This window comes from Leucopleurus acutus, assembly GCF_964270905.1.
Source record: "Leucopleurus acutus genome assembly, chromosome: 9".
Classification (NCBI taxonomy): Eukaryota; Metazoa; Chordata; class Mammalia; order Artiodactyla; family Delphinidae; genus Leucopleurus; species Leucopleurus acutus.
In genome coordinates this window covers 95,273,498-95,334,445 of record NC_139144.1, presented here as the reverse complement: position 1 = coordinate 95,334,445, position 60,948 = coordinate 95,273,498, and the positions used below count along the sequence as shown (strand labels likewise).

At 46.6% G+C, this 60,948-nt stretch overlaps 1 pseudogene across 1 annotated transcript; it reads right to left on the bottom strand.

Moving 5' to 3' along the window:
* Positions 1–6,318: 6,318 nt before the first annotated feature.
* LOC309966648 (large ribosomal subunit protein uL6-like) lies at positions 6,319–29,879 on the bottom strand (annotated as a pseudogene). The gene is made up of 3 exons: positions 29,777–29,879; positions 28,113–28,258; positions 6,319–6,998 (listed from the first exon to the last, which is right to left on the bottom strand). The product of its transcript is annotated as a large ribosomal subunit protein uL6-like (transcript).
* Between the last annotated feature and the right edge of the window lie 31,069 nt (positions 29,880–60,948).

Sequence of the window (60,948 nt, the reverse complement as noted above, 5' to 3'; positions counted from 1 at the left end):
CCTGATATGGCAACTGTTCTCCAGGGTGATCAGATAGTTACCTGGTGACAGATTGGTTACATTGGGCCACTTTCACCAAGGAAGGGGCAGAGTTTTGTTCTTACTAGAATGCTTACTCTGGTTATAGATATGCCTTTCCTGCCCACAATGCTTCGCCAAAGCTACCATCTGTGGACTTACAGAGGGCCTTATCCACCATTAAGTTATTCCACACAGCAACAGCTCTGACTAGAAATTCATTTCACTGCAAATGAAGTGAGACAGTTGGCTCCTACTCATGGAATTCATTGATCTGAGCATATCCCCCATTATCTGGAAGGAGCTGGCTTGATAGAATTGTGGAAAGACCACTTCACAATGTGGGTGAGGAGGAGGTCTGGGAAGCAGAAGATCCCAGGGGCGCCTCTTAGAACTACTATGTCCTGTGATTAAAGTTCATGGAAAATTACAGAGCAATTCAGGTAGGATTATTTTTTTTATTTTTATTTTTCTGTACGCAGGCCTCTCACTGTTGTGGTCTCTCCTGTTGCGGAGCACAGGCTCCGGACGCGCAGGCTCAGCGGCCATGGCTCACGGGCCCAGCTGCTCCGTGGCATGTGGGATCTTCCCGGACCGGGGCACGAACCTGTGTGCCCTGCATCGGTAGGCGGACTCTCAACCACTGTGCCACCAGGGAAGCCCCAGGTAGGATTATTGATGTCACAGTACCTTCAGTAATGAAGGTTTGGGTCACCTTGTCAGGCAAGAACCAGCTGAGATTCTTGCTGAAGACAAAGGGGATATGGAATTGGTAGAGGAGAAGGAAGTTTTAAATACCAGCTACATCATGTGACAAGTTACACAAATGAGGACTGTAGTAGTTATAAGTATTTCTTCTTACTTTAATGTGAATGTATTTGAATATCTAATTTTTTTGTTTGTTTGACATTATTTGTTTGTTTGTTTTTTAAATTTTTGGCCTTGCCACACGGCTTGTGGGATCTTAGTTCCCCAATGAGGGATCAAAGGGATCCCTTTGATCCCTTTGATCCCTTTGATCACCTTCGGCTCCAACCAGGGATTGAGATCCCTTAGTTCTCCAACCAGGGATCATTGCCCTCAGCAATGAAAGTGAGGAGTCCTACCCACTGGACCACCAGGGAATTCCCTATTCCCCTTTCTTAAGGGAGAAAAAGAAGAAGGTGGTAAATCCAGGATGAACAAAACTATTAAGAAGTATAACCTTAAAGGTAGCTCCTCTCCAAAAATAGAAATCATAACAAACAGAACTGCATCGCTTTAACTTAGACTGTGTAATTTTTTTATTTCCTTTTTTCCCTCTTATTCCCTTACCATCTAAGTGAAATGTGCTAATAAGGCAACTTTATATTTAAGTATTCAAGTTACAGGATCTCAAAGAGGGAATGAGCTAGAAGAGGAATGAACATCACCCAAAGATGGGTAAAGAGACTATGTGCTTTGTACTGTCCTTTGGAAAGAGGGCTAATGTGTTTTGGTTGTATAAAAGATCATTGTATCACGTTAGGTGAATGCATGATTTTGCTATTGTGTTTATTTGGAGGTTAAATGTGATTCAAAGAAGTATGTATGGATGTGAAGTTGACAAGGGGTAGACTGTGGTGGTTTGTATTGTGTCAAATAGGCTCAATTGGAACTACATTTCCCAGAATCCCTGTACCTGTAGAGCTGGCCCAAAGAGGAATTTACATGAGGTTTGAAAGGCAGGAATGAAGCACCAGACATTACTCTCTGAAGGTCACTGTAGTCAGATAGATGCAATGACAGACACAGAGAAGTGCTGGTCGGTTCTGTCTTGTCCTTGCCTCTTCCACCCTTTTCAGCTCTTCTACCTAACTGCTGATCCTGTTGGCCTCAGGTCCACCACTAGTCACTGGGCAGCAGACTCAGAGAAGCAGCAGCCACTCAGAGCCATGGCTTGCCCCATTGATGTCCCCATGAACTTTCCCTTTGCACTTCCCCTTTGGTGGTTGGATGTGCTTGGGTTTCAGATTGACTGATAGGTGACGTTATCTATGATCTTCCAGCTTCCCTCCTGGACCTTCACTTCCCCAAATGTAAGGTCTCATTCCACTGTAAATTCCTTACATATTAACCCAGCAGTTGGCAAACTACATACGACTCATGGCTCAAATCCAGCCTGCCACCTGTTTTTGTAAATAAAGTTTAATTGGAACACAGACACACCTGTTCATTTACATATTCTCTATGGCTGCTCAATGACCAGGTTGTGTAGGTGTGACAGAAACTACGTGGCTCCTGAAGCCTAGAATATTTATTATCGGGCACAGGAAAACATTTGCACCCTTCCTCCACTCATGCCAGGTGTGCTTCTCTGATTGGAACCTGACTGATACACATGGCCAACCCAGACATCACTAGGGCACTTTAGAGTTCACTAGAAGAACTCTAAAGTTCAACTGAGAAGAACTTTAAAGTTACAGGGAAAGGGCATGGATGCAGGGAGAGCTGAAGAATTAGGAAGCTAATGGACTCTACCATATATACTGGTTTAAATCGAAAGTCTATTTAATTTTTTTTGAATTTAAAGAAGAAAGTGAAACAGAAGAAATTGCTCAACTTAAGATAAATGTTTCTTCACTGCAAGAGATATTAATTCCTTCTAATAATCTTCTAAGCCTAAAAAAAATTATGAATTATGATAACCATTAGAGGTTGAATTCACTAGTTTTTGAAATCACATTTCAGTTTTAAATAGAATTGACTTACTCCAAACTAGAAGAGATCAAGTGATTAATACTGTTTTGTTGCCTTCCTTTTCCCCTCTCCTCACTCCCAGTTTTTGCTTATACTGCTTTTCCCTTTAGTCCTGTTTCTCTCTAAGTGGATTCAGTGCCTATCATCTGTTCCACTATGTGATGTCCCTATTCTAGAATTCTTTATTTTGACTCATCTCTTGGATAGATTTTATCATCAATACTTTTTTTTTAAGAAGTGACTATAGTTTCTGAATTATTTCATGTTTGAGAGTGTCTGCCTGTTGCTTCTATGATGGTTTGATTGAATGTGACATTCTTAGGTCACACTTTTTCCTCTCAGTTCTTTTTAGGTCAACTCTGTGTCCTTTGGCATTGAATGTTGCTGTAAGGGGAGTCTGAGACCAGCTTGATTTTTTCCCTCCTTTAAAAGTGATCTGTTTTTAATTTTTCCTTCTACCAGAACGTTTGAACAATTTTTTTCTTTTTTTTGACTGTGCTGCTCGGCTTGTGGGATCTTAGTTCTCCAATCAGGGATCGAACCCTGGCCCTGGGCAGTAAGACTGTGGAGTCCTAACCACTGGACCACCAGGGAATTCCCTGAACAGTTTTTTTCCTTTAAATCTTGACACTCAGAATCTTAAACAGGTATGTCAATGTTGGTTATACTAAAACAAAATTTCCTGACATATACATGATCTTTTCAATATTCATATTTAAGTTTTCATTCAAGTCAGAGAAATGTATATTTATAAATTTATAATAAATCTATATTATATCTCTGAATAATTTTAAGTTCCTTTTGTTGAGATCTGTACACAAGGGACATCAATTGTCCTTAAGTTAGAACATCTTTGATTTCTATATCTATCACATTCTTTCTAATTGCTTCAATCTCTGTGTCTTTTCCCTTGACTTCTTTTATCTTAAGTCTCTCCTCCATGCTGTTAATTTGATTTTCAGCCATGATTATTTTTTCTTTTCTAATTTATTTATTATATCTATAATCATAGTATTTTCAATTTATTTCCTTAGCTCTGCAACCTCCCTTTTCATCTCATTCTGTTACTGTACTGTCTCATTTTTCAGTTTTTGTTTTATTAACTTAAAACCATATTACATTATTCTAAACTGCAAAATACTTGCAGAGAATCTGTCTCTCTTATTTGGGTTCTAGCCTCCAGGACTGTGAGACAATACATTTCTGTTGTCTAAGCCTCCCAGTTTGTGGTGCTTTGCTGTGGCAGCCCTAGCAAACCAATACACTGGGCCACGTTACTTAACATTCCGGCCAGACCCCAGGACTCTCTCTCCCTCTTCTCTGCTTTATTTTTCTTCCTTGTAACTTATCCTCTTCTAATACATGGTATACTTTCCTTATTTATATTATTGCCTGCTCCCCCACTAGAATGAGGGCAGGAATTTTTGCTTTGGTTCGCTGATTTATTTCTAGGGCCTAGCACGTAATAGAAGCTCAATAAATGGCTGTTGAGTGAATAAATACAACCACATCTGATGCCCTAACCTATGCTCAGGATGACCCAGTGTTAAGCCTCTTGAGAACTAATAGAATCACGTTGATTATTGCTTTGTGATTTGGGGGAAAATGTCTTTGGATTCATTCATCTACTTAGAAAATATTTATTGAGCTCCTACTACATGCCAGGCACTACTCTCAAGTGTTAAGAGTACAGTAGTAAACAAAAACAAGAGGGAGAAAAAGACAATAAACAAATAGCTTATATACTATCAGGCAGTGCATAGGTGCTGTGAAAACTAGTTAAGCAGGGTACATCCTCCAGATGACTACTGCTGTGGAAAAAAACCACCCTGAAACTCCGTGGCCTAAAACAACAATTTTGTATTCTCTCTCATGGTTCTTTGGCGGACTGGGCCCATAAGGGTGGGTCTTGCTGGGGGTCTCACAAGTGATGCAGCCAGATGCCGGCCAGGCCTCGAGTCATCCGAAGGACCGGCTGGGTCGGACATCGAGGTGCCTCACATGTTTGGCTGCCGTGGATGTTGACCTCTGGCTAGGAGCTCGGCAGGCTGCTGACCAGCACATCTGCCTGTGGCCTACCCACAAGCTTCTCAGCCTGGCAGCTGGGCTCTGGAAGGAGCGCTGTTCCACGAAGCAGGAAGCAGAGGCTGCTGGAGCGGTAAAGTGCCTGGGACTGGGTCAGCGTCACTTCTGTCGTATTCTGTTGGTTAGAACAGTGACAGGGACCCCAGATTCAAGGGGCCAGAGAAAGAACACGTGGCGTAGGAGAGACTGCTGCGGCACCTTTGGAAAACACAATCCGTACGGCAAGGGGATAGTAAAGGATGGGCGGGCAGGGAAGGGAGGTGCTCTTCGTAGGGACGGCCTCCCTGATCAGCCTTCTTGGAGCACAGGCCTGCGGGGAGTGACGATATCTGGGGAAGAGTGTTATAGGCTGAGGGTGGCAAGTACAAAGGCCCTGAGGCCAGGCCTTAGGCATGGTGCTTGGCATGGTGAGGAACAGCTGAGGTGCGATGGGAAAGGAGCTGTGAGACCAGCACTTACAAGACTCAAGCAGTGTCTTATCTGTAGGCCCCAATAGTTCACAGAAACCTGAAGGCTTTTAAAACTTTGGGGGCTTTGCTGCAGCCCTTGGTGATGACTCCACCCATGCCTGCCCTGTGTTGCTTGCCTTTCCCATCCTGAACCCACTGGTGCTCTCGCCAGCAGGTTGTCCCTTTTCTCCTTGATCTCCATCAACCCATGAGACCTTGTCATTAAGTCACCCTCTTCGGTCCAGAAGCCAGGTGCCAACCAGGTTGCCTGTGTTGCTATGTTTGCTGCTATGAGACAGGTTCAGGGCCGCAGAGCAAATTCTACATGTCTGTGTCATAGCCCTGCTGTCACAGTTTTTATACTTCTCAGGTCGGCCCATTGGGGCCCCAGCCCAGAAACAGGGAAATGGCTCAGAGCCAAAGGGGCCCAGGTGCCCTTTGCTGGGACTGCGACCTGCCCTGTTCCCTGCCTAGCTCTAGCCCAGCCCCTTCTGGGGTTGGAACTCTCTGCCCACAACCCAACCCACTGGCTGGCTGAACCCTTCTCTACACCATCGGATTATCTGGAACCATGACTGACCCCAGCCGGGCTCTGGACTCTTCTGGCTTCCCCACTGAGGGGCTGTCTGTCTGATTTGCCACCTGAAGACGAGCAGCTGGGAGAGAGGTGGCAGGGTGGATAAGGGTGCCAATTCGGGAGTCTGCCTGATTGGGTTTAGATCTGGCTCTGCCTCGCATTGACAGGGTTACCTTGGGCCAGTAGTTCAACCTCCCCGTCCTTTTGATCCTTCAATAGAGGGCCTTTACTACATCTTTAAAATATTAGAAATAGGGGGCTTCCTGGTGGCGCAGTGGTTGAGAGTCCAGTTGCCGATGCAGGGGACGCGGGTTCGTGCCTCGGTCCGGGAAGATCCCACATGCCGCGGAGCGGCTGAGCCCGTGAGCCATGGCCGCTGAGCCTGCGCGTCCGGAGCCTGTGCTCCACAACGGGAGAGGCCGCAACAGTGAGAGGCCCGCGTACCGCAAAAAAAAAAAAACACCAAACGTATTAGAAATAGGTCTTAAGAATGATCCGCCATCTAGTTATTTTCCATAGCCAGACAACTCGTAGATCTCCATCAGCCTGCTGAACTGTTCCTTTTTCAGAGACTTGTTCATATACCATCCAGAAGTGTCCGGGTTTCCTTCTAACCGTTGTGGCTTGCAGGATCAAAGTAACAACCTGAATTTGATACAAGTTCAATGTCTTTTCCTTTAAGAATTAACTCCTCTTTCTGGGCTTGAGACACTGAACAAGCAACGCCTGGTTCAAATACTTGCAAACGCTGCTGATATATTTCTCATACAAGAAGTTCCAGATTTCAACCAGAGACCTGTCCTCTTGAATGACAACGGCGATGGGGACGCCACAGATCTCATCTTGGACCGGAAGCCGGGGTAACACCCTCCATTACATTCTGTACGCGACAACCGACAGTGCAAACCACAGCCAGTTCCTTCCTATTTCCCCACCATTTGTCCACACAGAGCCTCTTCTTTTTCCTTCCAAGGAGACTGAGTTTGACCCTGATGTGATTCAAATCCCTCTGCAGCCTCCTGTGGGGCCCTCGTGACACCTGTGCATCCCTTCTGAGTGATGTCTACATTTTCTGGACCGTTGACTGCCTGATTGCTTTCATTCTCACAGCAGATGCAGCAAAGAGAGACCCTGTCCCTGTGCTCTTGTTTCTACATCAGTGAAGTCGGCTGTAGTACTGACCTCATAAGTTCACTGGGACAATTCATTGAGTTCGTGCACACATATCAATATTAAGGTCTTGGAAGGATGCCTGGCACATTGTTGGTGCTAAGTGTTGGCTCTAATTATTTTACTATATTAGAGTCTGTGAGTTCTTGAATGAAGGTCTAGACCTTTCCATGCTGCTCCCCAGAGCCAGGCCCTGTAGCTGGACCCCATCTCGAGGCCCCACATGCACTGGGCCTCTCAAGTTACGTTCCCCTCCCACTAGCCTGATAACCCATCGTGCCCCCAACCTGGCCTACTCAGAGCACCAAGGAGGCAGGGTGTAGAGTCCATCTTGTGATAGAATTCAGCCAGAACCCATTCGAATTTCCAGAGGCTAAACCACAGGACCCGAAGTGGACACTGGAGCCCTTGGAGACAAAGCAGAAGCTTTTGGTGACAGGCAAACTTCAGGAACTGCCACACAAGACGGAGCTTTGGTTGATTAGCTGGGGGTGCTGGACGGGAAGGGGGCAACACGGTTGGAGGAGATGCTGAGACCTGGCTTCCGGCTTAAGCCTTTACTTAGATTGCGTCTCCTGGCATGCGGTGTCCGGGGGTGCTCTTGGATAAGTAGGGGAGACAAAGTCCCTCACGCCCCAGTGGCGATGAGCAGACACTGGAGCTTTGTCGTCATTTGGGGAACGCTGGTCTGCTGAGTCAGCCTGATCACAAAACGGTAAAGAATCAAGGAACTTTTTTTTTTTTTTTGCCTGTGTTGAGTCTTCGTTGCTGCGTGCGGGCTTTCTCTAGTTGCATCGAGCGGGGGCTACTCTTTGTTGCGGTGCGCAGGCTTCTCTGGCTTCTCTTGTTGCAGAGCACGGGCCCTAGGCACACAGGCTTCAGTAGTTGTGGCACGCGGGCTTCAGTAGTTGTGTCTCGTGGGCTCTAGAGCGCAGGCTCAGTAGTTGTGGCGCACGGGCTTAATTGCTCCGTGGCATGTGGGATCTTCCCAGACCAGGGATTGAACCCGTGTCCCCTGCATTGGCAGGTGGATTCTTATCCACTGCGCCACCAGGGAAGTCCAATCAAGGAACTTTTGAAGGTTAGAAACAGGCCCTGGTTTCTGTGTTACTTTTTTCTTTTCTTTTTAAATTATTTTTTGTTGTGGTAAAAAAAAAAACCCAAACACATAACATAAACTTGATCATCTTAACCAGTTTTAAGTATGCAGTCCAGCAGTGTTGAATATATGCACGTTGTTGTGCAGCCAGTCTTCAGAACTTTTTGCAAAACTAAAAGTCTATACTTGTTAAACTCTGCTTCCCGCCGCCCCGCCTCCCCCCGCCCCTGGTAAGCACCATTCTGCCTTCTGTTTCTCTGAATTTGACGACCCTAGGTACCTCATGTAAGGGGATCACACAGGACTGGTTTCTGTGCTACTTTTGAAAACCTGGATTTTGGAAACCTTTATGACAGCCGTCAACATACACGCCATCCTCCCACCTCTTCTTCTCAGTCTCCCCCTGTGCTCAGCCCACAGGTACTGCTGTTCTCCCCACTCAGTCCTTGGCCAGTGCATGGCCCCTCACACTTTTTCTGGGTGGGCTTCCCCAGCCTTGGCTCCAACCAGCCTCAAACAGCTGACGGCTGCTCCCCCGTCTGGAGTCTTTATCCTCCCTGGGCCCGACCTTCAGGTCTCAGCATTTTGACGAAACATCAGGGAGATGCTTGCATAGGTGGTCCAGGAACCATATTTTAAGCACTACTGCTGCGTCATAACGACCGATTTCCTTGTCTGTCTCCCCAACTACTGTCAGCTCAACTACTGTCAGCTCTGTCCCTCCTGACAGCCCAGCCTTGCAGACATCAGATTGAGGGAATGAAGGAAGAAATCCTAAAACACAGCTCAGTAGAAAAGTGAGACCAAGAGAAAGCTCTCAAGGTGGAGACGGTACATTGAACACATGCATTTTTTCCCTAATGAAACTCCACTCAAACTACAGCAGAGGGATTTAAGTGAAAATATACAAATCCAGGTGGAGGGTGAAGTGACAGAGCTGAAAGGCGGAGTCACAGGGGGCAGGTGGGAAAGCGAGAAGCCATGGAATCCCTAGAGTGTACAGGAGCATCAGCCCCGGTCCCTCTGGAAGTGGGAGTGAAGGCGAGGGAGGGATCATGGGAGCCATCCTAGGGGCTCCCCACCATCCCATGTGAGCTTACCAGCACTCAGGATGCAGCCCACTTACCCAACCATCTTCCTGCCAGGGGCCCAGTCTCTTGTCCACACAAGTGCCCTAATTCTGGTGAGTGCTGAGTTTTCCAAACTACCCACTGTCCCCCAGCGGGGCTCTGAACACCTTCTGAGCTGAAGACTCTTTTTGGAGCATCTCATCGTGGGAGCCTTCATCCAGAAACGGCAGTACTGCCCTTACCTTATTCAGCTAGACTTGTGCTTAAAACTCAGCGTTTCAAAACTCAACAATTTTTGTGTTAGGTATACAGATTTAGGTGGTGAACTATTTTAAAGGTTAAAAAAAAAAAGATTAATGCAAAAATCAACCAAGTGGTTACCTCTTTGGGGAAGGAATATGATGGAGGAGGAACACAGCAAGGGCTCTGTAGGACATGGAATTGTGTCCCCCCAAAATATGTTCAAGTCCTCACCCCCATTGCCTGTGAATGTGACTTTATTTGGAAAGAGCATCTTTGCAGACTTAATCAAGTTAAGATGGGTCATACTGACTGGATTAGAGTGGGTCCTAATCCAATGACTGGTGTCTTTATAAGAGAAAGGAGAGGGAAGAAGGCCAGTGACCATGGAAGCAGAGATGGAGTGATGCAACTACAAGCCAAGGAACGCCAAGGATTGCTGGGAGCCACCAGGAGCTAGGAAAAGGCACAGACTTTCCTCAGGAGCCTTCAGACACCTTGACTGTAGACTTCTAGCCCCCAGAACTGTGAGAGAATAAACTTCCCTCGTTGCGATCATTTGTTACAGCAGCCATGGGAAACTAACACAAGCCCCAAAGCTTTACTAATGTTATATTTCTTAACCTGGGTTATGAGTACTAGGGGATTGGCTTTAGTATTGTTTTTAGACTATACATATGTGATTTCACATTAACAACATTACAAATAAATAACAGCAGAAAAGGAGCATCCAGCGAGGGTCTGGGCCTTGAAGATGTGTTCAGATCGGGCCCATTTGGCTGTGGGTTTGCTGTGCATGCCAAGATCGTGGCAGGTCTGTGGGATGCGTGCTGGAGGGGGCTCTCTGGGGCTGAGCTTGAACATCGTAGATCATGGGATACAGCAGATGGCAGAGGGGTGGTGGAAGCTTCTTGTCTTACATGTGAGCACCGTCCCAGGAGGTGCCATGTCAACAGGAAGACGAGATGCCCCTCCTTCCCGGGTGCAGCAGGCTGTCCGCCTTACGGGAGGGCCGCGGACTGGATAGCTGAAGTGGGAAGCGTCCCTCCGGAGGCTCTGTGGGGGTCTGCTGACCTGCAGCATCTGTCTGGGAGGCAGCCCGAGGTCTTCCTTCTTCGCCCTGATGGGGGACGCTTGGCACATAGCATCCGCCTCAGTGGGAGACCTGTCCACCGCAAAGTGGGCAAGGTCTGAGCAGCCCCACCATCTCCAAGATGCTTATTACAACCCGGGGCCACACTTGGCTTTCTGTTGATGGCCCTGTGGAACTTCCAAGAGAAAGGCGTCATCAAGGGCCAGAAGAGCCCCTTCAAGAAACTGAAATAGAGGAGCCACTGGGGGAGAAGCAGCCTCCACCCACCCCCGGTGTCATGGGACTTCCTCCGCAGGCCTCCTGCAAAATGCTGTTGCCTTCGTGAGCACTGCCCCCTGGAGCAACTTTCGTCTTCCCTTTGCTCAGCCAGAGGAATCAGGGCCGTGGGCTTTCTTGGTGATTTTTTTTTCTCTGCTTGGTTCCCTGCCCTGTAGTTAAGAGGAAATAACAGCCATCCCAGGAATTCTCAATAAATGTATATTATTTAGCTGAAAAAAAAATTGTTAAAGGATGAGAAAGTGAATAGTGAACACCTTATAAACTGTCCTAAACAAATAGATGCTGGTTCTGAGTGTAAAAGTGCACTTTGAAAAGTGGGGAGAGATGGGAAAAAGTCACTTTATACCTCCCTTAAAACTGTGTTAAGTTCTGTTTAATGGCTATTCTGGGAAAGGGATATAATTCCTTTAAAAGCTGGACTGCCCTGCAGCTGAAGCCAAGTTGTAAAACTGTTTGGGACGTAGTAGGAAGGTTAGTAAAGAGACCAATCCTAAGGTCATTTCTAACGATTGACGGGAGGGGTGTTTGGAATGGTTTAAATGCTGGCTGTCAAGAAAACCAGTGATTGGAAAAACAACATCACGGGGCTTTTTATATGGCCCACTGGTATCATGAGGCAATGTGATTATTTTCCTGACTTTCTGTTATCACAGGAAAAGGAAGAAGCAAGGGAATCAGAGGAGTGATCAGATGCCTAATTACCAGTGCTTCTCTCAGGTAAATTATAAACAGGCAGTTAAAATATTCTCCTGCTACAGCAAAGAAACAAAGCAGCCTTTAAACACTTTGGATGTCAACATGCCCTAATTTCAAAAGCACCAGAGCTATGTATAACCCCAAAGATAATCTCTTTCTCCAAGGAATGAGTAAGCAGTGTTTAAAAAAAAAAAAAACAACCCTGACTCGCCATTCCTGGGCCTGTGGCAGACATCATTAATCAATCAAGGCAGATTATTTTTTCCATGCAACCTAAATGCTGCCCCAGAATTTCTCTCAACAATGTGTGCCTGACAACTACTATATATAGATCAGAATTGGATTGTGAGCTGAGCCAACCAAAGAGGCATCTAATATGATGGTTAAAAGTATAATCTTTGGAGCCAAATATCAGCTCAGCTAATGAAGCTTTCAGATAAATTTCTTTACCTTCAAAATGCAGATAGTAATAATACCTATCTCATTGGATTGTTGTAAGGATTAAATTAATCACCACACCTAAAGAGCTTAGAACAGGACAAATAGCAAATACTTGAAAAATATTATTTTTATTTTTCCAGAATGAAAAGTTAAAAAAGATTATTTACTATTTAACCCTGGAGGAAGAACTAGATTAAGATTTAGTAGGAATCTATAAGTTGAGGGTTTATTCAACAAAGATATATTTAGCAACTATTATATGCCAGATTGTGTATAAAATGTTGGAAATTCTGTGGCTAGCAACACAAGTAAGGTGGGACTTCACTGGTGGCGCAGTGGTTGAGAATCCGCCTGCCAATGCAGGGGACACGGGTTTGAGCCCTGGTCCGGGAAGATCCCACATGCCGCAGAGCAACTAAGCCCATGTGCCACAACTACTGAGCCTGTGCTCTAGAGCCCACGAGCCACAATTACTGAGACTGCGTGCTGCAACTACTGAAGCCCGCGAGCCTAAAGCCTGTGCTCCACAACAAGAGAAGCCACCACAGTGAGAAGCCCGTGCACCGCAACAAAGAGTAGCCCCTGCTCGCCACAACCAGAGAAAGCCCGCATGCAGCAACGAAGACCCAACGCAGCCAAAAAAAAAAAAAGACAAGGCACCAATTTTACCTAGGTGATATAAATCAGTCTTCCTCAAAATTGTCATCCTTTGAAATGTAGTGATATACTGACAAGCTATGGGTTTATATTCAATTGTTTTACATCAAAATTCTATTTAATAGGAAAAGAATAATTGAGAAGCTAAGTGGACAATTAAATGTGGAAGCTACTCAACCTCATTAATAGGTAGGGAAACAAATTAATACAATAATGAGAATGGTGAGGAAGATGAGAGAGCTAGAAGATCTATTTAGGCATTCAACATCCAAATATAAGGAGTTCCAGGAAGAGAAAATCATATATAAATTTATTTCTAGACCTGAAAGGCAAGTGTCTCTAGATGTAAAGATCCACTGAAGTGCATGGCAGAATGAGTGAAAAAGACCAGGGCATATTATTATGACATTTCTGAATCCCATGGATAAAGAAGCAAACAAACAAACAAACAAATAGGATGGAGGGGGAGTGTTGGAAACTAGTTATATGCAAAGAAACAGGAGTCAAAGTGGCATTGGATTTTTTTTTTTAATTGGGGTATAGTTGTGGCATTGGATACTTTACCTATAATTTTGTACCCAACCCATCTATCACTCAAGTGTGAAAGAAGAATAAAGATATTTTCAGACTTCAGTGACTTTAAAAATACACTTCTATTAAAGGAATATTTTTTTAAAAGGTAAAATCATGACTCTCACAAATATAAAGTGAACGTATGTAAAATATCTTACCTCATTATTAATGAGGGAACCAGTAAGATGTTACAACCAGTTTAAAGATGTCAAGGAAGCACAAATTTATATGGGAAAAAGGAATTTTGAAATGAATTTATAAACGGATATGAAACTGCCTTTTGTAGGGAGCCTTGTGTGGGGTGGGGAGAGGGACTGTGGGTTATTTATTTGCATATCTCTAGATAAGAATTATTTTGCATTGCTATCAATTACCTACAATTTACAGAGTTGTGAAATAGCTCAAAGGCAATGAAATGCACAGAGCCCCCATAGAATCAAAATCAGAAAACTCAGAAAGGATGTGCTCTAAGCAATGCCTAGTTTTTCACCCAATCACAAAATTATCTGAGTACACTCTCAAGTGAATTTTATTAGGACACTAGTAGACACTTCCTCCTTCATTAAAAGGAGGAAATAAAAATTTTTTTAAAGTGAGGGAGGGGAGAGAGGGAGAGAGAGAGAGGTGGGATCCTCAACATAGGGACTAGGGTATCCATCACTGAGGTGTGAGCAAAGTCCTAGGACTAACAGCAGAGCATTAAGCCAGAGCCCAGTCAGCTTGGGTGCAGGAGGAAGGAGGCCTCCTGAGAGGCTCTGGGGAAGAAGAAAGGGAGCTGATGTGCTTGACCATATGGAAAATATCATGGGAAGGCCTTTGGCAGAGATGTTAAAGCTTTTAGAGAACACTAATGATGAGTCATAGAACATAAAATGAATTAAAAAAACGAGGCCATCATTAACTTTAGGAATACTGAAGGCTGCCTGAGAACAGAGATAAGTAATATTCACTTGGCTCAGCAGTGAATGATACTTGTATAGTCATTATAATGTAAATACCAACTATTTATTCTTCCAAAGTTGTGCTACGTTGGGATGATGGGGGAGGGGAAGTGATGGCTGTACATGAGAGAGTTAGGTACTCACCTACCAGAGTTGGTGGAGAATGTCTAAACATGATAAATTAAGAAACAACAGTAGAGAATTCCCTGGCAGTCCAGTGGTTAGGACTCGGTGCATTCACTGCCTTGGTCCGGGGTTCAATCCCTGGTCGTGGAACTAAGATCCTGCAAGCCATGTGGCGCGGCCAAAAAGGAAAACAAAACAAAAGAAATAGCAGTAGAAGCACAGTATTCTTAAACATGGAGATAAGTATCAGAGAAAATAGCTAGAAGAGTTGCCATTGGCTACCACAAGCAGATCCTGGTGGTGAGAAAGCTTAGGGCAGGGGACTGCTGGTTTTGGTTTGGCTTCTGTGCTAATAAGCATAAGATGAGGTCTTAAGGGTGGAGCTCTCGTGAATGGGATTAGTGCCCTTCCAAGAGTCACAAGGGAGCTTGCTTTCTGTGCTCTGCTCTTTGCCACATGAGGATGCAAGAAGTCAGTAATCTGCAACCTGGAAGAAGGCCCTCAGCAGAACATGACCAACGCTGGCACTCTGAGCTTAGACTTCCAGCCTCTAGAACTATGAGGAATAAACTGTTGTTTATAAGCCACCCAGTTTATGGTATTTTGTTATAGCAGCCTGAGCTAAGACAGGTCCTCACGACAGGATTAGTACCCTTTTGTAAGAAGAGAAAGAGACCCCTAGAACCCTCTCCACCATGTGAGGAGACAGTGAGAAGGTGACTGCCTCTGAGCCAAGAAGGGAACTCTCACCAGAGCCCGACCAGGCCAGCACCTTCATCTTGGACTCTGGCCTCCAGAGCTGTGAGAAAACAAATATCTGTCGTTTAAGCCACACAGTCTATGGTATTTCGTTATGGCAGCCCACGCAGACTAATACACGATATGAAGGCACAAGGAGAAGACAGCTATCTACAATCTAAGGGAAGAGGCCTCAAAAGAAACTAACCCTGCTCACACCTTCACCTCAAATGTCTAGTCACCAGAAGTATGAAACATTTCTGTCATGTAAGCCACATCATTAGGGCAGCCCTAGCAAACATACAAGTATCATTCACCATTGTTTGCACTTCCTTAAATGAAGCACAGCTCTCACACAGGAAAAAGGGTTCAAATGGGGCAAAGTTCAAACTCTCTTGTGCTTTCCTATAGTTAGGACAAAACCAGATGGCAGCTGGAGGTCACCCACCTGAGAGAGAGCAGAAAGTGGAGGGGGGACCAGAGTATGGGAGCCACTGGGGCTATACTTGTCTTATACTTTGGAATTTGACCAAGGGGAATAGAATTTGCTTTTTAATAACTATTTCCTTTTGTTCTCCCGTGATATTAATAGAGCTATGTTTTGTAACTAGGACACAAGGTGAAAAAGTTATATGCAATAATTGAAAATAAGTTTTTCCTATGAGGGTCAAACTAGGAATAATTAACTTTTTTTTATAACATCTTTATTGGAGTATAATTGCTTTACAATGGCGTGTTAGTTTCTGCTTTATAACAAAGTGAATCAGTTATACATATACATATGTTCCCATATCTCTTCCCTCTTGCGTCTCCCTCCCTCCCACCCTCCCTATCCCACCCCTCTAGGTGGTCACAAACCACCTAGCTTATCTCCCTGTGCTATGCGGCTACTTCCCACTAGCTAGCTATTTTACGTTTGGTAGTGTATATATGTCCATGCCACTCTCTCACTTTGTCACAGCTTACCCTTCCCCCTCCCCATATCCTCAAGTCTATGCTCTAGTAGGTCTGTGTCTTCATTCCCATCTTACCCCTAGGTTCTTCATGACCTTTGTTTTTTTTTCCTTAGATTCCATATACATGTGTTAGCATACAGCATTTGTTTTTCTCTTTCTGACTTACTTCACTCTGTATGACAGACTCTAGGTCCATCCACCTCATTACAAATAACTCAGTTTCATTTCTTTTTATGGCTGAGTAATGTTCCATTGTATATATGTGCCACATCTTCTTTATCTATTCATCTGTTGATGGACACTTAGGTTGCTTCCATGTCCTGGCTATTGTAAATAGAGCTGCAATGAACATTTTGGTACATGACTCTTTTTGAATTATGGTTTTCTCAGGGTATATGCCCAGTAGTGGGATTGCTGGGTCGTATGGTAGTTCTATTTGTAGTTTTTTAAGGAACCACCATACTGTTCTCCATAGTGGCTGTATCAATTTACATTCCCACCAACAGTGTAAGAGGGTTCCCTTTTCTCCACACCCTCTCCAGCATTTATTGTTTCTAGATTTTTTGATGATGGCCATTCTGACCAGTGTAAGATGATATCTCATTGTAGTTTTGATTTGCATTTCTCTAATGATTAATGATGTTGAGCATTCTTTCATGTGTTTGTTGGCAATCTGTATATCTTCTTTGCAGAAATGTCTATTTAGGTCTTCTGCCCATTTTTGGATTGGGTTGTTTGTTTTTTTCTTATTGAGCTGCATGAGCTGCTTGTAAATTTTGGAGATTAATCCTTTGTCAATTGCTTCATTTGCAAATATTTTCTCCCATTCTGAGGGTTGTCTTTTCGTCTTGTTTATGGTTTCCTTTGCTGTGCAAAAGCTTTTAAGTTTCATTAGGTCCCATTTGTTTATTTTTGGTTTTATTTCCATTTCTCTAGGAGGTGGGTCAAAAAGGATCTTGCTGTGATTTATGTCATAGAGTGTTCTGCCTATGTTTTCCTCTAAGAGTTTGATAGTTTCTGGCCGTACATTTAGGTCTTTAATCCATTTTGAGTTTATTTTTGTGTATGATGCTAGGGAGTGTTCTAATTTCATACTTTTACATGTAGCTGTCCAGTTTCCCCAGCACCACTTATTGAAGAGGCTGTCTTTTCTCCACTGTATATTCTTGCCTCCTTTATCAAAGGTAAGGTGACCATATGTGCGTGGGTTTATCTCTGGGCTTTCTATCCTGTTCCATTGATCTATCTTTCTGTTTTTGTGCCAGTACCATACTGTCTTGATTACTGTAGCTTTGTAGTATAGTCTGAAGTCAGGGAGCCTGATTCCTCCAGCTCCATTTTTCGTTCTCAAGATTGCTTTGGCTATTCGGGGTCTTTTGTGTTTCCATACAAATTGTGAAATTTTTTGTTCTAGTTCTGTGAAAAATGCCAGTGGTAGTTTGATAGGGATTGCATTGAATCTGTAGATTGCTTTGGGTAGTAGAGTCATTTTCACAATGTTGATTCTTCCAATCCGAGAACATGGTATATCTCTCCATCTATTTGTATAGAATAATCAACATTTGAGAGACAAGATCAGCAGTCTGTAGTCTGAGGGCATAGATAGAAGGCTTCTGAATGGTATTGTAAGAGGAGCTGTGGCTTTGGCTTGGACAAACGCGAGCACAACTTTTCCCTTTTCCAATTAAGAGCTGTGAGACCCTTAACTGGGGCAATTTGTGTAACTTCTTTGGACCACACTTTCCTCCTCTGTAAAATGGGCAGAATACTACCTGCCTTGTAGAGATACTGGAAAGATCAGAGCCATTGTACTTAAGCCCTGGGTACAATGCCTGGACACAACAAATGGTACTATTATGACTGTTGCTATTTTTTGGGAACACCCAATAAAGGTGATGGAAGTACAGTGAAGGGAAACACAGTAAAGATAAAAGAAAGCTACGTTTTACTTAGTCAAAATCATAGAGACAAAAAGTAGAATGGTGGTTGCCAGGGGCTGGGTGAAGGGTGAAATGGGGAGTTATTGTTCAATGGGTATAATTAAAGTTTTGTAAGATGAAGAGAGGTCTGGAGATGGATGGTGTTGATGGTTACATAAAAATACGAATGTACTTAATACCATGAACTATATATTTAAAAATGATTAAGGGAATTCCCTGGTGGTCCAGTGGTTAGGGCTCCATACTTCCACTGCTGGGGGCCTGGGTTCGATCCCTGGTTGGGGAACTAAGATCCCACAAGCTGCACGATGCAGCCAAAAAAAAAAAAAAAGAAAGAAAGATAATAAATTGTATGTTACGTGTATTTTACCACAAGAAGAAAAAAATTGAAAAGAAATAACTTACTCCACAGTACAGCACACTTGATGAAAACACAGGGGAATTGGGGGGAAAAAATTAGCCATAAAGAAATTTAAAAATTTGACCAATAAACAAAAATTCTACTGGGCCAAAATCACTCTAAACAAAGACAAAGAACAAGCTAGGAGAAATATTTTCAATTCTATCCAACAGAGCTCATTTTCTTGCTGAAGAAGTCCATATGTTAGGAGAATGGCCTGCCAGAAGGCCAGAAAGAGGAGTTCAGAGACCATAAATTCTAGTTTCTCCAGGAACTTCCAGAGGCACCCATGGTGGGGCAGGTGGTTGGGGCAGACAGTTCTTCAGGCTTCATGATGTCCCAGCTCAAATATCCCTCTACATTCTCCATATCCCTTTTCTCTGAATTTTATGCTAAAACCTCTTTGGACACATATTAGGTGCCAATAAATTATTGAATTATTGAATTATTTCACATATTACAGTATTTTCGTTTCCTAGGGCTGCTGTAACAAAGGACACAACCTAGCTTAAAACAATGGAAATTTTACAGTTAGAGGCTAGAAGTTCAAAATCAAGCTGTCAGAGGACCATGCTCCCTCTGAATGCTCTGTCAGAGGACACTTCCCTGCCTCTTCCTAGCTTCTGGTGGCACCAGGCATTCCTAAGCCTTTAGTAGCATGACTCCAACCCCTGTCTCTCTCACATGGCTTTCTTCTCTGTGTCTTTCTTAGTCTTCGCCTCATCTTGTAAGGATACCAGTCATTAGATTTGGGGCATACCCTATACCAAGATGATTTCGACTTAACATCCTTAGCTAATTACATCTTCAAAGACCATATTTTCAAATAAGGTCACATTCTGAAATTCTGGGTGGATGTGAATTTTGGGGGGGACACTATTCAACCTTTTAGTTGCAACACAGAGCATTTTAGTGGCATCTTAAAGAAATCCCCATCTAACTAGCTTAAACAAATAAAAATAACTACTGCGACAGTTAGCAGAAAAGTCTAGGAATATATGGAACATCAAGAATGGCTTGACCAAGGAAGTCAGTTTCTCTGTTTCATTCTGATCTGTCTTTTGCTGTGTTGGCCTCATTCTTAGGCTCCATCGTGTGGCTTTTGGCAGCTCCAGGTTCACATCATCCTTATTGGTGGTAATCCTAGCAAAAAGTATCTCATACCTTTCCCCAAACAGTATCAGCAAACATCTCATGTATATCATTGGCTTTTATTAGGCTTCATGCCCATCTCTAAACCAGTCACTGTGGCCTGGCCTTAAGTCTATACCTCAGCTCTAGAACCAGGCATTGAAAGCACACAGACTAAGGATGGAGGAGGGGTTCTTCTCAGAGTGAACTTGGGGTATTATTACCAGGAAAAGCATGCATGGGTGCTAGGTAGTGAAAAATGTAGCTATCCACTAGAATGTTAATCCTACCTTCATAGTTAAAGAGCTCCTGGAAGACAGCCACTCTGGTTTTCTTTTCTGTATTCCAGAGCCCCAGATAGCATCAGGCCTTCACATAAGTATTTGCTGGCTTGTTTTGAATTTTTAACAAGATTTAATCTCTGCAGACTTTATCCACTATAAATCTGCAAACCAGTTCCTGAACCAAGGTGACACACCCTGCCCCATCTAGATACTCTCTTTGTAAAGCTCTATCTAGGTAGTAGACCAGTTGGCCATCTGTTGTGAAATCATTCTGAAAAACTTCCATGAAAGGGAACTGAGAAAAAAGGCTCATGATTGGGTCAACATGGCAGGAAAGAAACTCAAGTGGCAGGAAAGAAACAGTGAGTGAAACTGAGGAACAAAGAAATACAGCGCCACTTCCCCACTTTGTCCCAACACACACACACGCAAATCTCAATCTATCTGCTGGGATGGAGTATTGTTACTCTCACATACCCCAGAGCCCTGGTGGAGTAAATAAGATTCTGAGTTTAGGCATGTGTCATCGAGGGGTTTAGGCCTGAGGTGTTGTACCTTTAACACACGCAGATGGGCCTTGTATCCAAGGCCAATGCCCGAAGGGTGAAATCAGACAGCCCTTTAGCTAGATGAAGCTGGACTTGGTAACCACCCTGTGGAGTTTAATTTGCTGACCTAGATGTAGTTTGCAGCCCACAAAACCTCATACCACAGCAAAGCTTTTCTTGTGCTGAGACAGCTGGCTGAGCGTGGTGTTGCAATGACTCAGTTCTTGGTAAAGGGTCTGCAGAAATTAGGGGCAGAGCTATAGTCCTAAGACCACAGTCCCAAGAGACCTTCCTGTTTATTCCATGGTGAGAGAAGAGGAACCTTCTGTTTGTGGGCACGGGTGTTTCATCAGAAAGGACAAGGCTGGGGCTATGGCTTTGGGCTGCATATACACAGTCCACACATGATGGTCGGACAATTATACTCAGGCTGATCATTCAGACTTAACCACATGGGCCAAAAGCATTTTTGGAAAGTGGTCTTCAAACTGTGTGAACTGAGTCACATTTCTCCTTGACTTCCATTTTGAAATTGGGGCTAGTTTACATGAGGAAGCTGACTTCAATAAAACTGGGGTTGAAAACTGGGGGTTCTGAGGACTCCCCATTAAACATAGCAGATTGAACATGTGTATAAGCTTCAGCCTCCTCCCAAAACCCCGCTAAAATATGAGTAAAGACACTTTTTTTTTTTTTTTTTTGCAGTATGCGGGCCTCTCACTGCTGTGGCCTCTCCCGTTGCGGAGCCTGTGCTCCGGACGTGCAGGCTTAGCGGCCATGGCTCACGGGCCCAGCCGCTCCGCAGCATGTGGGATCTTCCCGGACCGGGGCACGAACCCGCGTCCCCTGTATCAGCAGGCGGACTCTCAACCACTGCGCCACCAGGGAAGCCCAAGACACTTTTGTTTTTAAAAAGGCATATATCCAGGAGAGAGATAAGAGCAGAGAGAGGGATCAAAAAAATCCTAGCTGAAGCCTGTTGATGTTTAAGGGAAATAAATTTACTTTGGATATATTTCTCTATTGTGAAATACGTATCTAATAATAAATTGTTAGACATTGTTACATTGATCAGTGTTCACTAAAATATTCACCATCCTTGTATGAATGTATGTGCAGGCTGTGTTGGTTGATTTAATTTTACATAAATTTATGTTCTCAAAAGGAAACATCTTAGAGTAAAAGGTGGCAGGGGATATAAATAATATCCATGTGAGTTTATGACATCAACTAGTACATTTCAACCCTAGCAGTGCATTAGAATCACCTTCAAGTGCTTATTAAAAATGGGAACCCTGGGACTTCCCTGGCTGTCCAGTGGTTAAGACTCCACGCTTCCAATGCAGGGGGCGCAGGTTCAATTCCTGGTTGGGGAACTAAGATCTCACATGCCAGGTGGTGTGCTCCCCCCCCCCCAAAAAAGGGAACCTTTATTAAAAGTATATTCCTGGGTCTGCCTCAGATATATGAAACGGAACAGGATTGTGGATGGGGGAATTGCTAGGAATCTGTTTTTCCTTCAACTTTTTATTTTGAAAATTTCAAACTTACAGAAAAGTTGAAAGACTATAATGCTCACCCTATACCTTCCACCTAGATTCTACAATTATTAACATTTCATGACATTTGGGGTTTTTTTCCCTTTCTCTCTTTCTCTAACTATAAAATCTTTTGCTGAGACATCTGAAAGTAAATTTCAGACATCCTGACATTTTATTCTTGTTGTGGGTTGAATTATATTCCCCCCAAAGAGAGGCTGAAGTCCTAACATCTTGGTACCAGTGAATGTGACCTTATTATAAATAGGGTCTTTGCAGATGTAATCAAGTTAAGATGAGAGAATATTGGGTTAGGGTGGGCCCTAAACCCAATAACTGATGTCCTTGTAAGGGGAGAGAGAGATTGAAGTCACAGAGAGACACACAGGGAAGGACAAGTGACCATGAAGGCAGAGATGCAGTTAATGCCGTCATAAGCCAAGGAACGCCAAGGATTGCCAGCAACTACCAGAAGGTAGTAAGAAGAAGCAAGGACGGATCTTCCCCTAGGGCCTTCAGACAGAGCATGGTCCAGCTGATACCTTGATTTGAGACTTCTAGCCTCCAGAACTGAGAGAGGATACATTTCTGTTGTTGTAAACCACCCAGTTTGTGGTAATTTGTTATAGCAGTTCTAGAAAACTAATACAACCTCTAAGTACAGGAGTTACCAAAATGCAGGTATTTCATAGGAGTAAGGACATTCTCCTCATAATCAATACCATTACCACACCTAAGAAAATTAAGAATAATTCTATAATTTCCAATCCATAATCAAAAGGATCCAATTGTCCTCAAAACAACTTTTGCAGATTTTTTTTTTCTTTTTTGGTCAAGATCCAACCAAAGTATCTGATATTCATTTGATTGCTATCTAACTTCTTTTAATTCTATTTAATTAAAAGAATGTAATTAAATTATTTTAATTTCTCTAATTTCTTTTATTCTGTAGTAATCCACCCTTTTAAAAAATGACATTAGGGCTTCCCTGGTGGCGCAGTGGTTGGGAGTCTGCCTGCCGATGCATGGGACACGGGTTCGTGTCCTGGTCCGGGAGGATCCCACAATCCGTGGAGCGGCTGGGCCCGTGAGCCATGGCTGCTGGGCCTGCGCGTCCAGAGCCTGTGCTCCACAGTGGGAGAGGCCACAACAGTGAGAGGCCTGCGTACTGCAAAAAAAAAAAAAAAGACATTAATTCTTTGAAGTATCCAGGTGTTAAAGAAAAAGGATTCTCAGACTATAAAGAAGACTTTATTCAAGATTATTGCAACAGGGGAGAGAGAGGGAGCTCGACTCCAAATTCAACAAGGACAGGTGGGGATTTACAGACAAAGAGCAGGTGAGGGAGTCAGTGGATGGAGATGTACTAATAGGAGACATGGTGGAGCAGGGCAGGGGGAATCTTGTTAAAGATAGGTTAAGTCCTTAGACATTGTCGTGGGTAGAAGAGGACGAACTGGATCAGATATTAAGGGTGATCAGATAGCGAGGGTGGAGGGATGATTTAGCAGCAGTCTGCTAAGATTGGGTTGGGTAGGCCCAAGACAGGGTGGGGACTAAGGTCAAGGCCTAGTGGAAAGAGGGTTCAAAGGAACCTGACTAAAGTCTGGTCAATGAGAGAGCCTTTGTCACAGGTCAGTTGTCTTAGAGTATGTTCCACACTGTGAATTTGTCTTTTTGATTTCTCTTGGTATAATTTAACTGTTCCTCTATCCCTGTATTTTCTGTAAACTGGAATATAGGTCATGAGGCTTGGTTAGAAGTATGTTAATCACTTTGGCATATTGTGTATTTTGGATTATATCACATCAGAAGGTGCATAATTGTTGCACTATTAGTGATGCTCAGTTTGATTGCTTGGTTGAGATGGTGACTACCAGATCTCTCCATTGTAAAGAAAAATCTTCCACTTGGTAATTTGTAAGTCATCTGTAGGTGTTATTTTATTTTATTTTTTTTGTAGGTGTTATTTTAACCCAATGAGACTATCTTACTCTCCGATAACCTTTCATCCAATGGTTCCATTGTTAATCTTTGCCTAAATCACTTATTTTACTGGGGGCTGCAAAGTACTGTTTTCCAATTCTATCATTCCTTCCATTTTTATTGGCTGGTATTTCCCTCCCTCTCTCTTTTGTTTTGAATATCACTGTGAACGTGTGGATTTTGTTTTATTCATTGTGTTACCAACTGTAGTCATTATTTATTTTGATGCTCAAATTGTTTCAAATTTGGCCAGTAAGAATCCTTTCCAGCTAGCTCCTATGTCTTTGAACACTTCCTTGTCTTCTGGCACGATTTGATGCCCTAGGCTCACTTTTCCTGCCTGAGACTTGGGATTGGCCATTTGTTCAAGGGACAGGAAACAAGCCCATCCTTCTCAATTACCCATAAGTAAGGTGTCACTTTCCTTACCATTTAAAATAAGCTTAATAATAGCTAATGTTTATTAGGTACTGTGTGCAGGCACCCTGCAAGTGTTTTCCATGCATCACCTCATTCAATTCATGTACTAATTCTTTGTGGTCAATACACTTATGTATCCCCCTTTTACAGATGAGGAAACCAGGGTGTGGAGAGGTTAATTGCACAGGACCATTCAGCTAGCAAGTGGAGGAGTTAAAATCGGAACTCAGATCATTCTGACTCCAAAATCGAGCTTGGAACCACCATGCCATATTGCCAATTTTGCTACAAAAAGAGAAACTGCTTTAAAAGAAGTGAACTTCATTATGTCTATAACTAAACCCCATGCTTTAAGATGATAGGCATTACGTAAAATTTAAAGAAAGAAATCCTTGAGAAATTTGGTAACTTCCTCATTAATTCTAAATTGCCAGTAATCACAGTTTAGGATAACCTGGGCCAGGCCTGGAATGTGATTAGCAACTCAACCAGAAGCCTTATCATGGAATGAATTGGAGCAGGGACTTTGGACCAAGTTAGCGTAAAAGCCTTCCAAGCTTCTCATAGCCGCAGAGTTTTTCTCTGTTTCTGGGGTGGTCTGTTCAGCACTTAAGCTGTACAGGTTAATGGAAGGGATAGATAGGGGCAGGAGGGGGAGCTGCTGTGACTATGTAGCTGTGTCCTGGTTCTCGTTGGCCCAGGGTGCTGGGGAAGTTGGGAGAGGTGACTCGCCCAGTCGAGGGCTGTGACACCTGCAAGAAGGGGCCCCTTTTTCTAATTTGCACAAAGGTGCCCTGTGGGCTGGTAGAGGCCCTACCTAAGTAAAGTCCTCCTGGCTTGAAACTGACTGTTCTGGGTTCAAGGGCGAGTGACTCTCTATTATCTCTTAATGAGAGAAAACTTCCTGCTCCCACAGGAATTTCCAGTTATAGTTATTAGCTTAGGTGTAACCCGAAATTTAAATGTAATTACATTTCTCTTAGAGCTAAGGTTGCTCCTAGAAACCCGCCAGTTTCCTTTCCAGGAGGAAGGTCTTTGGCCTTTTACTCTTTTCCTTCTTTGCCACCTTCACCTTAGCATCCAGTTAAGCCTGGGGTGGCGTTTAGTAAGGAGCCTTAACCCAGACACTAAATGTCCGGCCTGTCCTCCCCCATCCCCTCCCTCCCTGGGTCTTTGCGCAGGGCAGGGAGAGGTACCTGAGTATCCAAGTGGTGGTGAGGGATATTCCAGGGAGCGATAGGTGGGGGGACCCATTAAGATAAAGAGGAAGAATAAACAGAAGCAGATGTGCCTCTGCCCAGGTCCCCAGCCGGCTGATAAGAGCTAGTCTCCTGGGCTGGGCCTGGCCTCCTTGGAGCCAGGAGCTGGGCCAGGCTCCCCCATCCTCCGCTCTCCACTAGATCTTGTTTCCTTTCCTGGAGCTTTCCTCTCCATTGGAATACAAATCAAATATATTCACAATCTATTACCAATGCCAATGATTCCTGTATATTTAAAAGATGTGCCCAGACAACCATTCTCCTGTGAACTACAAAGGTGGAGACCACACACACACACGCACACACACACACACACACACACACGCACACACATACACGGAGAGAGAGAGAAGCACTCATCTAGGTTGAGATTAAAAAGCCCCAATGTGTCTCCAATCCCCAGGACTGATAGTCCCCCAAAGCTGTGGGGCCCCCTCCATGGGATGGGTTGTCCAAGCTTCGCTAAAGGGCTCTGGGCTTGGGGTAGAATGAGTGAACAAGGAGACCTCTAGGAACCCTTCTGGCCCTAAAATCCTCCAGCTCTCAGGGCTGTTTAAGGCTACCCACCCCCAATCCAGAAAGGATAAAAGCAATAGAAACTCTGGACCTTTAGGGGTGTGAAGGGCTTGGCTGGCACTGGGGCCGGGGCTGGCGATGGTCTGGGGTCCTCCCCCGGCATATCGTTCTACAGCAATGTTTCCCTTTGAAAAGAAAAAATGATCATCAATCCAGAACAGACTTAAAATGTTAAATTTTTAATATTACCCAAATATGTGCAAATTTCAACCTAGGTTTAAACTCCCTGTGTGCATAAGTTGTCCATAATCGTAAAATTCAAGCTGGAAAGAAGGGAGAAACCAGGGTCTTACCCACCCACTCCCACCTTCAGGGGTGTCTCCTGTAGCAGCTTCCGTTTCTCCCAGACAGACCCAGTGTGACCAACTGTGTTTAGAGCTTCCACTAGGTGATCCCTGGGCTCGGATATCACTGCCCCTTTCTCCTGTCCCTCCAGCCTGGCGGGGGGGTGGGGGGGTGGCCTCCCGCTGTTGTTTGTCTCTGGGTTGCCCCAGCCTCCCCTGTTTGGACTCCTGGTTCTTTCATCCTGGCAAGCTTGAGGAGGGGAGGCAGCGTTTCATAGATGTGGGCGTGCAGGTGTCTTAGGTGGGATGTCCCCAAAGCCACCTCTAAGAGGGAGACGCGTGCAGAGTGTTTCTTGGCGAGTGTTCCCAGCAGCAGCAGCTGTGAGCCAGCGAGGGCAGAAGATGTCCAAATGCAGCACAGCTGCAGCCAAAGCCCCACGCTCTGCCCCAGCGTCATCCCAAACCTCCAGCCCCGCACGGGTGAGTTGGCCTTGGGCCGCCCCCGGGAAGGGGCCCCTGTTGGACGTTGGATGAGGCAGCTCCGCTGAGGCAGGGCCATTCCTGGGGAGCGACTGGCTGGGAGCTGTCCTCCGTCCCGAAGGGGAACCTGGGCAAACGCCACAGTGTCCCCCTCAGGTTCAAAGCCCAGCTCTGCACCTTCCTAGTTACGTGCTCTTGACCAAATTCCTTATCCTTATTTAGCCAGCGTTTCAGCTTCCTCATCTGTGAAAAGGGAAACTGTGAGGACTCCGTGAGACTTTGTTCCTGCACAGGGAGAGCCTCCGCCCCTGCTGGCTTCCCTCTGGGGAAGCCATAATCTGTTTGGTCAGGATCCAGGGCACTGGCTCAGCCAGACTCATGAGGGGGTGGGGCTCCTGTGCCATAAGGGGTCATGTGCCGCGTCTCTCCCACTCCCTGCTCCCGGGGGCTGGGTGACCTTGCTCTCCTCACTGGCTTTTCCAGCTCGGGACGGAATGAGGAAACAACCAAGGTCCTCTGGCAGCCTGGCCTCCTGGCCCTCCCTCGTCTTCCTCCCAGGGCTTGTGTCGGGGGCAGGGGAGTCAGAGCTTTGGATCCTGGTGTCCCTGCCCCCCGGATGGTGTGTCAGGCTCTGTGCTATTTGCCTTTATCCCATGTGTGTGCCCCAGTCCCCAGGAGCCCCGCAGGAAGGGAGGGGTGGGCGAACCAGGGTAGAATTCCTGGACCCCCAAATTCTACCTGTACTCTCAATAGTAGAAAAGATGGAAAGAAAGAAATAGAATATAGTGGGGGTGTGTGGAAGAGTACAGCAGCACCCCAGACTTCTTCAGGGTCCCCTGCTATATATGGGAACTCAATGTGAATTAGAAAAGGTCCCTCCTCTGGGGGGACACAGCCCCATGAGTGCTCAGCTTAGTGAACAGTGCCTTTGTGCAAACTAGAAAAAGGCCCCCGATCGTCCCTGTGCACTCGAGGCGCAGTGCACGAGCTGCCCAGCCTTATGGGGTGACCCTGTAGGAAGGCTCCACTTGTGCCACAGGCTCCTTGCCCTGCCTTCTGTCCTGCCAGTTTTCTCAGCCCACACCACACCACGTAGCCTTGGGTTCTGCACGTTCTGTGTGGTTGATGGGCGTAGGATGGGTGATCAGGTTATACTCCACAGAGCCTATCTTCCCACACATCAAACAACTCTCTGCCTTAGAGCCTTACACGTTCCTTTCTGTGATGACATTCATAGATTGTTTGAGTCCTGGAACTGCAAGGAACCCGAGAGATTACTAATCACTGCTGAGTGACAGGCCCAGCAAGCCGGCTCCTTTGGGGACAGACCCCAGAAGCACCCCAGCCCGGCAGCCTTTGCCCCCCTGAGGTTCTTCTGTACGCATGTCCTGCCAGTCTCCCCTGCTCTGCTCAGAGCCCACGCCTAGTGACTTGTGTCCATGGACATGGATCACAGCAACCTGTCCGAAGGCATATTGCTGGAGAGCTAGTGTGGACAGAGCAGAAGTCAGGAGCCAGATGAGTTCGGGGGATTTAGCTGGATTTGTTTGATCTAGACCCCAGTGTTGACTTTCATAACTTTTCTTGAATAAATGGATAAAATGGGTCTGCATTCCTTCCTGGCGGCACCTGACTGGAGCTGAGAGGTGTCTCCCCAGCAGAAGTGCAGGAGTGGCCTGAACCCCGGTTTAGTGGGGAAGTGTTATGTGTGTACTCCAGAGTCAGCCAGCCTGAGTTTCAATCCTGGATCACTTATTAGCTATGAGACCTTGGAAAAGTTATTTCCCTCTGCCTCAGTTTTTCCATCTGTCAAATAGGATGATGACATAATGCGACCCATCCTACAGGGTTGTTAGAAGGATTAAGTGATTATGTGCTTATAATAGCACATAGTGCATAATATCTGTTAGCTATTGTAATGACAGCAGGTGAGTTCCCATTGGGCAGAATAGACATTAATGTAAAGTTTCCGCAAACATCATTTTATTGTCTCAGTGACCCTTGGATTCTCAGCAAAAGATTGTAGCTGGCCTAAGGAAACCCAAGTGGGGAAATTCATCTATGAGATCCCCTCCCCTCAGCAAGGCAATCTTCCAGACTGCCCAGGGCGTGCAGGGGCAGTCTCAGCTCTGGGTCTTGCCTCGCTCAGAGCTCTGTCTCTGCCAAGGGCATGATGGGAAGGGCTGTGAACAGGCAGTTGTGCTCCCTGTCTGCAACCTCCAAGAGCACATCCCAATATCTCAAGGCATCCTCATTCCCCTTCCTAAGTCATTATGGTCTGTCAACAACAAAGTGTTTCACAGCGTACTGGGCATTTTAATTTCCAGTCTGACTCCTGCTTGGGGTAATAAGTTCCATGAGCTTACCACCCACCGAGTGAAGTCTGATTCTCTTCTATTATTCTTAAACATCATTCTCTCAAGCTTTAAGCAGAGCCCCCTGGTTGTAGTTCAGGATTGGGTGAATGAGTTCATGACCACTAACCATAACATCCGTGATCAAACAGATATTATTCCTTCTTAGCCTTTGCCTTTCCAGAGAGAAGAACCCTCAATGTATTACTCTGTATTTTTATGGCAGCTTCCCTATTTCCTTGGCAACTTTGGTTGGTCCTTTTTCTCGTTTCCCACTGTCTTTCATGGGGTGTAGAAAATCCACAGGACAGAAATCCCTCCTCAGCCATAATTCCCCGTATGCCACATTCTATACAATTGGATACACTTCCAAGTACCAAATGAGAATTTCAGTTCAATACATGCAAATTGTAGTCATTTTATTGAAGAAAACTGGAAGAAGAGGGCATTGGGAGTTGGTGAAAGAAAAGAGAGTAAAAGTAGGCAGAGCACCAGCAGAGGATTTTGCCATCAAGGGTGGGAACAGTAAAAGGTGAGATCTTAGAACTCCGCCCCAGAGCTGCTTTACACAACCATGCAAGATGCATCTTACCCAAGGGCACCCTCCAAGGGGGCAAGTGGGGGCTGGAGTCCAGTTGTCACTCACTCACCATGGTCCTGGGTGCTGGGCTGCACCAGCCAGAAAGTGTTATCTTTTCCTGATTTGTGTAAAGACACCTTGTGAGCCAGTGGCAGCCCTGCCCATTCCTCCATTGGTCAGTATGGGGGCAGCTGTGTCCCCCAGACAGGGAGGGCAGAAGAACCCAGGTCAGAGCTAGGCACTGGGTCCTGACGTGCTCTGCCATGAACTTTTCTTCGGCATCCATCCAGTGAGCACTTACTGAGCATCTGCTATGTGCCCATCACTATTTTAGGTGCTGAGAAGGCAGGTACAGTTCGTGTTCTCACAGAGGTTATGTTGTAGTCAGGGGAAACAAATTAACCAAGTAAATTTAGACACCACAAGCATCATAATGGGCTGGTTCAGGGGCTTGGCAAACTACGACCCTTGGGCAAATCCACCCCTTGGCCTACTTTTGTAAGGCCCATGAGCCAAGAATGATTTTTATATTTTTAAAGGATTATAAAACAAAATAAACCCTTAGGAGATACACAAAGCCTAATTATCTACTCTTTGGCCCTTTACAGACAAAGTTTGCCCAGCCCTCAGGTGGTAAAGTGCTCTGGGGGACACTGCTGGTGGCCTCCCCAGCACCCATCAGCATCTCCCAAATACATGGCAGCCTAGAGATTTGGGTGGGATGGGGCCTTAGCTGCCTAAGTCTAATCTGGGTCCTTTCAGCAGCGACTGGTTCAGGGATATGCAAATCAGCATGTGCGAGTCTCCTGGGTTAAGTGATGGGTTAGGTGAAGTGCAGTACTTTCCTTTGAGTGTTGGAGAACAAGAAACTCTCTTTCTGGATGAGGTGGGATATGGACGTGAGCCCAGGGCTTGCTGCAGCCATTTTGCTAACGTACAGGAGGTCATCATGAGGACAGAGCTGACCCACTGAAGAGGGGAACATCAGAGAATCACAGAGACACAGATCCAGGGCCCTGACTTTTTAGTTCCACAAGCCACTACATCCCCTTCGATGTTTAAGCCAATTAGGGTTTCTTGTTTCTTTTGACCAACAACATTCTAACTGATACTCAAGGATAAAAGGAGGTTATGTTTGAGCTGAGACATGAATGACTGTAAAGATCTGGAGGGAAAACCTTCCAAACAGAGGAAAAGGCAAATGCCAATGCCTAGAAGTGGGCACAAGCCAGGCACATGTGAAAAGCAGGACAGTCAGTGAGCCCTGGGGAGAATGATATCCGATGAGGCAGAGAAGTAGGCTGGGTCTTTATGACCAAGGAGAGGAGCTTAGATACTGCTCTAAATGCAACAGGAAGCCATTGTTAGTTTGTTTTTTTGTTTGTTTTGTTTTTTGTTTTAATTTATTTTTGGTTGCGTTGAGTCTTTGTTGCTGCGCACAGGCTTTCTCTAGTTGTGGCGAGCGGGGGCTACTCTTCGTTGTGGTGCGGGGGCTTCTCATTGTGGTGGCTTCTCTTGTTGCGGAGCCCGGGCTCTAGGCGCGCGGCCTTCAGTAGTCGTGGCACATGGGCTCAGTAGTTGTGGCTCGCAGGCTCAGGAGTTGAGGCTCACAGGCTTATTTGCTCCGTGTCATGTGGGATCCTCCCGGACCAGGGCCTGAACCCGTGTCCCCTGCATTGGCAGGCGGATTCTTAACCACTGCGCCATCAGGGAAGTCCCGGTTGGTTTTGAATGTACAGAGGACCATGAGCTAAGGAACTCAATAGCCCTCAGAAGCTAGAAAAGGCAAGGAAACAATCGTCTTCTAGGGCCCCCAGCAGGGATCACAGCCCTGCCATCTGGACTTTAGTCTCTTGAGCCCATATCAGACTTCAGACTTACAGAACTGCAAGATAATAAATTAGTGCCATTTTAAGCCTCTAAGTTTGTGCCAATCTGTTACAGCAGCACCAGAAAACGATACACCTCTCATGCAGAAAATGTGCTCACACCCAACTCTGCAAAAGTCCCTGCGTGATTAGAGCCCCTGAACTCTACCATGTCTAAGAACCCCTGGCATAGAGGCCCTCGGGATTGGGAGCCTGTCTAGCTGACCGGTCTCCTCTCAACCGGTCAAGCTTTCAGCAGGTTGTCTGCTGGGGAGGCCTCTAGCCCCTCAATAGCCATATGTGACTGGTGGCTACTGTATTGAACAGTGCTGGTCTAGAGGGTAAGGCATGATAAATAGAAATAAAGTAAACAGTGCCCATTGATCAGAATGGAAGTTATGTAAGATGTGAGTCACTGACCTTACCTCTATTTAGAGTACGGACTTTAAAATTTTATTTTAGTCAAAGTAAGGTACCACCCATTCTCAGTTCCCTAGCCTTACATTCCTCTAAGGTCTTAGATTACTCAACACAGAATTTTCCTTTGAGGGGTTTTAGTTCCCCTTTGGGTTCTCTCATGAATGGAGTTGTCACCCTGCACATGCTTAGGCAGTATGAACATCTGAATAACAGGTTCCTCATCTAACCAATAACCTGCCAATTTCACACTTGGGTTATCTCAAATCTTCTGATGGAAGTCTTTCTATATCTGTGGGTTCCCAATCTAGCTGGTTATCTGAATCACTTCAGAGTACTTAAAAGAAAACAAAACAAATAACACACATCCAGGACCTCTTGAATCACAATCCAGAGATGTGCTCAGTGATGTGCATTTAAAAAAATCTCAGCAGGGGCTTCCCTGGTGGTCCAGTGGTTAGGACTCTGCACTCCCAATGCAAGGGGCTTGGGTTTGACCCCTGGTTGGGGAACTAAGATCCCACATGCCTTAGAGCCAAAAAAGCGCAAACACCGCCCCCCAAATCCCCAATGTCATTGTGGCCAGGGGAGGGGTGGGGTGATGGCGGTGGCTGAGGTGGAGGCCTCAGAGGTTCCTTTGAGTGTAGCCTATTTTAGGCAGGCAAAGCCTAGCCCATGGGACAGGAAGCAGTATCTCCAGATGGAGACCAATATGAGAGAAGACAGAGAGGGCCTCAGGTCTCCCATTGGCCTGAGGGCTGTGGGTGAGGAGGAAGTCCACAGCTGGTAACCCATCCTCATTCTCCTCATTTTGCTTTTACCTATGGTACTGGCTTTCCTGGCAGTGAGTCACTGGAATCTCTTCTACGCACGTAGGTGTATAACAGCAGAGCTAACCTGTGTTTTAAGGGGCAAGTTGAAAGAGCAATGGGGAATTCCCTGGTGGCACAGCAATGGGGACTTCCCTGGTGGCACAGTGGTTAAGAATCCGCCTGCCAATGCAGGGGGCACGGGTTCGAGCCCTGGTTGGGGAAGATCCCACATGCCGCGGAGCAACTAAGCCCGTGCACCACAACTACTGAGCCTGCGCTCTAGAGCCCGTGAGCCACAACTACTGAGCCCATGCGCCACAACTACTGAAGCCCACGCACTTAGAGCCCATGCTCCATAACAAGAGAAGCCACCGCAAGGAGAAGCCTGTGCACTGCAACGAAGAGTAGCCCCCTCTCGCCGCAACTAGAGAAAGCCAGCGTGCAGCAATGAAGACCCAACGCCGCCAAAAATAAATAAATAAATTTATTTTTTTTTAAAGAGCAATGACTAAAGTAAAAAAAAAAAAAATTAACCCAGGCCTTCTGGATTTCATTTTAATTGCTGGGTGTGCCCTGGGCACCAGGATCATAAAGCAGGCCTGGTTTCCTTCCTTTGATAAATTTAAAGAGCCCTGGATTTGCAGTCAGGACACCTGAGTTCTAGGCCCAACGCTATCACTAACAGCTGTGACACTTTGGGTATATGATTCAATTGATCTGAGCGCCACTTCTCTCGCTAGTAAAATATGAGTAATAATACCTGTCTTTTAGGTTATAGGGATTACCAAGTAAGATCACGCCTGTGAAAGCAATTTGGAAACTAAAGCACTACACAGTCACAAGTTGCTAACGTTTATAGTAGGGAAAATAACGCGGGACATAGAAAAGCGGGAGAAACCCTTCACCAGCTTCCGAGACGCTCAGGACTGGAAGCGTGTTTCCGTCCCTCTGCCCTCCTCCCTTTCTTCCTTTGCCCCCTCCACCGGCCACGGCGTGTGCCTTACAAACAGCAGGCGCTCTAATCCGAATGGCTGAATAAGTGAACTCGCTCCTGGTATTTTGGTCCTTGATACACACCTGTCCTGGGCTTCTGGGAAAGCAGCCCCCAAGAGAAAGCGCTGGGCCAGGTCTCCATCAATGTTTCCAGTGGCAATTCCTGCGCAGGCGGCAGGTTTCCATTGGTTGGGGACCCCCTGCGCCTATCTTTCATTGGCTGACTGCTGCGGGGATGAGGAAAGACAGCTCCTCTGCGTTTCACCGCCAAGAACCACTCCGGGCTGCTTGCGCCTTCGCCTCCCCCTGTCCCCATCAGTCCCCGGGAGCGCCCTCTTCCTCCGCGCGCTCAGTCTGTCCCGGGCCGCAATTCTAGTCTTAGGCCCGGAATCTACAGCCTCTGCTCAAGTCGCCTCCTTTGGGAAACGTTCCCCAGCTAAACCCAGCCACCACCGGTCCCTTAAAGGACATCTTTCTGGTCCTCCACTCAGAGGCGGAGCATCACCCTCAGGGCCATGCGAGCTGTGCCTCCGCCGTCACTTTCTCAGGCCAGCACCAGCTGCATCAAAATGCTCAGGCACCTTCCTAACTCTTCCCCTCCTCAGTGGACTGAAGATCTCTGGGGTTTAAATGCACTGGGCCCCAGTCAATAACCGAATAAAGGGGGACGTTTCTTTCATCACTTACAGAAAGTGTTTTCACTCGGCAGGAACAGCATCTAGTCCAACACCACCAAGCTAGAGAACACGGGTGCTGTTAGGGGCGCTTTCTAGCGGCTCCCCCCTCCCCGCCACACACACTTCCCATCAGGCCACATTGTTCCCCGGCCTCCCCGGGCGGCGAACCCCGCAGCCCGGTCTGCCCGCCCCGGCAGGCCCCGGGCTCTGGACTCCCCTCCACAAGCCGGGCGGACAGCTTGGGGGGTGGGGGTGGGGGGCGCGGGCGGGGCCGGCGCTGCCAATCACCGCGCGGCGCACGTGCGGCACGTCTGCGCATCCGGCCCCCGCCCGGCGCCTGCTCGGCCGGGGGTCCGAGGGGGCCGGGGGTGCGCCCTCGGGAGGCGCGCCTGGGTAGGAGGTGTGACCGTGCGGGGGTCCGGGGACGCGAGCGCGCGGAGGTCGGGGCTGTACGCAGGGGGCGAGAAGGGTGTGAGCGCGCTGGGGTTGAGGGGCTGTGCGGGGGCCTGGGGGATGCGAGCGTGCGGGACGGAAGGTTTCTCAGGCGTCTGGAAGGTGCCAGCTGGCGGGGGAGTGAACAGGGTGTGAAGAGTATGTGAACGTGCCCGGGGGTTAAGGGGGATGCTTCGGGGTCTTGCGGAGGGCCGGGGGAGTACTCGCGCCGAGCGAGTCTACCCGGGTACCCTGGGGCTCACAGGAGGGTCCAGCGCCACTCGGCCGCCCCCCTAGCTGTAAAAGGGAGCGCCGGGAAGCTCCCCAGTAGGCCTCAGCCTGCCTCTCGCTAAAAACGGGGCCACAGACAAGTGGGGATGGGTGTGATGACCCGCGCGCATCTACCGCCGGCTTAGCCAAGGGCCCGCGGCAGGGGGGCCGGGAGGGGGGCTTCAAATGCTGGACCAGGGCACCTGTTCAGGAGAAGGCAGATCGTTTTAGGCTTCTCCTTCACCAGCATCCCCATGCCTCAGCCCCCACCCTCCCACCCACCCCCGGCCCAAAGAGAAGTATTTTACTTCTGTTGGTGGTTTTTAAACACAGCGCTCCAATATGTAAGCCAAAGGACGGAAGCCCAGGAATCAGAGCTGTCGGTGCGGACTTGACAGCGGGCAGGAAGGAAGACGGGGCACCCCCGTCATGGCCCGCCCTGTGATGGGGCTTCCTGGCTGCTCGTTTATGTGCAGGGAAGTTAGGAAGGCACGGGACCAACATCTTCTACACCGAGCGGCGTCTTCATTCTCCGGTGTACCGGTTGGGCCCCGGAAAGGGCCGCGTCCCAGCGAGGAAGACGGTTGGATGTAGCTGTAGCTCGCCGGGAGTCCCCTGAGATGTATTGCTGTTTACCCTCCTTGAAAGGCTCTAACAACTTCCGGAAGAGGAACTCCCTTTGAAGTGTGGGCAGCGTTTCGGCTGCTCTGACTTCGCATTGTCTCCTTTGATGTGGGGTGACGCCAGGCTTAGCAGAGACTGGCTACTGGGATCCAGAGATCAAACAGCACTCCAAGTTCACCTCCACCGGGACAGACGTATTGAAGGGCCCGTTGAAATACTCTAGAATGGATCTCAAAAATTTCCGTTTCCTGTTGTTTAAAAATTAATACAGTACATATTTTTCAAATGTAGCATTCAGTTCTCTGTATCTATGAAATTACAATGGAAAATCTTGGGCTAAAGTGCTCTCTACCTATGTGGCTTCATTTAATCCTCACAACGCTATTAGATGGGTATTATCCTCACTTTATACAGCGAACTTGAAGGCTTAAGGGTCAGGCAGCTACAGGACGGAGCCCTCTTTCTGAGGACCTCCTCACTAAAAGTTAATTGGGCGAATCAAATGAATCATACTACGCAAAACACAACAGTGGCTGGACCACAGTCAGCCCAGGATGAAAGGTGAGCTATTCTTCTCATCACTGTTGTTATTACAAATAAGAAACTTAAAAGTTCTATTGCTGGGGCAAGTTCTACAGGAATCACAGGCAGCAGACCTTGATGAATTCTTTTAGGAATGTTTAGGGTTTTGCTGTTTTCTAGTGAGAGCCATCTCCAAATGGTGCTGGGAGTGGAATTCCTGACCAGGATGCTCCAAGACAAACTACACAGCATGTCTTCCCACAGAGATTTGCTCCCAGACTTGATCTGTCCTTCCTTCCCAACTGGAGAAGTTTCTCACAAACACGCTCTCCAGCACTCAGCTGGGTGCTTTGAGGCCTGAGGGAGTCAAATGACATGGATAATGTAACTTGACTTTGTCTTAAAATTGCACAGAGTGAGTCAACATCATTTACTGAATCATTTACTTTTTAAAAAAATTTATTTATTTTGGGCTGCGTTGGGTCTTTGTTGCTGTGCACGGGCTTCTCATTACAGTGGCTTCTCTTGTTGCGGAGCATGGGCTCTAGGTGCACCGTCTTCAGTAGTTGTGGCACGTGGGCTCTAGAGCACAGGCTCAGTAGTTGTGGCACACGGGCTCAGTAGTTGTGGCTCGCAAGCTCTAGAGCGCAGGCTCAGTAGTTGTGGCACATGGGCTTAATTGCTCCATGGCATGTGGGATCTCCTGGACCAGGGCTTGAACCCGTGTCCCTTGCATTGGCAGGCGGATTCTTAACCACTGTGCCACCAGGGAAGCCCTGAATCATTTACTTTTTAAGAAGTGTTTTAAAAGTGCTGCTTTTGGGCTGGGGAGTGTCCTGAAGGCCCCTCAGTTACCCGAGGCAAGTGTGTTGAGGGCTGTCCTACAGACAAATGTTCCCTGGGCGACCCAGGAGGACAGCAGTCAGGCTGAGCTGTCCCTCGGGTGTTAGCAGGACAGGATGGGGAGGTGGCAGGAGCTGCAGAAGCACTGCTAACTGAGGCGCACAGCAGGGCTTCAACGAGGGCCTCTCTTTAATCAAAGGCTGGTGGGAGGTCAAGCACAGCCAGGCTTTGCTCTTAACACGATAGGATGGAAGAAGGTATAAAGGAGTAACACGTGGTAATTGTAAAAATAATAACAGATGGGCTTTGCATGCTTTATATCATCTACCCTAGGAAGTAGGTTACTATTAATGTTCCCACTTCACCGGTAGGGATGCAGCTGCAGGGAACTTAAATCGCCCAGTGTTACCCAACTAGTAAGTGGTCACTCAGCTAGTAAGTGGCCGGTAAGGACTCCTGCTCACGGCGGTGTAACTCAGACACGTGGGGATGGAAGTGTTTTGTTCTTTTGTGCTGAGGATTCAGTTTACACGTTCTTGTTGTGGGGAATCAGGGACATCCTGGTCTGAGTCCAGGTGAGGGGAAAAGGAGCTGGCGAATCAGAGGGAAGGGGAGAACAGGTAAGGATCTGGTGGCTGAGCAGGGATGGGTGAGGGAAACTGGGACAAATGACACAGTGGGACAGCACAGTGACTGGTATTGTGTTGGCAGGAAGCAAGAGTGCCCTTTATTTTATTTTTTTAAAATATCTATTTAATTTTGGCTGCACCGGGTCTTAATTGCAGCACGCAGGGTCTTTTAGTTGTGGCATGTGGGATCTAATTCCCTGAGCAGGGATTGAACCAAGGCCCCCTGCATTAGGAGTACACAGTCTTACCCAGGACCACCAGGGAAGTCCCAAGAGTGCCTTTTCGAGGTGTGTGTTCAGGAAGCAATGAAGAGGGATGGGCCTTTGCTGAGTTGAATTGGGAGCAGCAGGTGGCAAGTATGGAGGCATCCGGAAGGCTTCCACACTAAGATGTCCGTTGACAGTGGCCAATTTGTGTCAAAGTATAGCAATGACACATCCCAGTTCTAACACAGTGTCATGGGTTGAATTGTGCCCCCCACCTGTATATGTTGAGGTCCTAGCCTCCACTACCTCAGAGCATGACCTTATTTGGAAATAGGTTCATAGCAGGTGTAATTCACTGAATTAGAATGTGGTGGGACCTAGAGGGGTGGGATAGGGAGGGTGGGAGGGAGACGCAAGAGGGAGGAGATATAGGGATATATGTATACGTATAGCTGATTCACTTTGTTATACAGCAGAAACTAACACACCATTGTAAAGCAATTATACTCCAATAAAGATGTTAAAAAAAAAAAAGAATCAGGAGGGAATTCCCTGGCGGGGAATTCACTGCCGAGGGCCCAGGTTCAACCCCTGGTTGGAGAACTAAGATCCCACAAGGCACGTGGCGTGGCCACAGAAAACCCAAAAAAACAAAACACAAAACCTTATGAAAAGGGGAGATTTGGACACAGACACACACAGAGGGAGTGAACATGTGAACACATGCCTTGTGAATGTGAAGGCAGAGATGGGTGACGTGTCTACAAGCCAAGGCAGGCCGAAGATTGCCAGCAAATCATCAGAGCTAGGAGAGAGGCCTGGCGCAGATTCTCCCTCACAGCCTCAGAAGGAGCTAACCCTGCCAACACCTTGACCTCAGCCTTCTGGCCTCCAGAGCCATGAGACAATAAATGTCTGTTGGTTAAGCTGCTCAGTTTGTAGTACTTTGTTGCACGGCCTGGTAAGTAATACATGCGGCCGCATATCCGATGGCTGCTCAGCTGCCACAGAGCTCTGAGATTTTTGAAACCTTGTTTATAGAAGCTAAGAGGATCTGTTCTATATAAAATGGTCTCCTCTCTCTCCAACAGAATGACGCATGGACATAGTTTAAAATGTGAAATGGAATAGATATATTAAAATTGCGATGGAAAATAGCCGTCGCTCTCATCCTTTGCCCCCGGCTCTCTCCAGAGGCAGCCGCTCTCTATAGCCTTTATCCTGGTGTTTACCTCTGTTGTTCTAAATAATATGCTTCTATTACTATTTCTTGGTTTTTCAGTTTTGGACATGACCTGTTGACGTCTTTTTTTTTTAAATTAATTTATTTGTTGGTTTTTACTTTTGGCTGCATTGGGTCTTCATTGCTGCGCGCAGGCTTTCTCTAGTTGTGGCGAGCGGGGGCTACTCTTCATTGCGGTGCACGGGCTTCTCATTGTTGTGGCTTCTCTTGTTGCGGAGCACGGGCTCTAGGCGTGCAGGCTTCAGTAGTTGTGGCACGGGGGCTCGGTAGTTGTGGCTCGAGGGCTCTAGAGTGCAGGCTCAGTAGTTGTGGCCCACGGGCTTAGTTGCTCCATGGCATGCGGGATCTTCCTGGACCAGGGCTCAAACCCATGTCCCCTGCATTGGCAGGCGGGTCTGAACCACTGTGCCACCAGGGAAACCCCCGACCTGTTGGCTTCTAACTGTGGTAGCTGAGGAGTCACCTGCCCCCACCGTGTCCCTATATCACAACACTGATGAGATGATTAGTGTTCACATTATTAGGACCAGACAAATGCTGTTAGCCGCTGAGCCAGGCAGTGCTGCAGGACCACACCCACTTCTCCTACAACCCTTGTCTTCCTCTGGAGTTGATAACAGCTTTGTTTTTTCATTTGCCTGATTTTCTTTGAACCTCTGTGTTCCCCACATGCTGTACTGTCTCTGCCACATCGCTGTCAGCATTACTTTCCAGGCTCCCCGCCCTTTGCTTTTTTCCCACTGGCATCCTGCTCCAGTGTGGCCAGGTGGCTTCGGCCACAGGACAGCCCAGGTGCTGGGAGGGAGGTTAGCAGTCTTCCTGTTTTCTGAGTGGATGTTTCAATTCAGCTTTGGGGCAGAGGCTCTTTTTGTTTCAGGAAGGCCACCCAGATGAGCAGGTGCACCTCGTTGTCCTAAGGGAAGCTGGCAAGCCACCATTCGTGTCATCTGAGTGCAGAGGTTCACAGTTCCGGTTTGAGCCTGTTAATCATTTGTCAAGCTGAGCCAGCTCTGAATCCAGGGGGTGCAAACGACTGGAGATTCCTAAACTCAGTCCTGTGGAAATTGGTGTTTTCATTAATTGGGCTTTTTGAGGGGGAGGGGGTATTTGCTGAAAGGTGCTTGCAGGACAAGCGGAGTGGACGAGTGGAAGGTGCATTTTCTCCACCTACGAATAGAATCAGCACGGCTGGGTCATCAGGGTGTGAGGCTCTGGGGCATGGCAGCACCCCTCCATCCCGGCCTGGAGCCTGGTAGGCTCCCCATGGGCACTGTGCCATTAAACTGGTGGAATAAATATATTAAATGGAATAAAATCGTGATGAAGAATAGCCATCACTCTCATCCTCTGGTGGCCCCAAGGCTCTACTGGTGGTTTGGGTGTCATGGACCTCAACCAGAGAAGCCAGGGCAGAAGAAGGACATGCTAATGACAGGGACTAATTGGGGGACCCTTTTGAGGACTCCCTGAAAGACCCAGGGGAGACTCCACAGGGGTGGGGCTGAGGGCCTGCATTCACCTGGAGCCTCAGAATTAGTGTGATTTGGAGTCGTGATCCAAAAGCAATCTAATCTCTATCCCAGTCTGCTGAAAACTGGGTGTATGTGCATGTTTTCCTCAGAATGATGCAGGGAGATAGCCAAGGTATTTTTTACCCCTATTTTATGCATAGAAAATCAAAGTTTCAAAGAGGCTTATATCCTTAAGTGACGGAGAGGGAATTGGACCCCAGGTCCAGTGCTTGTCTACTTCCACTGAGTATGAAATTCAAGTTGCAGGAAGGTAACAGGGGACATAGCAGCCCCATTGTACATGTTACTGGTCCTAGGGACAAAGTTTATTACCTTCAGTACGGGTATCACATTTTAAGAGAAACAAGAATAAACTCAAGCATTCCCTAGATTGAAATAAGCTTCATGAAAATAGATCAAGTCTTTCCTTTTCAACATTATATCCCATCACCTAGCAAGATCCGGCACAAAGTAGGTGCACGCTAATTATTTATTGGATAAATGAATGAATTTGGGAGATGATGAAAGACCTGGAAACCAAGTCATTTAGGAAGTAGCTGGAGGAGCTGAAAGCATTTAGGCAGGAGAAAAGCACGGGAGAAATGTCTTCGAGTATGAAAAGCCCCAGTGTGAAAGAGGGATCAGGTTGATTTGTGTAACTCCAGAGCAAAGCAGAGACAGCCCAGGGGCAGGACAAGAGCCAGCAGGCAAAATTAGAGTAAGAGCAATTTGGGGTCAAAATAACAAAAAACTTTGCAACAATGAAAACTGTCAAAAACGAAAATGGAATGCTTTGGAATGACCATTGGCCCTGGCATTTTGTAAAAGCAAAGGCTCTGCTGTGGGAAGGAGGTTGAGCCATGGCACTTAGGCCAATTCTATGGAGAAAGCAACGCAGCCAGTCGGTGCCGGAGAACCCAAGCCTGTCTCCCCACTCGCTCCCGGGACACCAGGCTGCTGTGGCCTTCGTGGGCCCTTCTGTCTGCCCCCAGGAGGAGAGGAAGACCTTCGACCCCCGTGAGCCCGTCTTACTGCAGAGGCGCAAGGGATGAAACATCAGCAGTGGCAGTGATGCCTGTGCACCGCGTGTGGGGCAGATTAGAGGAAGGAAGGTGCTGAAGGTGTGAAATGGCAGACGTGCCGTGTGGGGCAGTGCGGGGGAAGGCGCCCCAGCCCAGGGCCGGGGAGTGTGGGAGGAGAAGTGAAGGCATTTAGGATGTCTTCAGAGGAACCACAAGACTTGCTGCCTGACTGAATGTTGGGGGGGAAAGGACAGGAGGCTGAAAATAATTCTGAATGTGAAATCAAGCCTGGTGGTTGCATATTCAGAGAAGAAATTGGGAAGGAGAGCCATTTCTGATCCAGGCAGGTTGTCAGTGAGATACTGAGGGTGAGGGTGCCTTGAAATGAGACCAGAGCCTGGGTGAGCGGCTGGAGCTGTGAACTGATGCAGTATCAGGAATTCCCCAGTAGAAATTGGGAAGGTGAGGGCTTGTGGACAGAATAACTCCGAGGGGAAGAGTTGAAGAAAGAGGATGAAGCCCAAAGAACGTGCACGAGAACCACACTGTCCCAGAGATCAAGCTCCCTAATGGGTAAAAACTCCCCACTTCACTCCCAGCACTGGGGCTAGAACTCCAGTGATGGTGTAGTGCTTGCGCAACTGAGGGACCTGCTAAGCTCAGACAGGGCTGCATTTCTTAAGATGCTTCTCGTCAGTGGGAAGTAGGTGGAAATTTCCTACATTCTGTTCTCTTCTAACACGGTTGAATTGGTTGCTTCGATGGAAAACTTTACTGAAGTCTTGAGAATCCCATTCTAGCTATTTCTATCACTGTTGGGCTCTAACCTCTTTATATTTACAGATTTATTTTGCCTCACTCACGGCTACTAAGTGTACTTTTACTGAGTTTCTATGGACGAGGTTAATTAGTCTCTTTTCCCGACTTCTTGTGATTTTCGTTGACCCCCGTTTGGGTTTCATAATCACACAACCTCAGGGGTTTTCTGAGGTTAAGGGAAAACAGCAGCTTGAAGGCTCAGGAAGTGGTTGGGCTTTGGGAGTTCTGGAAATAGAGCCCAGACATAGACTTACAAATTCTTGATGAGCCTGTATTGGTGGCTCAGAGGACCTGGTCCTCCAAAGACTAGTAATGCAGCTAGGCTGGCCTCCTGCCTCAGGAAACAGAGCACACAGAGGCTTTGAGAGTGAGTAGAAGGCTGCTGGTTATATCTTCTCAGGATCCAGATATGCATCTGGGCCATACAGTTGGGAATTGATCTTAGGGCTTAGGGAAAACTATTGAAACTCTTCCTGATTCGTATCAATTAGTTTAGATTCAGCACAACAACAGGGACTTAACCAAAATATATTAAATGGCTTCTCATATACATAGTCTAGTTGCATTATGTCAGCTTCACCGTCTTCAGGGACCCAGGCTCTTTCCAGCACTGTCTGCCCTCCCTAGACAATGTGCCTCATCCTCATGGCCCAAATTGACTGCTGGAGCTCCAGCCATCACATCTGACTTCCAAGCAGCAGGACAAAGAGACTTCCTGGAAGAACCATACTATACTTTTGCTTACAACTCATTGGCTAGAACTTAATGGCCAAACCAAGTTGGAGGAAGATTGGGAAAATTAGTTCTTTAAGCAGGGTATAGTGCTACTCAGAATAGTTGGGGTTCTGTTATCCCAAGGGGGAGAAGGAACATTGCTGTTGGGTAGGCAACTAGAAGTCTCAGTCAGAGAAAGCTGGATATAGAAGCTGTGATATAAACAGCTTATTGGGATTTATAATTCACTTAACTCTTTGTGTGACCCTAGGCAGATCACTTTACTTCTTTGAGCGTCAGTATCTTCATAAAAAAAAAAAAAGTTAGACCTTATGACCAGTAGCTGTGGTTGTTAAACTGTTCCATGAAGTCCTGGGGTTTCTTGGAGGTGCCTCAGAGGTGAACGGGAGCAACCAGAGCTGAGGCAGGAGAGGAGCCCAAGCCAGATGAACTCCTCTCTTATCTGCTTTGTTATGTTTCTATGGATCTCAGCAGCTCTAATGCTCCATGGCCCGGGGAGAGACTTAGGAGCCATGGTGCAAAGTTTCTGGGTTTCAAGAGGGGTGAACTGGACAGATAATGTATGCTCAGGTCTCTGTGGTTTGGGAGATGGATGCATTTCCATAATTCTGAAAATTCAGGGAGGCCTCAGGAAAAAAGCTTGCTCATGCTTTTATGATTCTGTAGGTAATCAGACATAATTTTCTTGACTCAGGGGCCTAGAGTATATTTCCTAAGGGCTAGAGTGAAGAGAAAATGGACTTCAGAATAAGATCCAGGCTTGTTTCCCTCCTCTGCCATTTGCTGCTGGTTCTCAATCTCTCTGAGCCTCAATCTGCTCATCTGTGAAATGGCGATAACCATGCCTCCTTTTAGGGCTGCTGGGAGAATTAAATGTATTCAAGTATGTAATGCTTAGCAGGCTGTGCGGAAATGTTAGTCTACTTCAGTGTCACCCATTCATCACAGGGTCCCCACCACTTAGGGGGTTATGGTAGAGTAGAAAGGCCTGGTCTTAATGATTCTGCCAATCAGTTCCCAAGGCTCAGAGTAAAAACGATGACATTGGGACTTTGGAACATCACCCTGACCAGTGTCTGGGCCAAGCGCCTGTCTCATAGGGTTTGGGGTTCTTTCCAACATGCAGCGCCCTAGAACCAGCCAAATCTCACTGCTCTTGTTTGCTTTCTCCCCTAAATCTTCCATCTCTTTCTCTTTACTGGTTTTTCCCCCTCACCATCAATTAAATATTCTGAAGTCGTTCCCATCTTAAAACAAACCAGAAGCCTTTCCACCTCTGGGCAGACGACTCCCGTTACCCATGTCTTTCCTCCTTTCATAGCCAAGAACCTTGAACAAGCTGTCTACACCAGCGGCCTCTCCTTTCTCCCCACCTGTGCTCTCCTGGTTCCCTGTGAGCGGGTTTGTGCCACATCTCTCCATGGAATCTGTTCCTGCCAAGGTCATGGACAGCCCCAATAACAAGTTTCAATTCTTCTGTGGCCTGAGTATCGCTAATTCTTTTGGCTCCCTGAGGTCACCCTTTACTTTTGTTTTGTTTTTTTTTGCTGCATCACGCAGCTTGTGGGATCTTAGTCCCCTAACCAGGGACTGAACCCGGGGCCACAGCAGTGAGAGCACAGAGTTCTAACCACTGGACTGCCAGGGAAGTCCCGGTCACTCTTTACTTTAACAAAGAAAGTTCAGCATGCAGGTGTCAGCAACACATGTGAGGGTGGCCCCTAGTGTTTCTGAGGATTGCCCCACCTCAGGGGGCATATGGTACCTGTATGTTTTTAAACTCTTGCAATTTTCTCTCTGACTCTTCCCACTCCCCTTCCTGTGGCTATCTCAGCCCTGCTTCTGCTCCTACGGGCTGTCCAAGCTCTCTCTGACTTGCATTATCCCTAGATAGGAACACGCCCATTGCCTTCACATCCAAGGACATCACTCACTCGGTTCCACTGGTTGAAAGAGACATTAATTCAAGTCTATAGGTGCTTCCGGGGAATTACAGCATAGAAGAGAAAGCAGAGAACACGGAGCATCCGCCCCACGTACCTGGGACCCACCGGCCACTGGCACTGTGGAATCTCTTCCCAGCACCCTCTCTTCCTGGCCGCTGTCTCCTGCTTTGTTGCTGGAGCCTCCTTGCTCCCTACCTGGAATCTCCTCCTGTACGTGAGCTTCTTTTAGTCACAAGGCCCATCCCAAAGTTCTGTCTCTGAGGTCACCAAAGGCCCATGAAAGTAACTCTACGCTGGGCAATTTCAGTTCCCTTTTGACTCAGTGTTCCCTTTCCGGCGAGAGTGAGGGTGGGTGCCTGGGGGGTGAGCCCCCCTATACTTACCCTCAAGACACCCTTGTACCCCGGGATCTCCACCTTCAGCCACATGAAACACTGGCAGACATTCTGAAGCCAACTTTTCTTTCATGGGGTCAGTGGTTTCAAAGAATGTTCTAGGCTTCCCTCCCCACGTTAGCGCCTGTGGAAGGAGAGTGGAGCTCTTTTCCAGAGCAAACTCACGGGGTTGTGGTTTGTTTGTCTTGTTCGTCTCCCCACAGACTCCTGCTCAGCAACCTGACACTCTCCTCCCTGGCTGTCATCACATCGCTGTCTCCTGTTTTCTTCCTTCCTCTGTGCCTATTCTTTCTGTCTCCTCCCAGGGCTCCTCTTCTTATGCCTTTTTCTTTTCTTTTCTTTTTTTTTAACTTTTATTTAAAAATACTTTCAGACTTACAGAAAGCTGTTGCGTAACAATGTAAAAATACTTAGCACTGCTGAACTGTGCACTTTAAAAATGGTTAAGATGGTAAGTTTAATGTTATACATTTTTTTTACCATAATTTAAAAAAATGCTATTTGAAGGCTTAGTTACATTGCAAAGGAAGGGAAGGGGTAGAGATAGGAGTTGAAAGTTTTGGAGGAATAACTCACAAGTCAGTTTCAACTCCACTTAATAAATGTCCAGCATTTAATACACACCTCAAAATAATTTCAGACTTACAGAAAAGTTGAAAACAATGCCACAAAGAATTCCAGTGTACCTGTACCCAGATTCCCCCAATGTTAACAGTTAACATTTTATCACATTTGCTTTATCATTATCTATCTGCGTACCATCTCTTATCTTTCTTTCTCTATCTATCTATTATCTATCTGTCTATCTATATTTTTTTCCTGAACCATAGAGAGTAAGCTGTAGACATAATTCTCCTTTAGCTCTAAATACATCTATTGATATTTCCTTAAAAGGGCTTTCTCTTACACAGTACAGTGATACGAGTCAGATCAAAGTTACAAAAACACTGATATAGTACTAATGTCTAGATTGACTATAAACTTTATTTCAAATTTTGCTAATTATCACAAAGCAAGTGTAGGAAAAGAAAAAAAAAAAACCTTTATATTTCCTGCTACAGGACCTAATCTAGGATCGTACACTGAATTCTTTAGTTATTGTGTTTGTTACTTACTCTCCTTTAATCCAGAACAGTTCCTTAGCCTCTCTTTGTCTTTCAGAACCTTAACATTTTTGAAGAGCACGGGCCAGTTATTTTGTAGAATGTCCTGTGATAAGGATTCGTCTGTTGATCCCTCATTATGCATATTGGGCTGGAATGTAACAGAAGTGATGTTGTTTCCTTCTCAGTGCATCATGTTGGGAGGCCCATGTTGTCTATTTGCCACGTTAGTGGCGATGTTCGTTTTGATCATTGGGTGAAGGTGGTGGCTGGCAGGTTTCTCCATTGTAAAGTTACTTTTTTGTCATAGTTAATAGAAGTGTCATGTATGGAAGACACTTTGAGACTATGCAGATTTCTTTTTTAAATAATACTTTTTCTTTCTTCGTCATTTTATTTATTTTTAAAATTTATTTTTGGCTAGGCAGCATGTGAGATCTTAGTTCCCCGATCAGGGATTGAACCCACACCTCCTGCAGTGGAAGTGCGGAGTCTTAACCACTGGACCGCCAGGGAAGTTCCAAGACTACGTAAATTCCCCCGTCAGCCTTCGGCTCTTCTCACTCAGCAGTGCGCGTGGCTTCAGTTACTCGGCACGCCGCCTCTCAGACCTCTGTCTTTGGCCAAGATGGCTCCTGGAGACACAGCTCCCTCACTCGAGGTCCCGTGGCCACCTTAAGTCAGCACTGCTTTTCCTATTCAGGACCTCGTTTCTCATTCCTCCTCTATCCCTTGATGAGCGGTTCTGGCACGCTCCCATCGTCCATCATCCTGACCTCCTGGGCATCATTCCAGACCCCTCCCTTCCCCTCACACTTCATGTCCAGTCAAAACCACTAAGTCCCATTGCTCTTACATCCCCAGTACTTTTTACTGCTCCCTTGGTGCAGGCTGTTATCATCACATGCTTGGAATCCTTCCAGTCACCTCTTCCTGCCCACAACCTTGCCTTCGCTCTCATTCATTCTCCATCAGATGGCAGAGCGAGCTTCCCAGAGTGTAACTGTTGGTCCTTAAGGGTAGAACAGGTGGGGTGGGTACCACTTAAACTCCCTCAGCGGCTCCCCATCACCTTCACAGTACCAACCAGTTCCTTTATGGGCAGGTCCTGCCTCCCTCTCCAGCTGCCCCAGTCATGTTGATGTTTTCAATTTCCCATTTTGAGTTGCTCTCCCTGTGGGTTTTCACACGTGAGATCTGCCATCCCCACTTGAACCTGTTCACCAGCTCTTGCCGCCGTTCAGGCTTCAGCTTAGACCCTGTGCCACTTGCTGAGGAAGACAGTCCCTGACCCCCTGGGCATGAGTTAGATGTCCTTCCAGGTGCTCCCCTGGTATCTGGAACTTGCTCCATCCCACGGTGACACCAGTCTCATCGTTGAAATGGATTAGATCTACTTTGACACCTTCCACTGGGCTGTGAGCTCCTCTAGTCCAGGAAGCATGTCTTGCCATTCCTTGTTGGGCAACTAGCACATTATGTGGCTCCAAAGCACATGCTCTGTAAACGTTTGTTGCCTGGATAAGTGGATGAGTGAGTGGAGGGGCGAGTGAAGGCAGGACTCGGCTGCGGGGTTTTGCTGATCTAGGAAAGTAACCAAGACTCTGCCGACCTAGAGACCTGGTTTCTAGGGACAGGGTGGCCGGTTCTTGGAGTCCAGCTCTCACAGGCCTAGGACATCCAGGAGGAACACCAGGAACAAGACAAAATATTTCAGAGGCCCAAAGATTTAATGAAGGCAGGGCACTCATCACATATCCAAGGTGCCTGTGATCCAGCAGGACTGGGTTTCCAAGTTGTAGATGACTCCAAAGGAACAGGTTTCCAAGGCCCAGGTGACTCAGATAGGGCTGGGCTCCAGAGTTCAGGAAGGGCAAGTGCCAGGTAAGCAAGCAACCAGCAAGGCTTCTGCCCAGGTGGCCAACCACACGGTCAAAACCCTCCGTTGACTTAGCAGCCAGTTCAGCCTGTGGTTTCCTAGGGAACCGAGGGCCGGTCTGTAGTGCAGCTTGGCGTGGAGCCGGGGACAGTTTCTGAGGGCCAGATGGCCAGATTCCGGTGCTGTCAGTGTTGCAGGGTGGGCGGCTGAGGGTCTTCAGGGTAGGAGTCAGCACTAGGGCTGGGAGGGTCTGAGAAAAGCTAGAGACTTACAAGGGCCACATGGGTGAGGGGCACGGGAACAGGCGAGATCTGGAGATGCCCGTCACAGTTGGCAGGTAGGCGCGTGCAGAACCAGAGCCTGGTGGGCAGTCTGGAGACAGGGGCCACTGGTCCAGAAGGTCAAGACAAGAAAGTGAGTTAGAGACTGGGAGTGACCACATGGTTGGAATCTGGGTCCAAAATATTATTTGCCCCATGAAGGAAGGAATCTTTTCTCTCTTTTTCTCTGCTGTAATCCACATTGCTTAAAACACAACCTGGAACAAAAGAGTCCCACAGATCAGAATGAGAGCCAGTCAGGGGTATAGAAGGGCAGGGCTGATGGTGGCTCTATTAGTCCTGGGAGGCAGAGTGTTCCAATGACAGAACTGACATTTTTAAAGTTTATTTACTAGGATTGATAGCTACATGAAGCACTGATGGTAAAAAAAAAAAAAAAAAAAATCATAAGACATAAACATGTAAACAGTCACAGTCCTAGCAGAAGGCACTCTTTGTTGAGGGCTGGGTCCCCAGCGCCTCAGACACCCAGCCCAGGTGTGAAAATGTGAGGTTGGTCGGTCAGGGATGCCCCGTTGCTAAGGAGACCTGGAGGAGGGGGGGCTGCTTCAGTGGGAAGCTGAGGGGCCCAGAGCGAAACTCGAGACCTGACTTGTCCTGAGAAGGCAGGAAATGATTAAAACTGAACCCAATCACCAGATATTTTCTCTCTGGATCTTACTCAGAAGATATGTAGATTAAAGGAGTTCAGAGCATGCGCACTGGCAGTCTGAATTAGGCTGAGTTCCATAACAGAGAGGGGAAACCGTTTGTCATATGTGGTTGGTGATGGGCGCAAAATGCTCCATCTGTTGGATTTTTTCCCCTGATGGCAGCAAGAACTGGGATGTAGGAACATCTGGACAGAGAACTGAGGGACTGACAGATAAGGGGAAAAAGCCTGCACTGCTTCCAGTCAGGAACTTGAGCTAGAAGCGCAGGCAGCGAAGCCCTGCCACCAGCAATGAGGGACTCTGGGCTCCGAGGCTCCTGGGAGCTCCGGACAGGAAGCTTCTGACACACGAGGGATGGGGCAGCTCAGTGCCTATAGGTTGGGACAGGGAGACAAGTTAGGGAACTGAGCAGACCAGGTATTAGGGAAGAGGTGGCGTGAGATGGCCGAAGAAATGGCAGGTTCTGCTACCACCCCAGAGCCTGCCCGTGGTTCCTCATTTTCTGTAGCATCATAAGTGACTCCCCTTTCTGGGTTTCAAGGCTCAGCATCACCACCATCCTCCTCTTCCTCTTCCTCCTCATTAAAATACCATTTATTGAGCACTTCCCTTTTGTTCAATTACCTCACTTAATTCGCACAAAATCCTGTGAGGCGGCAACTATCTGAGGAAACTGAGGCTCAGCAAGGTTCAGTGACTTGCCAGAGGTCACTGTTACTAGGTCATCACCTAGTAGGTGGCAGAGCCAGACTTTGAATCAAGGTCAGAGGGACTCCAAACTCTGCAAGGTAGCCTAGAAGTTAAGAGCACAGACTGTGGAAACAGACTCGCTAGTTGTGTGGCCGAGGGCAACTCCGTGACTCAGTTTTCTCGTCTGTAAAATGGGAATGATGGTGATGCTAGAACTGCCTCATAAGATACTACTGAGGAGCAAATGAGGAATTATAAAATATATAAACGACAGATAATATTTTAGAACAAAAATGTCTTGCAATATTTGGGACATACTTATACTAAAAATTATTCTTTGTTTATCTGAAATTCTAATGGAACCGAACATCCTGTATTTTATCTGGCAACCCTATGGAGGGGGCTCCCAGGCTGGCTTGACCCCTTGCCCAGCTCGTCTTGCAGGATTCTCTGCTCTAGCAGGGCTGGTTTCCTCCCTGGCCTCCCAGGCTCCCGGCTTCTGGTCCTGCACTTTCATGCCCCCAACTCTCTCCTCTCCTTTCCTCCCCTCCTGGCCTCAGGGCCTTTCCTTCCTTCCAGCCTGGCTCCTCAGTCTTCCTGTGTCTTCCTCCCCCCGATACAGGCCGGTCCATCTGCTGCTTGTTCAGGTGAGTGAGTCCGCTCTCTCTTAACTGGGCTCCATGAACCTATCAGACAGAGCTCTGTCTTCCGAGTCCGGAACACGTACAGGTTTCAGGAAATTCTTGCTTCGTGAGCAGTTACAGAAATGGAACCAGTTTCCTGAGGGAGCCACTTCTGTTTTCCTAGGATGGCGGGGGTTATGCTATCAAAGTAAACCAGAAAGTCTTGGTGTCTCCAGAGGACCCCAGTCAGCCCCCTTCCTCCGGTCTATGGCTCTGTGTCACTTCTGCTTCCCACAGAGGGGAGTGGCTTGGGCAGAAGTTTGTTTTTTCTCAGCCAAGGAAGTAGCACCCAGGGCACCTCCCTTCAACTGCAATAAGGAAACGACAGCCCAGCCTGGAGACCTTTAGAACACAGCAGGAGGCGGGGCACCCACAGAGATGCTCATCCCCCTTTGTCACACCTCATCTCAGGTGGCATCAGGCCCGCCTGGCTCCTTCCCCTGTTTCCTGGGCCAGGGTGAGTCCTTGGATGGACACCCTGCCCTTGATACTCTGTCCTTCCTGTGCTTGTCCTTGTCTTCCCCAGCCAGGTGTGGGCCCTTGTAGGCTACATAACTATAGCCATGTTCCCGAAGAGTGGACCTGAGTCACAATAGGGCTTGTTAGGACCCTCGTCACCAGCCCCACCCCTGGAGCTTCGGATGCATAAGTCTGGGCTGTGCTGAGAATTTGCTTTTCTATCGAGTTCCCAGGTGATGCTGAGGCTGGAGCCCAGTGTCGCACTCTGAGTCAACAGGAGGTTGAGTTTCTGAGAGGCACTCTTGACCCGCAGCTTCCTGATCGGAAGACAAGGAATCCCAAACCAGGATGCAGTCCTCTGCATGCCCGTTTATTGTGGCTGGCATCCCTGCAGCATGAAGGATTGAGTACGGTCATCGCAGGCCCATTTGGTAATCCTGTCTGGGGAGGCCTTCAAGAGGCATGGCGTGGTGATTAAGGGACACTTAAAGTTGGAAGGGCAAGTCTTTGCTACAACATGTTTATCATCCAGTGTAGACACAAAGCGAGAAGTAGGGGTAACGATTAGTCACTTACTATGTAATCACACCCCTCAGTAGTGGGTTCTGCGGGTGCTGCTGGGAGCAGGTGGCTGCTTGCTCTCGAGTTGAGTCCCTTTCCAGGAATTGCCCTCCTTGTTCAAGGTTGCCTACATCTATTTATCCCTAAGTCTGGGGAAGGTAGTCCAGAGGATAAATTCTTCTAGAAGTTAGAGGAGGGCTCTATCTTTAGGACCTGGTGTTCGCACAGAGGGGGAAGCAGGTGGGGCAGCGACGGGGTCTGGCAGCCTTTCCCCACCCTCTCTGCGCTGGCCTCTTGCTCCTGAGACCCTGGGAGCCCAAGGTTTGTGGCTTGCCCCCCCCAAGACTTTGCCACAGTCCATCTGCTCCCCCCCCTTCCACCCAGACTCCTGTTCCTTTCACACCCTTCCTTATACTAAGACTTAAGATATTACTGCTGAGAGGATACTCATCTCTCAGCCGTGACCTTTTGTTATCCCCATAAAAGCTGCTCGGGTAGATACCATCTCCAAGAAAAGATAAAAAGAAAAGAATGTCCGGAAGAAAAACAACACTGACACTCTGCAGGGAATCTTGGAAGGGGTCCCCTGATAAGGTGCTATGAGCATTTATAAAAAGCAAAGAAGCTCTTTAAAGTTAAATGTGAGGCGCCCAAAGGACCTCTAGATCTAAGGATCATTGTCCTTGATAAGAATGACTTCTGGGTTGAACTGGGGGAGCTCCTTGAAGGCCATCAGGAAAACTAACCTCCGGGCACACAGTAGGCATTGAACAGAAACTGACTGAGTGAGGAAACATAGGCTAGGCTGAGCTCTCCGTCAGTCATCGCTTCACGAATAACACTGATGATGTCAGCTAATTTTGAGACTAAAAATATTCCCACCGTGCTTCCATGAGGCCTTTGCAAGTAGTGGCCCCCAATGACTCCAGAGACCCCCCGAGTACTGCAGAATATGAAAGAGGAAGTCCATTTGGAAAGTGTACCTGAAAAGGAGTCCTCAAATGCATCCCCCCCAAAGCTTTCCTAACCCTCCCACCCATGGGCAGACTTAGCCTCCTCTCCCTTTGGATGGGCACTGTCCCCCAGGGCCCCCTCCGAGCTCCTGACACTGCTCCTGTAACCCTGCACTGCACTTACTTCTGGACAAGTCTCTCTCCTCCCCAGCCTGTGAGCTCCTCAGGGGCAGGGGGGGCCTTAATATTTATTGAGTGAACAAACAAATTACATGTATTTGTTCCAGAAATAATCTAGCATGGAAAAGATAAGTCAATTCATTTTAGTTTGGATGAAACGACATTCTTCCAAAATCCTTGAAGGTGATAAAAAGGAAACAAAGAAAAAGCAGAAATTGACGTTAGTGGCAGCACACAAAACAAGACTGATTAGAGCACTGGGGAGGATGAAAAGATGTTCTCTGTGAATCTGGGTTCGTTTTATTCTCAGCTCCTTTTCTGGAAACCAGAGCTTTCTGTATCTTTTTTGACACAGTGGAGAACACGGTGTGCAGAGAACATAATGACTTGCTTTGTTTTACTGTGAGGATGACCCCTATCCCAACCCCTAGTTCCTAGATTTTGTCTGATTCTCATAAATAGGCAAAAACTGACAAGTCAGTTTCCTTCGACATTTTGGAGTTTCATTCACAAAAAGAATTCAAAACATATAACAATAAAGTCAACTGATAAGTTTACAGTTCATGCTTAGGTAAGCGATGCTCTTATAGTTATTATATAAAGCATTCTGTGAGCAAGTTGTACATCGTACATTTTAATGTTCCCAAATATCAACGTTTTTTCAGTCTTTAAGAGGGCATTTGTGTGTCTTTCCCATTAAATATATTTCTCTTTCCCCAAGTGTCCCTGTTCCCTTTTTTTTTCTTTTTTACCAGAAACGTTTGTTTCATCATGTCTTCAACTTTTTGTAACAATCTACAACTTTACCCTCATAATTTCTTTAAATAAAACCAAATAATTAAAGGAACATGCAAAGGGAAATTCTGGAAAATAAAAGAATAACAGTTCAGGTTTACTGGGATTTGCTGTGTCCCAGGGACATTCTAAACAATTTATACTCCTACCTCATTGACTCTTCACAACAGCCTCGTGAGGCAGGTGCTCTTAAACTCAGCCCCACCATGTACGTGGGAGTCTCCCCCAAGGTCTCACTGGTGTTGGTTGGGGGCCGGAGGTGCAGACTCTGGTGTGTAACGCTCTGAGCCTGTGCTCTCATCTCCCATAACGTCCTGCCTGCCTTCTGGGACCGAGATGAGAAAGAGGGGAAATGGGGGCTCTTGCTTAAGCCCTGTCAATGAGAACTGAAACATGGTTACCACGGAAGATGGCTTTCTGGGTGCGATGAGCTTATCTGAGCTGAGGCTGCTTGGCTGTCTCCAGCCTCAGGGTCACTGGTGTTTAATGCACAGAAAAGGATCTGGTTTTCTGACGCTCTCCCTGTACTCTGTTGCTATCTATTTCAGTGCTTTCTGTTGGATTCTCATCCAGAGTTTCTTCTACTTATGCTTGGTAGACACTTGAACTTCCCTCTCCCCTCCCCAGCCTCCCCCATTGCTCCCAGACAGAGAGCCACCTAAAGCAATTGAGAGGTCAGAGGTCAATGGCAGGAGTCAAAGGTCGCCGGCCTGGTCCCCTAAACAATGGTTGAGGGTCAGACAATTGAAAAGCGAAGGGTGATAAAAACTTCAGCGTCTGTGAACCAATTAATTAGACCCCCTGTCCCTGTGGAGTGAGTGCAGGACACCTCAGATCCAGTGTGGGCAGCACTAACGAGACGCTAAGGTGAAGCCATCTCGGAGAGACAGAGCTTTCCAGAAAAAGACTTGGCTTCTCAGAGACCTTCTTAATCATATATTTCTTTCACGATTCCAACCAATATTCGTGGTCCACCTGGTGTGAGCAGGGCAGGAGGAGGAGGGGATGAGGGCATTTTATCTGTGAAGTCAGGAAACTCGGGGTGACCCTTTCTCCAGCAGGGTGTAGAGGGCGTCGCCTCAGCAGGGCTGAGCACCTGTGCCCTTTCAGATCTATTCTGCCCTCCTTTTATCCGGCATCCAACGTTTCAGACTAGACTCCCTGGCATGCCACAAGACACCCTCTCTACTTTCCTCTCCTGGAGGGAAAGTATCTTTGTTCTGGAAAGAGGGGCTTTGGGGCCTGCCAACTTAGGGCAACTCACACCTCAAAAGCTGATCAGGTTTGGCCTCTATATTCAAATTCCTTTTGTCCAAACTCTTTAATCTCCCCAAGAAGGGACCTCCTCGTTCAGCAGCTCTATCTACCTGCTTGCAGTGATTTGCTTCCCCTGCGAGGAGTAAAGGGGATTCTCTGAGAATTTGTGCATGGTCCCTGGCCCTTTCACTGGTTTCATTCAAAAGTGTTTACCGAGGGACTTCCCTGGTGGCACAGTGATTACGAATCCGCCTGCCAATGCAGGGGACATGGGTTCGATCCAGGCAGATCCCACATGCCTCGGAGCAACTAAGCCTGTGCACCACAACTCCTGAGCCTGCTCTCTAGAGTCTGTGCGCCACAACTACTGAGCCCTCGTGCCACAACTACTGCAGCCTGCGCACCTAGAGCCCGTGTTCCACAACAAGAGAAGCCACCGCAACGAGAAGCCCGAGCCCGCAAGGAAGAGTAGCCCCCACTCGCCACAACTAGAGAAAGCCAGTGTGCAGTAACAAAGACCCAACGCAGCCAAAAATAAATAAATACATTTAATTTTTTATAAAAGTGTTTACCGAGCTAATGATAATAATAATAGTCATAAACGTATTCATAAAGAGAGGAGGATTATACAGCAAAATGTAAGAGATTATGTGTGAACTGTTTTTTTTCTTTGTATTTTTCTGTAGTGACAAAGTTTTCTGTGATAAACAGACTCATTTTAAAATCAGAAAACAAAAATGCTATTTTACACTATTATTGATCATGTAGATGAACAAAACCCTCTTCATAGCATGATGCAGAGATAGACTTCTGCTTCTAGCCATAATGGAGCAACATAGATCAGATTTATCTTCTCATCTAAAACAATTTAAAAACCAGGCAAAATATATGAAGCAATATTTTTCAGCCATGGTACAACAGGCAGTGCAAGACAATAATACCTGAAAGAATAGAAACAAATGAGGAGCATCATGAATTTCCCCCAGATCACTACTTGGAGAGTTTCCATTTGCAGTAAAGGGAGGAAGACCCAAGTGGAGCTCAGTGGTGTCTTGAGTTGAGGAAGCCAACTTCAGAGTTTGGAGATGGTTAATGGTGGTTAATTTCATGTGTCAATGTGGCTAGGCCACAACACCCAGATATTTCTAGATGTTTCTGTGAAGGCATTTGCAATGGGCTGAATGTTTGTGTCCCTCCAAATTCATGTGTTGAAGCCCTAATCCCCAATGTGATGGTATATGGAGGTGGGGCCTTTGGGAGGTGATTACATCATGAAGGTGGAGCCCTCCTGATGGGATTAGTGCCCTTATCAGAAGAGATGTGAGAGAGGTGATTTCTCTCTCTCTGCCATATGAGACTACAGCAATAAGGCTTCCATCTGCAAACCAGAAAGTAAGCTTTCACCAGAAACTGAATTGGCAAGAACCTTGATCTTGGGCTTCCCAGCCTCCAGAACTGTGAGATGTAAATGTCTGTTGTTTAAGCTACCCAGTCTATGATTTTTTATTTTTTATTTTTTTGTGGTATACGGGCCTCTCACTGTTGTGGCCTCTCCTGTTGCAGAGCACAGGCTCCGGACGCGCAGGCTCAGCGGCCATGGCGCACGGGCCCAGCCACTCTGCGGCATGTGGGATCTTCCCGGACTGGGGCACAAACTTGCGTCCCCTTCATCGGCAGGCGGACTCTCAACCACTGCGCCACCAGGGAAGCCCCAGTCTATGATATTTGAAATAGCAGCACAAGCTGACAGTATTAAGGCAGTATTTTCTGGATGGGATTAATGTTTAAATGGGTAGACTTTGAGAAAGCAGATTGCTCTCCATAATGCGGGTGGTGGGCCTGACATAATCAGTTGACGACCTTAAGAAAAAGACCAGTCTCTCCCAAGGAAGAGGGAATTCTGCCAGCAGACTGCCTTCAGGCTTGAGCTGCAACATCAACTCTTTCCTGGGTCTCCAGCCTGCTGGCCTACCTTACAGATTTTTGGCTTTGTCAAGATATATATATATCGACATATATATATATATATCGACATATATATGTACATATATGAATATATATGACATATATATATTCATTAATTCATTCATTTAGGGGATGATGGGGATCCACTGAAGTTTCATGAGCAGGCCATGAGGTACTTTAGGAAGATGCCTCAAGCTGAACTGGAGGAGTGAGAAGCTAAAGCTTTGGAGAAATTCTGGGGCTGGGGACTGCCAGAATCCAGGTGTGTGGTAGGAAGGAAGGAGGGGATGGGAGAGAGAGGGTCAGTGAGAGAAACATTTTTAAAGAATTCATAGGGCCTGGTAAAGACTCTTTTTTATTCATTTGACTGGGGGTGAGGGAGGCATTTCAGTGAAGTCCTTATGATGCAAACAGAATACCAGGGATTGGATAATGATGGATAATGAGGAAAGAGAGGCACCCAAGTTCTCATGGAAGAAGGAGATGGCTAGATCAGTTCCTAGAGGAGTGACAGCTTGTTTAGAATTCCTCTGTCTTTGTTGTCATTTTCTCCAGGTCAGACACTTCTTGGACAGTTACTGCCATCAGACCCTCTGCTAGGCAGTGCTCAAGGAAACCTGGGCTTGCAGGAAGGGAGAGAAAAGGGTTAATGGGGAACAGGAGAACAAGGATGTACAAGGAAGGAAGGGGGATAAGGCACCGAACAGGCTTGGCAAGAGGGAGGGCAGGGGTTATACAGACATGGGTGGAGGGCTAGGCTGCGGCTTCTGAGTCCAGAAAAAGACAGAGGAAGTCTGGGAGAGGAAGGGAGTTCAGAGGGTGGATGAGGTGTGGCCTCCAGCTGCCGTGTGGGTCGTGAGGGTCTCTAGCAAGACTTTTGCACCCTTCATCCAGGATGTTTAACCTTCTCCCTGGGGACCGTTGATCGAGTCTTAGTCACTGCTCACTGGACTCCTGGCCGTGCTCTGCCTGTTCAACAAGTGCTCTGTGTTGTTCTCGTGGCAGAGGGCGATTTCTGGCCCTCGGGTATCCCAGGATACGAGGAAAAGGCATGTTTGAAGCTGGAAAGAATTCCTCACTCCAAAATTTTCCTTGGGACATGGAATTTAAACTTTTGTCACTGACAGTACTTGCTTCTCATTTTCCTGAATGACTCAAATGTTTCCTTCAGACAATGGCAGAGTGTATCTTGCTTGAATCATTGGACTTCTGTTATTTTTGTAAGATGTGGGTGGACAATATGACTCAGTATTTTTCCAAGAGATGTGAAAATTATATTGCCTATTTTGGATCATTTCATGCGGAGATCTGGAATCTTTTTCTTGAATTTCAAATCTTGGAGCTTGGGAAATTTTGTTTCTGTTTTGCTTTTCAATCATTTCAGATCTTTCCCAGATAAAATGTTAAAGGAAAATGACTTAAAATTACTTAGCCATAATTCTAAGTTATGAAGTATGTTTTGAATTATAACCTATTCTACATTTTTTAAATAAGAGATTTGCTAAATCTAGTGCTGTGTTTGCCATCTTGGTTGTGAAAAAAATTGGGGAATATGGGGTTAGTAGGGTTTTGAAGGTCATCTAATTCAAAACCTTATCTGGTGTGTGAATACCCTCTGACTAGTTTTCCAGCTTCTGCTCGGGCACCTCCCTCTGACAACTGAGTTCTATTTGAGTGCATCAGGTGATGGAGAGCTCTTTGGGTACCAGGCAGAACCACTTCTGCACAGCACTTTCACACGAAACTAAAACCTGCTTCCCTGTAGCTTCCAGACACTGGCCCTAGTTCTGACCCTATTCTCTATGGATCTCTATTGAATAATTCTGTAACAGTGTGATAGATTTTGAAATGCTTACTGCTGTATTTTCCTTCTTGATAAGTCAGGTCCTTTAGCAGTCTTTTTATTATTAATTCTAGGATAAGACTCTGAGGCTTAGTGTCTCCAGGGAGGATAGTATTATGGGATGAATTGTGTTCCCCCTCCAATTCAGCTGTTGAAGTCCTAACCCCCAGTACCTCAGAATGTGACTGTATTTAAAGATAAAATCTTTAAAGAGACGATTGAGTTCAAATGAGGTCTTTGGAGTCTGTCCTAATCCAGTCTTATTGGTGTCCTTATAAGAAGAGGAAATTTTGGACACAGAGAGAGGCACCAGGAGCATGAGAGCACAGAGGGACAGCCATGTGAAGAGGCAAGAGGATGTTTGTCTTCAAGCCAAGGAAAGAGGCCTCAGAAGAAAATAGTCCTGCCAACACCTTGATCTTGGACTTCTAGCCTCCAGAACCATGAGAAAATGATTTCCACTGTTTACAGTTCCCAGTCTATGGCATTTTGTTGCAGCAGTCATAGCAAATTAATACAGATGTGGCAACTAAGCATAAGAAATACATGCCACAAGGGCAGTTTCTTTCAGATAGAAAGAGTGCAGGGGAAATGCAAAGTACTTCCAGAGTATGTGCACGAGAGCCACTGGGCAGTCCTAGAAAAGAGCATGGAGAAAGTGTCTGGTGCCAGGGCTCTCGATGTCCCCACACCCCACTTGCCTCCAGCCCTAAATTTGGCCCTGGGCAGGAGCCATTGTTGACAGTAGAAACATCTAGAAAGTTCTGGAGCAGAGGCAGATTTACCGTGAAGCTAATGGAGTTTACATTTCAGGGCCCTTAACTTTTTGGAGCTTCCTCCAATGCCTGAGGTGGTGCCCTAGCAAAGTGTTCACATAATCTTGTTTTTTGAAAATTTGCAAAAGATATTTTAACTGCAGTTGGTTGAAACCACTGCCTCTTTCCACTCTGACTTCTTCTCCATCACACTTCTCCTCCTGTTGAGTGATGGGAGAGTGGCCACAGCTAAGGGAAATTTGAGTTGGGGTTTCATTTTTTGTTTTTGTGGAACATAGGCACATAGGTTGTAGTCAGGTCTGGCTAGCTGTCCTGGGGTAGGAATGGCTACCAGGTGGTGGTGTACTAGTAAATGTTTAGCAACTGGATTTGTAAAGTTTGCCGATTTCTATGGTGTAAATACTCCCACCGTGGCCCATTTCAAGCTGTCAATTGACATCACTGTAAGTGGAGTTGGGAAGAGTATGCACCATTAGGTAGTATTTGCATCATACAGGTTCAATAGATGTAAACAACCTTAAGAGCATAGTAATGGTAAAACGTAGTGAGATAATTGGAATATGATGAGTTTTGAGTATTTATTACCTTTGGTTTTATTATTTATTTAATTGGAAGTTTATATTATTTAATTTTTAATAATGTCTCTGTTTAACAACTGACTCACCAAATTCCTGAAACCCTACCAATGTACTCCTGTGAGCCACAATGAACCAGCTTCATCACACGACTGTGAACCAGGTACACTCCCACTGCCCACTTTGTTGATTCACCATGTTTCATGTCAGGAAGATGCAGGGTTAGAATTAGTAATTTGATATGAAACATGTGAATAAAGGAGGAGAAACTAGGTTTTTAAATGTATGGAGCCAGAAGCTAGTCTGGAAAATTCTTTCACTCATCAGGCATATAAATTTGTACACAGGTGATTTGGTTCTCATCAATGCTTAGTTGAAGTGATAGTTCTTGCCTGTCAAGAATATGCTTGATAATGCAGTTTATAGAATTATAAATGCACCATATAGTTAGAAGGAAATTTTGACGGTGTATTAGCTCCTATCCCCTTTCCTCTCTCATATTCTTGCCCCCACTACACTCCCTTTTGCTTTCTCCACTCCAGCCACTCTGGTCTCCTTGCTGTTC